Source organism: Erythrolamprus reginae, chromosome 10 (genome assembly GCF_031021105.1).
Source record: "Erythrolamprus reginae isolate rEryReg1 chromosome 10, rEryReg1.hap1, whole genome shotgun sequence".
NCBI lineage: Eukaryota > Metazoa > Chordata > Lepidosauria > Squamata > Dipsadidae > Erythrolamprus > Erythrolamprus reginae.
Genome location: NC_091959.1, coordinates 22,678,067 through 22,749,841, shown reverse-complemented (window position 1 = coordinate 22,749,841; position 71,775 = coordinate 22,678,067). Strand labels below are relative to the sequence as shown.

The window sequence follows — 71,775 nt, the reverse complement described above, 5'->3', positions numbered from 1 at the left end:
AGCTTGTCAATCAGAAAGATTGGCAGTTCAGTGGTTCAAACCCTTGGCACTGCATAATGGCATGAGCTCCCGTTACTTGCCCCAGCTTCTGCCAACCTAGCAGTTCGAAAGCACATAAAAAATGCAAGTAGATAAATAGGGGCCACTTTGATGGGAAGGTAACAGCGTTCCATGCACCTTTAGCATTTAATCAAGCTGGTCACATGACCACAGAATCGTCTTCGGACAGCAGTGTCTCTTCAGTTTTGAAATGGAGATGAGGACGGCCCCCTAGAGTCGGGAACGACTAGCACATACGTGTAAAGGGAACCTTTACCTTTTAGTGAACTGGTCACTCTTGTCAGCTGAAAAGGCTTACAACTTTGCAGGAAAACGGACGGCCCTTTTCTATCACTCTCATTCCTCACTGCCTCCCTGTGATTAAAGATACAGCTTTCAAAGTCAGGTAGCCTGTAACCTGACCTTAAGCCTGTTAAACCCCCCTTGAAAATTGACCGTAATCGCATTTGTTCACAATGAAATTCTGAGGCTTAACTGCTGTGTCTGTTGATCTTGAATTTGCAAGGAGCCGTGATAGGTAAGAGGAAGGCCAACCTTTACCACATCAAAGCAGTAAGCGCAGTAGACCATGTAAACGGGTTCTAAAACTCAATGCCGATAGGATCTGGGATAGTTAATTCAGGTGTGCAATTTGCCTCTTGAGTCTGCTATCATTAAGCAACGGAACTGCTGACACAAAAGGCTTCATAGGTGGAAGTGTGGAATCTACAATTTCTAGGATAGAGAGACCCTTAGTAAAAACATTTGCCATTTCCAAGGCCATTAAGGGTCATGGATCAGGGGTAAAATCCAGCAGGTTCTGACATGTTCTGGAAATTTTGAGTAGTATATACCACCTCTGGCTGGCCCCAGAGTGGGGTAGGAATTTTGCAATATCCTTCCTCTGCCACACCTACCAAGGCAAGCCACGCCCACCATGCCACGCACACAGAACCGATAGTTTAAAAAATGGATTTCACCACTCTCGTGGGTATTAGATATCAACTGTGTGTTAGTCTGCAACATTAGGAAAAAACAAAGCCAAGCAGAGCATAATTACATAAATAAACTCCGATTCCGCTATGAGTAATTATTGTGTCAAAACTTTTATTCTTGTCGGCAGTGAAGTTTCTGATCTACTCAAATCGTCTCTGAGAGTCTTCTTCCAAGACTCAAGAGCTATGAAGTTTTGTTCACCGCTTGAGAAAAGTCAAACACCAGGCCTTCCAGCTGGTAGTAAGGAACATTTTTGCTGGCCCTACTAGTAACCCTCCGTTTAAATGGCCAGTTGACGTGTTCCAAACACCAACTGTGGAAGTGGATTGAGGTGGCACAAGTTGAAGGCGCCCTGGACTGAGTCAAGATGACTCGCGGGGCCCGCAAAACCGCCACACTGACTCAGAAGATCAATTAAAGAACCAGCAAACCTGGCAGGGGCCTAGCCGAACAATAGTTGCGTTGCCCCGTTGAGTGGCTCCTAAGTGCTCCCTGAATGCTTTAAAAAGATGGCAACTCAGAAAGTAACATCCAGGTTGCTTTTATAAAAAGTGCGCTGGGAGAGGATGAAGGAAGACGGGTTTCTTTAGTCATGCCGACGGCTGGCGTGGAGCTCTTGACAATTGCGGTATCCATGGCAACTGGAAGAGCAGGCCCTTCCAGACATGATGTCCACGCAGCAGAAGTGAGGGGTTGGTGATGTTGGTAACTAAAGTGACAATAACAACAAGAACAACAACACAAAGCCATGGTCTATTTTCTTTGTTTGCGAAAAGGCAGATTTCTTGTACACATCATCATAGCGTTCACCAAAAATGCTAAATTTAGCGGTTGGTCGAATTCATTTCTTGGCTTTGCCCATTATATTCAGGCATAAACTAACCAAGAAGAAAGGGGCTAATCGGTAGTGGGTGGCATCGAGTAGGCCTAGGACCGGAGTTCCGGTGGCAGAAATGGAGATGCGCACGCATTTCTACGCCCACCATGCATGCATTTGTGTGTACGCATGAAATTTTGCTTCTGCGCCTGTGCAGAAAGCGAAATCTCATGCGAGGATGCTCTGGCACAAGAGATTTTGCTGATTTTTGTTGGGCTTTTTTGCTTCCGCACATGTGCGCAAGCAAAGAAATCGGCGAAATCGCCTGAGATGGCGAACCTATGGCACAGGTGGCACACGGAGCCATATCTGCTGGCACATGAGCTGTTGCCCTAGCTCAGCTCCAACATGCATGTGTGTGCCGGCCAGCTGATTTTTGGCTTGCACAGAGGCTTTGGGAGGGTGTTTTTGGCTTCCAGAGAACCTCCAGGGGGATGGGGAAGGGCATTTTTAACCTCCCCTGGCTCCAGGGAAGCCATAGAGCCTGGGAAAGGAGAAACACAAACCTCCTAGGCCCACCAGAAGTTGGGAAATAGTCCGTTTCTGGCCTCCAGAGGGCCTCGGGGCGAGGGAAGCTGTTTTCGCCCTCCTCAGGCATCGAATTATGGTTGTGGGCACTCATATGCATGCTCTTTTGGCACCGAAGGAAAAAAAGATTCACCATCATTGATCTGGGTGATATTATTATTATTATTATTATTATTATTATTATTATTATTATTATTATTATTATTATTTAGATTTGTATGCCGCTCCTCTCCGTAGACTTGTATAATCCTTCAAGGAGTTAACAGCAGTAACAGACCTTATTGGTTCCTTGCGATAATTGCAAGGCCGTGAGCTGCCAGCCGAAAGGCTGCAAATTAAGTTATTGAAACGGATGTCCATGTGCCGCCTCTGTTGGTTGAGTCAGGCCGGATTCCCTTGAGCACCACTTGTTGGGGGTAGAGGGAAAGGGAAGGTTTTGCCTTCTCTTTCTGCTCAAGATCCCCATGGACAATTGGTGGGCCACTGTGGGACACAGAATGCTGGACTCGATGGGCTTTGGCCGATTCAGCATGGCTCTCCTTATGTTCTATGTCCTTATGTTCTAGGTTCTGGCAAGCAGTTTTTGTGTCATGAAATACAATGAGCCAAATCTTCAGAAATACAAACTGTTGCCTCCTACGACAGCCACTCCCCTTTCCTTCTATTTATACTCCAGCCAGAGAGGGGCCATTCAGCATCCACGTGTGCTTTGCTTCCTGAGTCGGCTCCTGGTCCTCTGTTGGTCACCTCTCCTAACTACTCTGTGTATACGTGCATCTGGAACAGGTCCCAGCTGTTCTTCCTCCTCGCTCCTCTCCGGTGTCTGGGACATATTGGATGGCCCTGGTTCTATCTCTGTGTCCAGCAGAGCCTTCCCAAGACTCCAGAAATGACCCAAGTTCTTCCCATCACTGGCAGCTGGGCGGCCACAACACACACAATGCAGGGGCAGGTTCCCATTTCTGCTGTTACTGGTGCACAGTGTATGAGCTTCTTTTCTCCTGCATGCACAGATGTCCCAGTGTGTTTTTCCTTCTGCGCATGTACAGAATGCAAAACCTTACGGGAGGATGCATGCGCGTTTGAGATTTCAGCGGGGGGGGGGTTTGCTTCCATGCATGCTTCTTTTCTGCTGTGTGCATGCACATCCTAGTGTGTTTTTGCTTTGGCACATTTGCAGAAAGCAAAATCTTACAAGGGGTGTGTGCACGCGCATGAGATTTCGGTGATTCTTTGGCTTCCGCGCATGTGGAAAGCAAACAATAGCTCAAGACTCCTATGTGCGCATGTCCCCTCATGAGAGTTTGCTTCCTGTGCATGCACAGAAAAGAAAAACATGCTGCGACACGCGTACACACAGGGGAACAAGCTGTGCGCGCAGTGCAACTTTTGCTACTGATGTACCGTCCTCGTCCATACCGGTAACACCCAATACTGATGCAATGCCTGAACAGTTCAGTTAAGCCTCTTAACTGGAAGGCAAAGTTGTGCTTAACATGGGAATGTGACAAAGTATGGTAATCTACTCCAAGTAAAAGCCAAGAATTTACTCTTCCTTTATTTACTGTATTTTTCAGTGTATAAAATGCACCGTTTTCCTCCCTAAAAGAGGCTGATGATTTGGGTGTGTCTTATACTCTGAATGTACCTTTTTTTCCCCTCCAGCCCTAACTAGCTGATAACGATCTTCCCAGCTCTTACCTTGCAGGCTCTTTCATTGTTTCTCTCTGCGAAGAATGTTTTTCAAGCCCAAAGTCTTTGCAGGGCTTTTTACATTGCTCTACTTGCTCGGAGTAAGTTTCTTTCCAGCCCTAACCAGGTGCTAACGATGTTCCCAGCTCTTACCGGCTTGCAAACTCTTTCATTGTTACTCTCTGCCAAGAATGCTTTCCAAAACTTGTCTTTGTAAGGGGGGGGGGGGTTTCAGTGCTTTACTTGCTCCAGATGTTTCTTTCCAGCCCTAACCAGGTGCTATGAATGTACCCAAGCTCTTTCATTGTTACTGTCACAAAATAAATATTTTTTAAGCCCTTAACCAGGGGATAAAATAACGTGCTGAAGCTGACCAGATTAAGGACACTAGCCAGATGAATACCTGGTAGGCAGATTCTTTTCCCTATTTTCCTTCCCAAAAACTAAGGTGCGTCTTATACTTTCAAAAATATGGTAATTGCAAAGGGGTGTGATTGTTTTACAATTGAGGGCCACGTTTAATTCTTGAATGATAGTCAAGACTCACCTCCAAACTTTGGGTGAGGCTAGAGCAAATTGATTTTAAATTTATTAAATTAAACTAAACCAAATACAGTTATTATGTTTATTTCCCACCGATGTAGTTTTCCTCTTTTATCACATTAAAAAAAATAATAATCTAGTGACAACCTTTGGAGAGGTTCTAAGAGCTGGAACTATATATAATTTTGAGCGGAGTGTATCCAGCCTTGGGATTTCAGATCGTGCATCAGATTGAATTAATTAACGTGCAAGATCCCTCGGCAAGAGCAATTAGATCACCAAAGAATTGATTTCTTGCTTCTGAGGTGTAGCTTAATGGAGCCTCCCCCACTGCCCCAACCTTCTGCCAAATATAAGAGATGGATTTTGCTCCCAATTATACTTGGCAAATAGGGAGCTCATCAAGGATGTGGTAGATGGCAAAACGTATAAATTTCCCCGCAATCCAAGTTAATTGGGAAACATTTAAATGAGGAAAGTCTTAAGAACAGCTTGGGAGGTTGATGAGATCAGGTGCTTCATCGAAGAAGAACGAAAGGGGGCTTATGTGTACCTTTAGACACAATGATTTCTTTTCCAGGGAGAAACGGCCAACATCTGCCTGCGTCTTGGCCTTGTTCCAAATCATCCAAAGCAGGTTTTGTTTTGTGATACTTATCTTGGTAGGTGAGACAGCGGCTTCATTTGTTTTAACAGTGAAGAATAACACAGCTTGGCTCAGAGGCTCACCTTACAAGCAGTGTTCCCTCTAATTTTTTTTCAGGGTGGGCGGAAAAGTATAGTGTCTGAGCGGCAGTCCCCTTGGGACTGGGCGGCATAGAAGTATAAATAAATGAATGAATGAATGAATGAATAAATAAATAAATAAAATAAAATAAATCCCTTCTTTTTTATTAAAAGAAATTAATAATAAAACAAAACCAAAATCTATTACTATTAAAACTAAAACAACCAGCAAAACCAAAGACATAACTATTAATAAAAACAGGTGAGAGCTGGGTTTTTTTTTCTCTGTTATTATTTAAGTGCTTTTACCATATGCTTTAAAATCAAGAATCACTTCTCTCTGTGTTTCTCTCTCTTTCCTGTCATTCTCTGCCTCAATCATTTTCTCATTTCTCTTTTTTTCTCCCCTTTTTTCTATCATTTCTCTCTCTCTCTTCATTCCACTCTTCTCCCTCTCTCTTTCTTGCTCTCTCTCTCTTTTTCTCACTTTCTGTCTCCCTCTCTCCTTTCTATCTCTCTCTGTTGCTCTCTCTCTCTCTCTTGTTCTCTTTCTTTTATTTTCTTTCTCTCTCTTGCTTTCTCTCTCTCTCATTTTTTTTCTCTCTGTCTTGCTTTCTTTCTCACACACACTTTCTCTTGTTCTCTCTCTCTTGCTAGCTCTCTCTTTCTCACTTTCTATCTCGCTCTGTCTGTTGCTCTCTCTCTCTTGTTCTCTCTCTCTGTTCCTTTCTTCTCTGCGGAGGCCGACGAAGGTTTTTCTTATTTTGAATGTGCCGGTCGGGCTGGCAGGGGCGCCCGACATTCCAAATCACCTTTGCCGGCCTCCACTGTGAGAAGGACACCCGCCCCGCTTCTCCTGCAGCCCCCTCGCTGATAGCCCGGGACAAAAGCGCTCTCAGCGAAGGGAGGGACGGTGCAGGTGTTCCCAAATCGCTCAGAGCGGCTACCGGCCGGATGAAGAGGACGAGAAGCCGCAGCTGCCACCTCCGCTGTGGGAGGAGCCACGCCCCAAGATGGGAAGTGGAGGAGGAGAAAGAGAGGCGGATCGGGCGGGCAGGGGACAGCGGTGAGAAGCCATGGGTGCGAGGAGGCCAGAGGCACTGGGGGGGCGGGAGCGGGGGCAGCTCCTTGCACGGCCAGAGGGGGTGTTTTTGGGTGTGCAGCCATATCCAGACACTAGAGAAAGTCCGCGGGGCGGCCTTGATCTGCGCGAAGGGGCTCGCTCCATCAGCCCCCACCCCAAGAGAAAGCAAAAGGGGGATGCCTGTGGTGACTAGCCACCCCCATCCAAACTGGGGGTGGAACCCTGCGAGAAACGCCCGCCACCAGGCAAGTGACATGAGGCGCACAACAGCAACTGAGGGGAAGCTGAAGAGAAGCTGAAGAGCGTCCCTTGGCGCTCTGTATCCAGACACTAGAGAAAGCCTGCAAGGTGGCCTCCATCAGCCCCCCCATCTTCTGCCTTCTTCTGAGGTCACAGGGGAGGTGGGTGCACGCGACAGCAGCCTCAGAGAAGCCGGAGGTTTCTCCCCCGCCAACAGCTTGGGAGGGGCGTATCAGCTGTCGGTCGGGGAGAAACCGTACCGGCTCCACGCCAGCTTGGAAAACTCTGGGCTGTCCTTAGGATTTGCCTGCGCTCCAGCGCTCTATGCACCTTAGAGGGAACTATTCTTACAAGGTAATATATATATATACATATACAATGGTACCTCTACCTAAGAACGCCTCTACTTGTGAACTTTTCTCGATAAAAACTGGGTGTTCAAGATTTTTTTCCCTCTTCTCAAGAACCATTTCCCACTTACAAACCTGAGACTCCAAAAGTGTAACTGGAAAAGGCGGGAAGAAGCCTCCATGGGGCCTCTCTAGGAATCTCCTGGGAGGAAAGAGGGCCTCCACCCTCCCTGTGGTTTCCCCCATCACACACATTATTTGCTTTTACATTGATACCTATGGGGAAAAAATGCTTCTTCTTACAAACTTTTCTACTTTTCTGACTGTCAGGAACTTTCTCCTTAGTTCTAAGTTGCTTCTCTCCTTGTTTAGTTTCCACCCATTGCTTCTTGTTCTACCTTCAGGTGCTTTGGCGAATAGGTTGACTCCTTCTTCTTTGTGGCAACCCTTGAGATATTGGAACCCCTGAGATATTGGAACATATGACTACAATCATATTTTTTTTTCTCTTTATCCAGAGATCTGCCACTACGGGGCCTGCAATGAACTTAAAGAGCTAGCTAAGCCATTGAACATTTGAGCAAGCAAAGCATTTGCTGTTCTCCAGGTTGCACTTTGCAGGTAAGGTTGATTCCTCTAAGCTGCGAGGTTTCCGACTTAAGCCAAGGCCTGTAACAGCAAGTGGACTCCGTTGCTAAATTTTATTGGTATTTTTCCACTCTCTTGTTTTTCAACTACATCTCGGTCAGCAAACGTTAGCAGGTGGCAATATGTGTAATCCTTTGCGCGACGCTTGACTGATTGTGTTTGCAGGACATGGTAACTACGGTTTACTGAACTAATTCAATTGCTCGGGTCCGTAGAAACACCCTGAGTCACAAACAGGCCGATCCCATTTTAGACACGCACGTTGTGAGAATACGGCTACGAGGCTGGTTAGTTCAGAGAAGTGACACGGCTGGCTGTTCAGTGTGTCAGAAGAAAGAGTCATCAACCTCTTAAGCTGAAGGAACAGAATCTGGAAATTTCATTTGCAAACTTGTGACGAAGAAGATATTACGCTTATTTAAGACTTAGTCCCAAATTCCCCTCTTCCTCTTCTTTCCTCCTCCTCCTCTTCCTCTTCTTCCTCCTCCTCCTCTTCTCCTCCATTTCCACATCCTCATCCTCCTCTTCTGAATAAATAAATGGAATAAATAGAATTCTTTATTGGGCAAGCATGATTGGACACGCAAAGAATTTGTCATTGGTGCAGATGCTCTTAGTGTACATGAAAGAAAATAAACATGTGGTACAGCACTTAATGATTGTCATAGGGGTCAGCAGTCAGAAAACAATATTAATAAAAATCTTAAAGATACAAGCAACAAGTTACAGTCATATAAGTGGGAGGAGGTGGGTGATAGGAATGGTGAGAAAAAACTAGTAGTAATAATAGTGCAGACTTAGTAACTAGTTTGACAGTGTTGAGGGAATTATTTGTTTAGCAGAGTGGTGACATTCCGGAGAAAACCTGTTCTTGTGTCTTGTGTCTTGTCTTGATGTGCAGTGTTCTGTAGTGACATTTTGAGGGTAGGAGTTGAAACAATTTATGTCCAGGATGCAAGGGGTCAGTAAATAACTGCTCAAAAAAATATATAAAGGGAACACTTAAACAACACAATATAACTCCAAGTAAATCAAACTTCTGTGAAATCAAACTGTCCACTTAGGAAGCAACACTGGTTGACAATCAATTTTGCATGCTGTTGTGCACATTCAACTTGGTATAGAACAAAGTATTCAATGAGAATATTTCATTCATTCAGATCTAGGATGTGTTATTTGAGTGGTCCCTTTATTTATTTTTTGAGCGGTATATTTTCATTGCAATCTTTTTGACTCGTGCAGTATATAATACAGGTCCTCAATGGAAGGCAAGTTGGCAGTAATTGTTTTTTCTTCAGTTCTGATTATCCTCTGAAGTCTGTGTCTGTCTTGTTGGGTTGAAGTTGGGTTCCTCCTCCTCCTCCTCCTCCTCCTCCTCATTTTACCTGCACCATGTGAAGCACTAGCTCTCTTGAGAAGGCTCCAATGCTGGGGAAGGCAGAAGAAAAGAGAAAAGGACAACCAACAGGAGGACGGGTGGATTCAGTTATGGTGGTGATGTGTGCACCATTGAAAGACTTGAAAGAACAAGTTAAGGGTAGATCGTCAAGGAGAAACTTGACGTGGTCAGTAAGAGTCAACCCCAACTTGATGCCTCGTAATCCAATTTCATGATATTGGCCCTGAAGAGAATTTTAGAAGATTTAGCCAACTTTACAGGGGAAAAGGGTGAAACAACTCCTACTACTTGATGCTAATGGGGGCAAAACCATAGCCCTCCCCACATGCAAAAATGGGATTAAGTTGAACTGGAATAAGTTATTGCTCCCTTTCCGAACAATTTCTCTACACGCCCAACCAGCTAAAGGCAAATAAAGCTTTCAGCATGACTTTAGCAAAGGGAGGAAAATTCTATTTAAATTCTAAGTTCTATTTTTACTTAAACTACTTCTACTCTTGACCGCATTTCGATTATTAGCAATTTTCCCTCTTGTTAGAAAAATAGCTCCCTTCTTCTATGATGTCTTTGAACTTTGATGTGTCATTGGCCATGTTTTTCCTCTTCCAAATAGAAAAGTAAGGCAGGAGCAATTGCCAATGAATCTTCGATAAGCTTAGATTTCTCAGTAACTTTGTCCTCCCTCCCGTCTTTCCTCCTCCACATATTCAGTATTGGCTATTAAAAGACACTTTCCTTTAACAATTACAGCTCAATCAGAGTATTCAAATAAGCATGTGACTCATTGGCCTGAAAGAACTGGCTTGAAAATATTTCAGGGAGAGACTGATGAAAATTCCCATGCGTAGGCCTTGAACTAAAGGGTCACCATCAGTGAGCTGTTGGACAGTGTTACTTGGTCTGTTGTGTATATGTTGGGTGGTTCGGGAGGGGGGTGGAGTTTGTGGTGGGTGGGGAAATTTTTTAAATTTTATTTTATTTTTTATTTTTATTTTTGGATTGTTATGTGTGTTGGGACTGGTCTCTAGCGTTACGTGACTTTTGTTGTATGTGTATACACAGTATGCACAGTATACAATGACAGTAAAGTATTGATGGCACAGCAGGTAGAGTGCAGTACTGCAGGCCACTAAAGCTGACTGTAGATCTGTAGGTCAGCGGTTCAAATCTCATCACCGGCTCAAGGTTGACTCAGCCTTCCATCCTTCCGAGGTGGGTAAAACGAGGACCCGGATTGTGGGGGCAATAGGCTGGCTCTGTTAAACAGTGCTGTTGAGATGTTAATATAGAGATGCTAAACTTTGAGAACTCGCAAAGATGGTAGAGTACATATGTTGTGGTTGGCTCTGGCCCAGTTCCTGCCCCAGGGAATGGGGAGGTGGATGCAAGGGAAACTTCAACATGTCACAGGCCTGTGTTATTGCCGACAGAATCAGTTCAGAGTTTAGTTTCCTCGGATGAAGAAGAAGGTGGGAGTGACTCAGCAGAGGAGCGCATGGCACACAGCCCAGGCAGTCAATCTCTCTTATCTTCCATTGATTCAGATGATGACGTTTTGGACCCACGCAAGCACAGAATTATGTGTAGAAGAGACCAAGTAAGAACATATTACAGGAAATAAGGGAGGCCACCTGTGTTTGGGTGGGGCTCCAGTAATTAGGGCTGCTGCTATAAATAGCAGCATGTGGGTTTGGCCATTGTGGAAGAATATCTGATCGCAGTTCATCAGGAATCTTGTGTTGCTGGATTTGTTGCTTTTTCACGCCTTTGAAACCAAAGCAGAGCAATGTGTGTGTGTGTGTGTGTGTGTCTCACTTCGTTGGAAGAAGAAGGGGGGGTGAAGTTTCTTCACAGCTGCTAGCTAAGTACTTAATGACTGCTTAAGGGAACTTGTACAGACTACCCGGTTGTTTTGGGACGAGTGCTCTTTGCAATACAAAAAGAGTGCTTTAGTTTATTTTGAATTTTGTGATAAAGAACATTGTTTTGAATTTTCAAACGTTTGTGTGTCTGAAATTTGTACCCTTGAATTTTCAAGAGGCTCCTATCAGAGAGCCCGGCAGAACAATATATAGATAATAATGAGTGAGAAAAGAGTGACTTAGTATAGAAGAACATTTTAACAAACAAGGGTGCAATGAGATAATTATAAACAAAGTTAAACAAAGTATTTAATAACAATAAATTGAAGAGGAATCATAAAAGAACTATATAAGACCAATTATGAAATGTAAATGTATTAAATGATATGAACAACTGCATAAAATTTGATAAGATACATTTAAGATTGGGACAGCTAAGAGAGAAATAATATGTTTTTCTCTTCTTAAATGGTGCTGTTTCTCTTTCTTTTTGTTTCTGTCTTTCTTTGTTTTGTTTTTTGCCTGTCTTTTTTGTCTCTTTTTGTTGACTTGCTTGCCTGTTATTGCTGGGAGCTGGGAACATCATTAGCACCTGCTTAGGGCTGGAAAAAAACCTATTCAGAGCAAGTTAGAGCAATGAAAAAAAAACCTGCAAAGACTTGGGGCTTGGAAAACACTCTTTGCAGACAGAAACAATGAAAGAGCCTGCAAGGTAAGAGCTAAGAACATCATTAGCAGCTAGTTAGGGCTAGCTACATGCAGAGTATAAGATGCAACCAAATTATCAGCCTATTTTAGGGAGAAAAGGGTGCGTCTTATACTCTGAAAAATGTGGTATTTTTTCCAATTCCTGAGATCCTCGTACCCCAAATCAACTTTTTTTAAAACTCTTGTGCTGAGCATGATTTGATCAGCCATAATTTTTGAAGAAACTATTGGCTTCCCATAGCTTGGTCAAGCATAACGAGGCTTATCAACCACATTGTCACAATGTGACAATTCTGCCTGTGTTTTATTAGCCTTTGCTTTGCACCAATGCTAAAGAAAGTTGTTGGAACTCTACTTTGTCCTTCGTTAGCCAGACGTCCAGCATTTATTCTGCTTTGAGAAGTGTAGGGTGTGTGTGTGTGTGTTGTTTAGACTGATGGAGTTTGTTTGCCCATCCTTTTAAAGGTTATGCTGAACTGTGGGATTGAGCAAAGTAACAAACATGTCAAGATGTTCTCTTTCCATGACCTAATGGGCATCTGGCAAAATAAAAGCTACTGCTCCCAGACTAGGTGGATTTCCAGTGCAAAATAAACACATTTCCAGAAAAAAAAAGCAGTGGAACAAGATTGATGGTGGGGGAAGAGAAGAGGAATCATGCAGGCCCTTTGCATTACAAGTCAGGTTTTTCTAGACTTAATTTTACAGCCACTGTAGATTTTATTATAATTTACAACAGAAGAACCAGGTGATGGCCAGTTTGGAAATAGGAAATATAAATAAATTAATACGTATGTACTTACCTACCTACCTCTACCTACTGTTCCGTCGGGCTCTCTCGTAGAATCCTCCCGAAAATTCAGAGGTACAAATTTCAGACACACACACGTTTGAAAATTCAAAACAATGTTCTTTATAACGGAAATTCAAATTAACTAAGCCCTCTTTTTGTACAGCAAAGAGCACTTGTCTCCAAACAACCTGGTAATCTGTACAAGTCCCTTATCAGTTCTTAGATACTTAGCTTGCAGCTATGAGGCAATTCACAGTCCTTCTTCTTTCACAAAGTGAAACACCCTTTGCTCTGCTTTAGTTTCAAAGTGGGGAAAAGTCAACACACAAAGGTCGAAGTCCACAAGACAGGCACAAACACAACGATCAGATAATCCTCCACAATGGCCAAAACCACACACTGCTATTTATAGCAGCCTCACTAATTACCACAGCTCCACCCAACCACAGGTGGCCTCATTTTCTTTGATAATAATCTCTCAGTTGTTGCTTCCTATGCATCGCTCTCCGCATGCGTGGCTGTATCATTAACTATTGTTCTGAATCCAAGGAGGAGACATATAATTGATCTCCTTCTGAGCTGTCTGCCAAACTCTCCTCCTCCCTGTCATTCATGTCTTCTTGGTCAGAGGAGCCTTCATCAGCTGATTCCACCGGGAGCAAAACAGGCCTGCGGCATGTGGATGTCTCCCCCACATTCACATTCCTTGGGGCAGGAGCTGGGCCAGAGCTAACCACAACACCTACCTATCTACATACATACATACATACATACATACATACATACATACATACAATACAGTACATACATACACCATTTCTAGGATAAGCACCTCTTAAAAGGTTCAAATCTCACCTTACTAGAGAGAGAACTACAGATCTCAACAATAGAGTTAAGTAATAATAGACAAGTGTTTTCTAATCTTGGCATCTTGAAGGTATGTGGTCTTCAACTCCCAGAATCAGTAGCCAATGCAGTCCGTGGGGTGTTGGAAAAACATGGGCATGCCTGGGAAGGCCCATGACCGCTCGCGTGGCTGCATTTTCAATGATTTGCAGTTTCCGAACACTGTTCAAAGGTAGTGTTGGGCGAACCAAACTTGCAAAGTTCGTGCCGAACCTGAACCCGAACTTTTTAAAAGTTCGGGTAAAGTTCAGGTTCGGGTTCAGCCAAACACCGCGAAACACCGCCGCCCGGGAGGAGAGTGGGGAGTCCCATCGTGGGATTTCCCACCTTTTGCTTGCAGCGCTGCAAGCAAAAGGAGGTGGGAAATCCCACGAAGGGATTCCGGGGGGGGGGGGGGGCTTTGACGTCACAGAGACTACTTCCTGGCTGGCCAAACGGGGAGGAAGGAGTCTCCGTGATGTCAAAGCCCTGCCCCCGGAATTCCTTCATGGGATTTCCCACCTCCTTTTGCTTGCAGCACCGCTGAGGCCTCCTTTTCTGTAAAAATAAAAGGAAGCAAAAGGAGGTGGAGAATTCCCCATCTCCTTGTTTATTTTTACAGAAAAGGACGCCGCAGCGGCTTGCTGCAAGCAGAGGTTCGGGTTCAGGTTCGGGTTCAGGTTCAGGGTTGGGTTCGGCGAACTCACCCGAACTTCACGGCAAAGTTCGGGTGAGTTCGCTGAACCCGAACTTCGTTGGGTTCACCCAACACTCTTCAAAGGTAGCCCCATGTAGAGAGCATTGCAATAGTAATCTTAATATCTTAATATATTAATTATATTAATATCTTAATATCTTCAGGTAGGTTGACATCCCTATATTTACATTCATATTAATATAAATATATTATACAGGTTTATACACCATCATTTTTTATATTCTTTCTATCATCCATCTTTTATTGCTATTTTGCGTTTCTTTTTTGTGTCCATTTATAGCATTTGGTCAAAGTAATGTAGTAGTCTGAGTCCTTTTGATCCTTGAGTTCCATCGTTAATTTGTCCATTTCTGCGCATTCATATATTTCCTTAATAACCTCCTTCTCAACGGGTATCTGTGGGTCTTTCCATTTTTGCGCATAGACAATTCTTGCAGCCGTTGTTATATGTAACATGAAATATTTCATATTTTTGAAATACGGTTTTTTGACAATGCCTAACGGAAAGTTATTCTTATTCACCCTAGGCAACCGGGCCGATGGCTGTCGTTTTACAAAAATAAAGGTAGAAGCCGCCATTGCTTTTTTGTAGCGGCAAAACGCAGCAAAAATTTTGCAATGGGAAGTGGGGGGGGGGGGGGAAGCCTACCTCCAATCAAGATGATTAATCTCACACACCATTTAAAAAAAAAAAATTTCCCTGAAAATTAAAAACTGAAGGGTACGATACCTGCGGCAATTTAACTCCACTGCAAAATTATTCCCCCCCGTTTCCCCTCATTGTAAGAGGTAAATGGAACTCTAACCAGCCTTCCCACACACTGTGCGTTTCAAATGGTTAGCGGAATAATCACCGTAATTGTGTGTGTACGTGCAAGGGTGCGTTCTCGCCTCTGGCTGGCCGTCTCCCCATCGTAGTGGAAGGTTCCCCCCCACCCCTCTAAGCAGCCTTTGTAGATCACAGGCCTCTCGTTGCCATCCTAGGCCCGATTTTTTTTGCTCCAAGGAAAACATTTATCCAAATCTCACCTTGAGGGAGGGGGGGGGATCGTTCGGATTCTAAAGCTTTGGAAGCAAAAGGTAAAAAAAAATATTTTTTTTGTGGTGGGGACGGGGCTGGAGAAAGGAACCGAATCCTGCTTTATGACATATCAAAGCCAGGGACAAGTTTAAAGAAAAAAAGAGGAAAGGTAACCCTAGATTTGGGATACAATTAACTGTTTGTTTGTACAACTAAATACAAACCTGAAATATAGATAACAAAAAAGGAGGAGGAGGAGGAGAGGAGGAGGAGGAGAAGAAGAAAAAGAAGAACTACTATTACTACTACTACTACTAGTAGTAGTACATTTCCTCTTTCTTTTGTGGAGGGAGAGGAGGAGGAGAAAGAGGAAGAAGAACTACTCTTAGTAGTAATAGTAGTAGTACATTTCCTCTTTCTTTTATGGAGGAGGAAGAGGAGGAAGAGAGGAGGAGGAAGAGGAGGAGGAGGAGGAGAAGTAATATTACTGCTAGTAGTAGTAGTACTACATTTCCTCTTTCTTTTATGGAGGAGTAGGAAGAAGAAGAAGAAGGAGAAGAGGAGGAGGAGGAGGAGAAAGAAGAGGTACTACTACTACTATTATACTGTCTACGATCTTCAACTGCTTGTAAAGTACCTCCCCAAAAATCTAAGAACAACAATAACAACAACAACAACAACAAAAGGTGTAGAATATATCAATTATAGAAAACATAACACTAAGTCGTACAGCAACGAAAGTCAACTGGATAGTTGACATATTTGTTCTCGAGGTTGAAGATATGCATATTCAAATAAGATGAAATAAACATAAATATCTCAAAGTCTGAACTTTATAAACTAATTCCAAATGGTGATTAGTATATATTGCTATCAAACATTTATGCGGTATCTTATGTGATGTTTTTTGAATCTATGCTTGTTTTAAATGTGATGTGTTTAAATATATGTCTATTTTCTATCTGTCTTTTCTTTTTCATTCTTTTGCTCTCTCTTTCCCTGTCATTTTAATGTATATATTTAATAAAGATTATTTTTTAAAGGTGGGGGGGAAATTGGGGGGGAGGAGGGGGTTGGAGAAAGGATACGAATCCTGATTTATGACATAACAAAGCCAGGAAGGAGTTAAAAAAAAGGAAAAGAAAGCTGTCTGGTTGCTATGGTGCCCTTTTCTTTTAAAGAAGACCAGAGTTGATTACAACATTAGAAACCAAAGGCGCCCCCCCTCCTGCCCCTCCCAAAAGGGGAATAATGGAATCAAAAGGGAGGGAGGGAAGAAAGCAGGCAGACATTAACACTCTCTTTTAGTTCTGGGCCAAAGGGAACAACGTACTCCCCATTAGCGCTCATGAATGAAGAACAAAGCGTGCTCGCTAAAACTTCCAAGCATCTTGTTCTGGGTTCCAAAAGCTTCTATCTGGGATGGCTCCTTGAATTTGCCAACCTTAATAATAACAATAACAACAAGAGTTGGAAGGGACCTTGGAGGTCTTCTAGTCCAACCCCCTGCTTAGGCAGGAGAACCTACACTACTTTAGACAAATGATTTTCCAACATCTTCTTAAAAACTTCCAGAGTTGGAGCATTCACAACTTCTGGTGGCAAGTTGTTCCACTGATCAATTGTTCTAACTGTCAGGGATTTTCTCCTTAGTTCTAAGTTGCTTCTCTCCTTGTTCAATTTCCACCAATTGCTTCTTGTCCTGCCCTTGGGTGCTTTGGAGAATAGCTCGACTCCCTCTTCTTTGTGGCAACCTTCGCAGAGGCCAATTTGATATCACTGTAGATCTTGGTGGGTTTGGGAAGAGGTTAGCACATGAGCTCCAGGCTCTTTATAATTGACTTGCTATCCCAGGTTGCTATCCCTAGTTTGCAGCAGAAATTTTGGGGTATTCCAGTGCAACCATGAAGATTAGGGGACTGGAGGCTAAAACATATGATGAACAGTTGCAGGAACTGGGCACGTCTAGTGAAGAGAAGGACCAGGGGAGACATGATAGCAGTCCTCCAATATTTGAGGGGCTGCCACAGAGAGGAGGGGGTCAAGTTATGTTCCAAAGAACCCAAAAGCCAGACAGGAAATAATGGATGGAAACAACAAGGATAAGAATAAGGAAAAATTTTCTGCGAATGAGACCAATCAACCAATGGAACAGAAGTTGCCATCAAGGGTTGTGGGAGCTTCATCACCAGAAGCTTTCAAGACTGGGCTACCATCTGTCAGAAATGGTATGGGGTCTCCTTCTTGGGGGCTGGGTGGGTTGGACTAGATGGCCTACAAGGTCCCTTCCAACTCTTGTTAATCTGTATCCGTACCACCTGTTTGTTGAGTTTGCAGGTAAAAAGCAAACAAGCGTAGCATCCTTCTGCTCAAAGAAATAAAGGGAACCCTCAGAGAACACACCCTAGATCTGAATGAATGAAATATTCTCATTGAATCCTTTGTTCTGTACAAAGTTGAATGTGCACAATAGCATCTGAAATTGATTGTCAATCGGTGTTGCTTCTTAAGTGGACAGTTTGATTTCACAGAAGTTTGATTTACTTGGAGTTATATTGTCTTGTTTAAGTGTTCCCTTTATTTCTTGGAGCAGTGTTTTCCAAGGGAAAGGTAGCCCACACACCTCGCTTCTCTGTGGTTTGTGGCTTATTGGATGAGCTGCAGTTGTTTGGGCTCCCATTCTCTGCATTAAGTGGAAACAGGACAAAGTCCCTTGTGGCATATACAGCAGTTTACGATTGTGTGGTGCAAGTTGAACTAGTATTACTTTTCTAAAACGGCAGCAGGCAGGAGACATTCCTGGCAATCATGATGCCAACTCTTGCCAGCTTCCCACCGAGGATCCCAGCTGTATGTTGTGTGAACTTTGAATAAAGGAATCCTGCTTTCTTTCAAGTCACTCCATAGATGTTTCTACAGAATAATCCCCAATACGTTCGAGTCATCAGCCATCTGTAATTTCACCACGGATGGTTAGAAAAAAAACCTGTGGAATACACCACAAGAAGTCATCTAAGAAAGTGCTTGAATAAATTGGTTAGAACAGCACTTACCACACTTTTTTCTTAATTACCATATTTTTGGAGTAGTTTTTGGGGAAGAAAATAGGGGGGGGGGATCTGCCTACCAGGTATAGATCTGGCTAGCGTCCTTTGTTCAGCTTCACCATATTATTTTAGGGCTTAAAAAACTTATTTGGAGAGAGTAGCAATGAAAGAGCCTGCAAGCCATTAGCAGTGGAAGTGATGTGCCGGTGTCTGGAGGCTGTTGGGGCCTGGATGGGTGTCAACAGACTCAAACTCAACCTTGATAAGACGGAGTGGCTGTGGGTTTTGCCTCCCAAGGACAATTCCATCTGTCCATCCATCACCCTGGGGGGGGGGAATTATTGACCCCCTCGGAGAGGGTCCACAACTTGGGCGTCCTCCTCGATCCACAGCTCACATTAGAGAACCATCTTTCAGCTGTGGCGAGGGGGACGTTTGCCCAGGTTCGCCTGGTGCACCAGTTGCGGCCCTATCTGGACAGGGACTCACTGCTCACAGTCACTCATGCCCTCATCACCTCGAGGTTCGACTACTGTAATGCTCTCTATATGGGGCTACCTTTGAAAAGTGTTCGGAAACTTCAGATCGTGCAGAATGCAGCTGCGAGAACTATCATGGGTTTTCCCAAAAATGCCCATGTACCACCAACACTCCGCAGTCTGCATTGGTTGCCGATCAGTTTCCGGTCACAATTCAAAGTGTTGGTCATCACGTATAAAGCCCTTCATGGCACCGGACCAGAGTATCTACGAGACCGCCTTCTGCCGCATGAATCCCAGCGACCGGTTAGGTCCCACAGAGTGGGCCTTCTCTGGGTCCCGTCAACAAAACAATGTCGTTTGGTGGGGCCCAGGGGAAAAGCTTTCTCTGTGGCAGCCCCGGCCCTCTGGAACCAACTCCCCCCAGAGATTAGAATTGCCCCCACCCTCCTTGCCTTTCGTAAGCTTCTTAAAACCCACCTCTGCCCTCAGGCATGGGGGAACTGAGATATTCTTCCCCCCCAGGCATTTACAATTTATGTTTATGTTTGTTTATGTTTTTTTAGATTTGTATGTCGCCCCTCTCCGCAGACTTGGGGCGGCTCACAACAAAGTGAAAAAAAAACAAAAACAGTTTACAACAAATCTAAATTTCTACTAAAAACATTTTAAAAAACCCATTTTCTAAACACACATACATACACACATACCATTCATAAATTGTATATGCCCGGGGGAGATGTCTCAGTTCCCCCATGCCTGACGACACAGGTGGGTCTTAAGGAGCTTACGAAAGGCAAGGAGAGTAGGGGCAGTTCTAATCTCCGGGGGGAGTTGGTTCCAGAGGGCCGGGGCCGCCACAGAGAAGGCTCTTCCCCTGGGGCCCGCCAACCGACATTGTTTAATTGACAGGACCCGGAGAAGGCCCACTCTGTGGGACCTAATCGGTCGTTGGGATTCGTGCGGCAGCAGGCGGTCTCGGAGATATTCTGGTCCAGTGCCATGAAGGGCTTTAAAGGTCATAACCAACACTTTGAATTGTGACGGGAAGTTGATCGGCAACCAATGCAGACTGCGGAGTGTTGGTGAAACATGGGCATACCTAGGTAGGCCCATGACTGCTCTCGCAGCTGCATTTTGCACGATCTGAAGTTTCCGAACACTTTTCAAAGGTAGTTCTCTAATTTATGCATGTTATGTTTGTTTGTAGGGATGTTTGGTTTTACAATAAGGGTTTTTTAGTTGTTTTAGTATTGGATTTATATGATGTTTTTTATTACTGTTGTTAACCACCCCGAGTCTACGGAGAGGGGCGGCATACAAATCCAATAAATAAATCTCATTAGGGCTGGAAAGAAATGAATTCGGAGCAAGTAGAGCAATGAAAAAAAGCCTGCAAAGACTTAGGGCTGGAAAAACATTCTTCGGAGAGAATAACAATGAAAAAGCCTGCAAGGTAAGAGCTGAGAAGTGCGTCTTATACTCCGAAAAATACAGTTCCCAAACCACTTAATCAGAAAGTCTTCCTGAAATTCAAGAACAAGTCATTAAGTCCCTTCTTTTTCTGGGCTGTCATAATTTCAAATGGTCATAACTCGAGAATTGTATTCTAAAAAACATGATTCCTGAATGTTGTTGATGTGAAACAACCAATGACACTCAGTAATCCCATGAATTTTTCAATCTTAAAAAGGAATTGCAGGAGATTTGGGAGTATATTTTAATACAGGTGACAATCTTTAAATGTCCCCGTTTTGGATTGGTTAAGGGGTTCAATTTTTGACTCAAAGGGAAAAAAATACTTTTGCCCAATTTTGAATAATTTTCTGAGATTTGGGAACCACTGAGTTAATAAGGTCCTGAATGTAAGATAGAAACATAGAAACATAGAAGACTGACGGCAGAAAAAGACGTCATGGTCCATCTAGTCTGCCCTTATACTATTTCCTGTATTTTATCTTACAATGGATATATGTTTATCCCAGGCATGTTTAAATTCAGTTACTGTGGATTTACCAACCACGTCTGCTGGAAGTTTGTTCCAAGGATCTACTACTCTTTCAGTAAAATAATATTTTCTCATGTTGCTTTTGATCTTTCCCCCAACTAACTTCAGATTGTGTCCCCTTGTTCTTGTGTTCACTTTCCTATTAAAAACACTTCCCTCCTGGACCTTATTTAACCCTTTAACATTTAAGATATCCACTTATGGTTGAATGACTGACAACTCTTTTTCATACTTCCTACGGGAACTGCTCTGGAGTCTCTGCTTTTTCCTAACTGACTAGTAGAGAAATTCTAGTTGAAATGGAAGCTCTGTACTTGCTGATGAGGAATAAAATATTTTCCCCACCACCAGCACCCCTGGCAAGTGGATTTCCATAAGAGGCATGGATTTGGATCCCAAATGGCACAGTGGGATAGTGGAGTTTCCAGTTGACTCCCTTTTGCAACTGGAAAATAGACCTGATATATTAGAATAGAATACAATTCTTCATTGGCCAAGTGTGTGGTTGCACACACAAGGAATTTGTCTTTGGTGCATATGCTCTCAGTGTACATAAAATAAAAAGATACGTTTGTCAAGGATCATGAGGTGCAACACTTAATGGTTGTCATAGGGGCCAAATAAGCAATCAGGAAACAATCAATATTAATAAAAATCTTAAGGATAGAAGTCACAAGTTGTATCGTGTGCAATATCTCACAAACAGCTTGGAGATCTGGTTGAAAAGGATGATTTAAAAAACCACCCTGTCCATTAACATTAGAAGAGGAAAGTACCAGATTACCTACGGCAGTGTTTCCCAACCTTGGCAACTTGAAGATATTTGGACTTCAACTCCCAGTATTCCCCAGCCAGCGTTCGCTGGCTGGGGAATTCTGGGAGTTGAAGTCCAAATATCTTCAAGTTGCCACGGTTGGGAAACACTGACCTACGGGACCGTCTCCTGCCTCATGTATCCCAGCGACTGTTAGAGCCCAGAGTTGGACTTATGGAATCCAAACAATGTCGGCTGGCAGGCTCTAGGGGAAGAGCTTTCTCTGTGGTGGCCCCGGCCCTGGAATTCGCTCCCACCCTCCCGGTCTTCCAGAAGATGCTTAAAACGCACTTATGCCAGTAGGCCTGGGTCCACTGAGCTTGGATACTCTGCTCTAGCCCTGTTATGAGTGAGATTGGATGAACGGATTGAATGTTTTGATGAGTTGGATAAATAAGAATCAGGGGGTCCAGGGGGAAAGCATTTTGAAATTCCCTGATATTTCCCTGACATTTGCCTGTAACTTGTGATCTAGTTAAGGCACGGTCACAGATTACATCATACCAAACGGCTAAGCCGTGGAGAAATATCGGTAGCTGAGGAAGCAAGTTGTTGCCACAGTGATGCTCATATTCTGCTTGACTCTGCCAGGCAGAGCGATCCATTGTTGTTTTTTTCATGGTTTCCCCCTGACATTTAAACATTTAAATACAGTTGATTTCCCCCCGATTTATTCCATTTTTTTCACGAATCCCCTGATTTTCCTGTTTTCCAGGTTAGCTGAACACCCTGAAGGATTTTAGTTTTAATTTTAGTTTAAATTTTCTCAATTTTTAACATGCCTTGTTATGTATCATTTACAGGGAGTGGACAAAAAAATGAAAACACTTGACTTTTTGGCATCATGTTTGAACATGTTCAAATCAATCAAAACTTGACATATTGTAATGGTTTTTTTAAATTCTGTTGTTTGATATGTTTTTTTAAACTACCTTTTTTTTTTTTTTTACAGAAATTTAAGGAAATTGGTTATAACCTTCTAGAAATGGCAGACCTCTCAGACTTTCAAAGAAGCCAAATTGGTGCCCGAATGTTTGGCGTTTTAAGAGGTAATGTCTCAAAAGTAATGACTGCTTTGGAAAGAGAAGGGAAAATGTCCTGAGCCAAGCACAGGTCTGGTCGAAAGTCGAAGTTGTCTGAGAGAGACCGTTGGACTCTAAAGCGAATTGTTAGAGTGGATCGCAAGACCGCAGCCCCTAAAATCACTGCAGAGCTCAATAGACATGTACAGAACCCAGTTTCCACAAAAACTGTTTGAAGGGAGCTTCACAAATCTGGATTCCAAATCTGGATTTTCAATGTGTTTCCATTTTTGTGTCCACCCCCTGTATGTTGTAAGCCGCCCTGAGTTTCAGGAAAAGGGCAACCTAGAAATCGAATGAATGAATGAATGAGTGAGTAAGTGAGTGAGTGAGTGAGTGAGTGAGTGAGTGAGTGAATGAGTAAAGTAGCTCCAAACAAAAATGTAATTCAAAGGGCCCCTCTGATATAGAGGCAACTTTTTAATTTTAATATTCACACTTTATAAACATAGTCACTGCGTTGCTTTCCTGCAGGCAAGCCCCAAGCCTGCCTCTGCTTTGAAAGTTGCAGGAAGAATGAACAGCTCCCCCTGAAAAATGGCTGCGAAACTTCTTTGAGATGCGGGCGCCACCTCTTCTCTCTCCTGCTCCACTCCTCTCACAGCCTCCGTGCTTTCCGAGGACGGCAGCCGTTGTGCGGTACCGGCGTGTCGTCTGTGATGGAGATCACCTCCAGACCCCCTAAGGTTAAGCCTTGGATGGCTGCCTGAAAAAGGAAACAGAATAGATCAGCCTGGGGCCATTGGAATGCTAAGTCACGGTCTGTTGGAAGCACAATTCCTAGGATAAACCCACAACTACTTGAGTTCAGATGACTTGCAAAGCCTTAAATCTTGCTTTGCCGGATACAAAATTAAGCCTGGCTTCACCATCTCTGTGATAGCTTTGTGAAACTGTGTTGATAGGTTAGGTATGTACAGTGGTACCTCTACCTAAGAACGCCTCTACTTAATAACGTTTCTAGGTAAGAACTCTTCTTAAAAACCATTTTCTACTTAAGAACCCGAGCCTGAAAAAAATTCCAGGAAGTTTGAGAGCAGCACAAAGACCCAGCCAGTTTCCTGCCATTCCTCCTTTAATCCTGGCCATCATGGTCTTTTCTGGCCTGCCAGAGGAGCCTTTCGGTGGTGCTTAAGGAGGCTTTGGCAGTCCAGAGCAAACAAAGCATTTTCCTTTCCCTGGGCACTTGGAGAGGGAATAAACCTCTGCCAGTGCCCAGAGAATGTCCTCCTCCTCTTCTCCCTCGTCCTCCTCCCACCCAAATTCCGAGCTTTTATTTCTTTCCTAATGGGTTTGCACGCATTATTTGCTTTTACATTGATTCCTATGGGAAAAATTGTTTCTAATTGCAAACTTTTCTACTTAAGAACCTGGTCACGGAACGAATTAGGTTATTAAGTAGAGGTACCACTGTATGTTGATTGATTGGACTGTTGTGGTTTTTGTTTTGTTTTGTTTTTAAAATAATTTTTATTTCAGATATATACATTTAAAAGGACATTTTCTCAATCATTACCTCTTTGCATTCACCATCAAAGCGAGCAGAAAGAGAAGTGAAAGAGAAAACCATAGACATAACAAAAACAGACTGTACATAACCTTACCCCGCCCCTGCTGTCTCGTTGACAGCTTAGTTTTCCGTTTATCATTACCAGCGGATACTATTCAGACATAACTTACGTTCTTTGATCCTCTTTCCCTATCTTCTCGCATATCTAGTCAATTGTTACTAAGTTCTTCAATAAATCTAATATTTTCAAACCCTTTTAAACTTATTCACAAGTCTTTTATACAGTTGTGGGGGTTTTAATAGGATTTTAGAAGCATAGAAACATCGATCCATCGATCAATCAATCGATCCATCTATCTAAGCATCTTATAATAAATAAGCTAACTACATAAAATTGTCTGCCTGTTTACCTACCTACCTACCGATCCATCCATCTCTCTATCTCTATCTATCTATCTATCTATCTATCTATCTATCTATCTATCTACTATCCATCCATCCATGTATCTATCTATCAATCTATCTAAACATCTTATCATAAATAAGCTACGTACATACAAGATGTGCTGTGTAAGCTAATTACATAAATATCTTCTCTCTCTCAACATCTTATCATAAATAAGCTACATAAATATTGTCTGTCTGTTTACCTACCTACCTACCTACCAATCCACCCACCCATCCAAACATCTTATCATAAATAAGCTAACCACATACAAGTTATGCTGGGTAAGATAACTACATAAATACTGTAATTTTTAAACCTGTGGTTTGTGTTTCATTTGAACTGCTACACCCCTCGGCAGCTCCAGAAACCCAATTTGTCTTACATTGAAGTAAGGGATTACGTTCCAACTGCAGAGAGAACTTGTGCAAATTGGGGAGGGGGGGGAAAGATGTGGGCGCTTGAAGCAGATGCAGACAAACGCTCCATTAGCAGCCCCTTCAATTCGCTCTCCGCCATCACAGCCGAGGTGTTGCCAAACCGGATTAGCTCCAGCAGCCATCTCCAACCTGGAGGGTCCCCCCTGGGTGAGTTGGAACTTTTGGTTCCCGGTGCCCCCTGCCAGCACACAGAATGCCATATTCTGGGCTTCCAGTACAAACAGAGCCAGAGGAATTGAAAACAAGTTTCCAGGCCATGCAATTGTGTGTGTTTTTTTTCTCTCCGCTTGCTTTGCGTCCGATCCCATTTAAGTGACATCACTCTATCACCGTGCCCCTTGATAAATGCAGGAGTCCAGCCAATAAAGGCTTCTTTTCACCTTCGAAGAACGACTACAAAACATCAGGAAGCGCTTACCAGCCGCCCAGGTCCCAGGCCTTTCACCACAACCCGAATGTGGTGGATGCCTTTTTTCACTGCTTTCTGGTGGACCAGGAGAGAGAGAGAGAGAGAGATTATGCAATGAACCCAAGAGTCTAATGACTGCTAATACTCCGACATTCAACCCAGATCCTATTTGCCCTTCCGTCCGAAAAGGAGCTTCTGTTCAGTGGGACAAAGGCCGCGGTTTTCTTTGGAGCAAAAAGGCACCATTGATTTTACGCTGCTTTCATTTGTTGCCGAGCTGCTCAGAATCAAGCGGTGTCGGAGTTTCATAAACTACCTGTTCGCATACAGTTCTTTAGCTGGGATTGGCCTCTACAGGCATGAAAGCTTTTTTTTCCTTTTTTTTTGGGGGGGGGGGGGGGCGGCGGCAGGTATGGCACCCAGTGTGCCGATAAAACCACTGAGACCACCAGAGCTGGTTTACTCCATAATCCTTCAAATTTAAGAACTTAAGAAGAGCCATGCTGAATCAGCCCATTGAGTCCAGCATTCTTGTCACACAGTGGCCCACCAATTGTCCATGGGGATCTTGGGCAGAAAGAGAAGGCAAGACCCTCCCTTTCCCTCGACCCCCCAAAAATGGTACCTAAGGGAATCCTGCCTGCCTCAACTAACATAGAGGCAGCACTTGGACATCCGTTTCAATAACCATCGATACACTTAGCATCCATGAATCTGTCTCATCCTGCCTTGAAGCTACCCAGGCTGACAGCTGTCACGAGCTCTTCTGGAAGTGAATTCCATAAACCAAGGACCCTCTGGGTGAAGAAATATTTCCCTTTGTTTGTCCTCACTTTCTTACCTATAAGCTTTAGGAAGTGCCCCCTCGTCCCAGTATTGTGTGAGAGAGAAAATAATTTTCCTCTAACATTTCTAGCCCATGCATCGATCAAGTCACCCCTTAAACTCCATCTTTCAAGGCTGAAGAGTCCAAGGTGTTGCAACCTGGTTTCCTAAGGGAGGGGCTCCATTTCCTTGATCATTCTTGTTGCCCTTTTTTGCACCTTTTCCAGTTCCATTATATCCTTCTTGAGGTGCGGTGACCAGAATTGTACACAGCACTCCAAGTGTGGTCTCACCATCGATTTGGTGATTTGATTTTTGATTTTTCAGTTCTTGATACTTTGTGATCTGTGCATCTTTTTTATAATAGATTTTTTTTATTTTTTTTTAATAATAACACATACACCCAACATATCACACAGTGCTTGGTGACCTGTGCTCCCACCACCCAACAACATTCAAACCCCTCCAACAAAATGAAGGTGTACCTTATTTATAACATTTTAAACTAAGAACATTACAGTATTTACATATTATAGAGTGATTCCAATTTATTCTTTATACCTTGGTCTTGAATTCTACTGACAGTATAACCTCTAACCCGGTCCCATCTATCGTCCCATCAGTTACTGCAATTTATTTTCATTAATCATATTCATCCTTATATCCATAATTTCAAACTGAATGCGTTCCACCATGTACCGGTACCAATTTTGTATTGTCCACTTTGTTGCATCCTTCCAACCTAAAACTATTACCGCCTGGGCTTTGCAATCTGTGTATCAATCATCGTCAGCACAATCCTGGCTTCAATGGAATTGTTCACACACACACACAGGAGAACAAATTGTGGAAGAGAAACGGGGATGAACGATGCTTTGCAGAAATCTAGGGTTTCTGTCCTGGTATAAATAGGAAGGGTGGGATTTTTTTCTGATTTGTGGCTGAGCAAAAAAGAAAAATCACTTTTTTTTCCAGCAGCACTTCCCACAAAATAGGATTGGCTATTCCCTTCTAGACTTCCCAGTCAAAGCATCCACTGGTTATTATCTTGGCTGAAACACTGGGTGCTGAAGTCCTGCATACCCAGGGATTTGGTGAAGGGTGCTATTTGCCATTGTTTTTTCCCAGACCTGAAAACGCACACAAGTTAAGAGTACTTACAAAAGTCATTTACATTCAACCCACCAGGGAAGAAATGGCTTGCTTGCAGCACACAAGAATCTTGCTACGTTTAGAACGGGAAAATTAAAATGCCCAGCTGGAAACCTTCCATATCTGCTATGCCATAGCTCTTTTAAATGTTTCCTACAGCCCAAATGATTAATGGGAATTTCCAGAGAAGACTGACAGTGGTGACAATGAGTCTGTTGGGCTAAGACTGCCCTCTCGTGGCTTTTTAGAGACCTTCCATCTGGGGCCCAAGGAATCCTTTTTTTACTATATTTTATTTCCCCCGATAACTTAAAGAATACAAGATTTTACAGTGGTACCTCTACTTATGAACTTACTTCATTTCATGTCCAGGTTCTTAAGTAGAAAAGTTTATAAGAAGAAGCAATTCTTCCCATAGGAATCAATGTAAAAGCAAATAATGTGTGCGATTGGGGAAACCACAGGGAGGGTGGAGGCCCTGTTTCCTCCCAGGAGATTCCTAGAGAGGCCCCATGGAGACTTCTCCACACCTTTTACGGCCCTGTTTCCTCCCAGGAGATTCCTAGAGAGGCCCCATGGAGACTTCTCCCCGCCTTTTCTGGCCCTGTTTCCTCCCAGGAGATTCCTAGAGAGGCCCCACAGAGGCTTCTCCCCGCCTTTTCTGGCCCTGTTTCCTCCCAGGAGATTCCTAGAGAAGCCCCACGGAGGTTTCTCCCTGCCTTTTCTGGCCCTGTTTCCTCCCAGGAGATTCCTAGAGAGGCCCCATGGAGGTTTCTCCCTGCCTTTTCTGGCCCTGTTTCCTCCCAGGAGATTCCTAGAGAGGCCCCACAGAGGCTTCTCCCCGCCTTTTCTGGCCCTGTTTCCTCCCAGGAGATTCCTAGAGAGGCCCCACGGAGGTTTCTCCCTGCCTTTTCTGGCCCTGTTTCCTCCCAGGAGATTCCTAGAGAGGCCCCACGGAGGCTTCTCCCCGCTTTTTCTGGCCCTGTTTCCTCCCAGGAGATTCCTAGAGAGGCCCCACGGAGGCTTCTCCACGCCTTTTCTGGCCCTGTTTCCTCCCAGGAGATTCCTAGAGAGGCCCCACGGAGGTTTCTCCCTGCCTTTTCCAGTTACAGGTTCGGAGGCTCAGGTTTGTAAGTGGAAAATGGTTCTTGAGAAGAGGCAAAAAAATCTTGAACACCTGGTTCTTATCTAGAAAGGTTCATAAGTTGAGGCGTTCTTAGGTAGAGGTACCACTGTATTTGCTACTCCGATACTTTATAGAATACAATATTGTATTTTATAAATACTGTTCTGTTTTGCATTGATCTGATTGCACACATTCGTCCTCGGTCATTTCAGTGATTGTTCAAAGTTGACAACTATGCTGAAAAAAATAATTTTACAACCAATGTCTGCATTTTATGACCTTGGCAATGTCCCTCAGTCACACAATTGCCATCACAGCCAGTGTGCATTGCCTTATGCGTGACCTGTGCATCCTCTCCCTCTTTCCCCCCCCTCCATGCAAAGGAGAGATGGGAGAGAAAGGGATTGCAAGAGAGTAAACACTAAGCCAGTGTGCATTGTTCTATGCGTAACTTGTGCATCCTCTCCCTCCTTCCCCCCCCCATGCAAAGGAGAGATGGGAGAGAAAGGGATTGTAAGAGAGTAAATGTTAAGCCAATGTGCATTGTCCTATGTGTGACCTGTGCATCCTCCCCCTCTTCCCCCCCTTCATGCAGAGGAGAGATGGGAGAGAAAGGGATTGCAAGAGAGTAAACACTAAGCCAGTGTGCATTGTCCTATGTGTGACCTGTGCATTCTCCCCCTCTTTTTCCCCCCTTCCATGCAGAGGAGAGATGGGAGAGAAGGGGATTGCAAGAGAGTAAATGTTAAGCCAATGTGCATTGTCCTATGTGTGACCTGTGCATCCTCCCCCTCTTCCCCCACCCTCCATGCAGAAGAGAAGAGATGGGAGAGAAAGGGATTGCAAGAGAGTAAACACTAAGCCAGTGTGCATTGTCCTATGTGTGACCTGTGCATCCTCCCCCTCTTTTTTCCCCCTTCCATGCAGAGGAGAGATGGGAGAGAAGGGGATTGCAAGAGAGTAAATGTTAAGCCAATGTGCATTGTCCTATGTGTGACCTGTGCATCCTCCCCCTCTTCCCCCACCCTCCATGCAGAAGAGAAGAGATGGGAGAGAAAGGGATTGCAAGAGAGTAAACACTAAGCCAGTGTGCATTGTCCTATGTGTGACCTGTGCATCCTCCCCCTCTTTTTTCCCCCTTCCATGCAGAGGAGAGATGGCAGAGAAAGGAATTGCAAGAGAGTAAATAGACACACAATGGAGAATTCACTGGGGTTATGGCTGCTGGTACCAATGCATTCCAAAGCGCAGGGGAGTGGTTAGTTAAGCTAAGAAAAACAGACATGAAACAGACTGGTTTTTGTCAATTCTGAGCAGGAAAGTAGTTCTCAAAGATGAAATTCCTTGTCCCAACTTAAATGAAGCCTAACTTAGTATAAACACCCTTCCTATACCTCTGAAATTCTTTGGGAAGGTGGTCTGGTTTAGGGCATATGTAAACTTAGCCACTGTGGATTAGCAGTGTGGATGAACTAGAATATTTGACTTCCTCTCCAAAGTAGAGTTTTAACCCTTTCTTCATCAGCTCCTTCTTTTTGTGGAAGGACCAGAGAGTGAGCAGCAGTTACTCCCTAAGGAGGAGCAATTTGGTTCATCTGGAGCAAGATTTCCTACTGCTTGGTACAGGTTAAAAAGATGCAATAAATTTAAGATTAATAAGATTAATAATCCTTCAGATTCTATATACTGCTCAAAACAAATAAATAAAGGGAACACTTAAACAACAGAATATAACTCCAAGTAAATCAAACTTCTGTGAAATCAAACTGTCCACTGAAGAAGGAACACTGATTGACAATCAATTTCATTTTGTTGTCAGCACACTCAACTTTGTACAGAACAAAGTATTCAATGAGAATATTTCATTCATTCAGATCTAGGATGTGTTCTTTGAGTGTTCCCTTTATTTTTTAAAGCAGTGTATAAAACCAAACAGGCCCCAATTGTGGTCTCTGTTCATTTATAACAACTCATTTGCAATCATTCTCTAATTAACTTATCTAGGCATAAGCAATTGGACTTTAGAACCCAACAATTCAAAGGAATGCTCAAACAGCAAGCAAATATTAAGGATTATAATAAGAATTTCTTGGAAGTTTTTTGTTGGTCCGTTTGTTTGTTTGTTTATTCCATTTGTATGCTTAATAAGTTAAATGAGAGTTGCTGATTTAAGAACCTTGTTTACAGCCTGATAAGTCTTTGACCATTTCAACTTAGGGAAAAGTTAGTTCCAAGTTGTTAGCTGACTTACGTTTCCTGCTGCAATTCCAGTTGTCTGTGCTGCAATAGCTGTTGATGTCTTCGCATTCTTGAACCCCATGCGGCCACAGGTTAGTAGGAGCACAGGGACTTTCTCAGCTGTGAAAACCTGGATGTGAGTGCTACAGGTGTCGTGGGAAGAGGAACAACATTCTGTTAGACATCCATATGCGGTGCTATTTTTGGATTCCCTGCAAATTTGTCTGGAAAAAAACCCCACACCAACTCCTAGTAGTTTAACTCAGCTCTTGCATTCTCGTGGGGAGATAGCAAGTGGGTGAACTCGAATGCAAAAATAAAATAAATTGAATCGCTGCCAGATACGTTGCTTATGCCACAACGGACTAAAAAATAGGACAATTCTTGCCAACTGGCTGCTTTCCAGATGTACTCAGATCGCAATTTTTAGCAGGTCCAGTCGGTATGTTTGCTGAGCTCCTTTGTTCCAATGCCTTTGGTAGGTACCAAGTTGGAAACAGGCTCATTTTAGACATTTAACTACAGTGGTACCTCAGTTCTCGACCACAATTCGTTCCAGAAGTGTGGTCGAGAACCGATTTGGTCGAGTACCGAATTAATTTATCCCATAGGAAATAATGGAAAGGGATTTAATTGGTTCCCAGCCCCTGTTGACTTGCTGGGAACCAATTAAATCTATTTTCTTTATTTCCTATGGGATAAAAAATCTGAGGAGCTCTATAAGCGCTCCAAGCTGCAGGAAGGGTGGGAGCGGCTGCAATCCCAGCAGCTTCGGGGGGCTCCTTTCCTCAGTGCTTCGTCTTGTTACTTGTAGGCAGCTGCACCAACTTTCTCCTTCCCGACGGCGGCAATTGCAGCGGCTTCCCTTCGAGTAGCAACAGCGCGGGGAACGTCACGTGATGAAGGGAAGCTGCTGGAGCGGCGGCAACTGCTGAGATGGCTCCGGCGGCTTCCCTTCATCACGTGACGTTCCCGGCACTGTTGCTCCTCGGAGGGAAGCCACCGCCGTTGCCGCCGCCGGGAAGGAGAAAGTTGGTGCAGCTGCCTACAGGTAACAAGACGAAGCATTGAGGAAAGGAGTCCCCCGAAGCTGCCGGGATTGCAGCCGCCCCCGGCGGTAACATTTCGGATAAATAACAAAATTTTCTGTGGCTGTTCAGTATCCGAATTTTTGTTCGGATACCGAAGGAAATTTTTGCTGAAAATTTTGTTCGGTATCCGAAATATACGACAACCAAGGCATTCGAGAACTGAGGTACCACTGTATTTGGAAAGATGCAATCCTCAAAAACTGTGTGGAGAGATGAACGTGCAGCCACTAAGAACTATTTCTCTGTCACTTTCAGACATTTCCTTGACAATTATTACCGAAAATTACTCAAATTATCGCTGGCCGTTCTAAGACAGGGAGTGACATGAAGACTGTAGCATTATGTCAGTCTTACCAGGCAGAGAAAAAACATTATCAGGTCAGTTGGAGTTTATTATAAAATAATTAATGCACCATAATTAATATATCTTGCAAGTCTGAAAGTATAAATCTCATGCATCCACGCCTCCCGACAAAGAACTGGAGACTAGGCTGCTCTTCGTTGTAGGAGAAACAAGCAAGGTGTTCCTGGCAAGATGTTGTCCATTTTTCCGTTCATCCATCCGTCATCTATCTATCTGTAAAATTTATTAGCCGCCTACATAACTATAAGGCAACTTTGAGTGGTATTATGTAGAATCACTATATAACACCATATACAGCACTCCCCTATAATTATGGCTTGCAGTTTGCACCGGGCAGTTTGCTTGGTTTCTTAGCTCTTGAAAAAAACTTAGGTTATTAAAAACCTCTGCCCTTGAATCTCCACCCACAAAATCTGTAATAATAGAGAGCCGGGATGGCGCAGCAGGTAGAGTGCTGTACTGCAGACCACTGAAGCTGACTGTAGATCTGTAGGTCAGCGGTTCAAATCTCATCACTGGCTCAAGGTTGACTCAGCCTTCCATCCTTTCGAGGGGGGTAAAATGAGGACCCGGATTGTGGGGGCATTATGCTGGTTCTGTTAAAGAGTGCTATTGCTAACATGTTGTAAGCCACCCTGGGTCTAAGGAGAAGGGTGGCATAAAAATCAAACGAACAAACAAACAATAATTTATTAGATTTGTATGCCGCCCCTCTCTGCAGCATTAGATCATTAAAAGAGCCGCGCCAGAACAGTGGTTAGAATGCAGTATTGCAGGCTAATTCTGCCGACTGCCAGCTGTTCGATCCTGACTGGCTCAAACTTGAGTCACCTTTTTCTGAGATCGTGTAAAATGAGGACCCAGATTGTTGAGCCCAATATGGTGACATCTGCCCAAAAAATCTCTACGGCACTAATGGTGAACCTATGGCACGGATGCCACAGGTGGCACGTGGAGCCATATCGGCTGGCATGTGAGCCATTGCCCTATCTCAGCTCCAACGTGCATGTGTGTGCCGGACAGCTGATTTTTGGCTTGCACAGAGGCTCTGGGAGGACATTTTTGGCTTCCAGAGAACCTCCGGGACAGGATGGGGGAGGGTGTTTTTACCTTCCCCAGCTCCAGGGAAGCCTTTGGAGTCTGGGGAGGGCAAAACACAAGCCTACTGGGCCCACCAGAAGTTGGGAAACAGGCCATTTCTGGCCTCCAGAGGGCCTCCGGGGGTGTGGAAGCTGTTTTTGTCCTCCCCAGGCATTGAATTATAGCCTACGCCCACGGTCTTTCAGCACCCAAGGGAAAAAAGGTCACTGATCAATGGGATGGTATATAAGTCTTCCAAGTGCTGTTGCTAACTGTTCTGCATGGAGAATAATAATAATAATAATAATAATAATAATAATAATAATAATAATAATAATATTAATTTATTGGATTTGTATGCCGCCCCTCTCCGTAGACTCGGGGCGGCTAACAACAATAATAAACACAACATGTACAATCCAATAATAAAAAACAACTAAAAACCCCTATTATAAAACCAAGCATACACACAAACATACCATGCATAACTTGTAATGGCCTAGGGGGAAGAGCTATCTCAACTCCCCCATGTCTGGCGGTATAAATGAGTCTTGAGTAGTTTACGAAAGACAGGGAGGGTGGGGGGCAGTTCTAATCTCCGGGGGGAGTTGGTTCCAGAGGGCCGGGGCTGCCACAGAGAAGGCTCTTCCCCTGGGGCCCGCCAAACGACATTGTTTAGTCGACGGGACCCGGAGAAGGCCAACTGTGGGACCTTATCGGTCCCTGGGGTTCGTGCGGTAGCAGGCGGTTCCGGAGGTAATCTGGTCCATTGCCACGTAGGAATCTCCAACCACTTACTTATTGTAGGTAGCTTTGATATGAACTATTGGGATTTCTTCAAACTTCTTTCCATCCCATCGCAAGGGACTTTCTTCTCCCGGCACTGGAGGTAAATAGCTGAAAACAAGAAGAGAGAAGGTAGCCACACCAGCCAGTTCAACAGCTTAGGCAGTCCCGCCACTTCATCCCCAATATTATTTTATCAGATTATCAGTGGACATTTCTGTTCAAAGATGAGTGGTGCGGTAGCCTGGAGATGGAGCTCTCGCCTCACAATTGGGAGGCTGTGAGTTCGATCCTAGGTAGAAGCAGATATTGCTCTCCCTGGGCATGATGAGAATATACAATATCTGCTGAATATAACTCTACATCAGCAACAGGAAGGGCATCCAGCCAGTAAACACTCAGCTCCATTCAGTTTCCCAGACTGTTAGGATTCTGTCCATAACTGGTGGGTTGGCAATATATTGGCTGCAGGTGCTACAGGCTGCCACAAGAGGGAGATAGAGTTTATTTCTCTGAGTCACCCTCTCTGTTTCTCTTTGTCTGGCTATTCACTGTTAGGTGTGCTCTGCATTTTCTCTGTAATCTCTCTGTATTGTAGTCATGTATTATAGCTAAAATGTGTTTAGGCTTGATATCTATGTTTGTTGGTTATGACAAAGACAACTTGTAAGAAAGACTAGGTAATACTTGGATTGTTATTCTGACTTATTATGCGTGTGACTTTAGACCGTTTATCTGAAGATGTTATTTCTCAAAGTAAACTTTAATTCAAGTTAGCATCTCTCTGTGTGGCTGAGTTAGTTATTCACAACTAATCTCAATTTAAATGTTTGTGATAAACAAGGATTACAGAGTACTCCTAATTTATCAAGGTTGTGCACACACACAAACATTTAGATTGAGATTAGTACCTCTACCTAGGATTTACCTAGGATCGATCCTAACATTAACACAGACTCCACCCCACAAGAGATTATGAGTTCATTAAATGATGATGATGATGCTTGTTCAAAGATGCTCACATAATGGGATTCAATTTCCCCCTCTAGAATCTACAATTCACCTGCACTGGAACACACTAAGCCAGTGTTGTCGAAATTTTTTGAAATGTTCGTGCGCACACAGATGCTGCTAAGGTGCCTGATTTTAATAATAATAATAATAATAATAATAATAATAATAATAATAATAATAATAATTGTCATGGTCAAAAACAACGAATTGTCATTGGCAACGAAAGTCGTGTGACATCCAGAGACCAGTCCCATCATACATAAAATCAGAATAGGTAAATTTTCAAAATAGAATAAAAAATAGAATAAAAAATAGAATAAATGTCCCACCCACTACAAATTCCCCACCCTGAACCACTCAACCATCTACATGACAAACCGAGTAATATTGTCCAACAGTTCACTGATGGTGACCCTTTAGTTTGTTAAGTGCGAGTATAGCTCTGGGATAAAAACTATTCAGGAAACGTGTGGTCCGAGTTCTAGTTGTTCTGTATCTTCTGCCAGAAGGCAACAGTTCAAAGAGATTGTAAGCAGGATGAGAAGAGTCTTTGAGAATAGTATGCACCTTCCTAGAACAGCGAGATGTGAAGATGTCATCCAGGGCGGGTAGCTGGAGCCCAATGATGTTCTGGGCAGTTTTAATAATTCTCTGTAGAGCTTTTTTGTTCGCTACAGAGCTGCTCCCATACCAAGCTAGAATGCCGTATGTCAAGACACTCTCAATGGTGCTGCGATAGTAGGACAACAATAGATGCTGAGATAAATTTATCTTCCTGAGCATTCTCAGGAAGTACAGCCTCTTTTGTGCCTTCTTCACAAGCGTATTAACATTCATAGTCCATGAGAGAACTGTGAATGACTAGGACTGTTTTTGACTAAGATATTTGCCAAAGCAAATAATATTTTGTACACTTAATGTATCTGGCTTGTGTTACGAATTATTACTTGTATATCTGGGCTGGTAGCTGGATATCTGCAAAATCTCCATGTTTTCTCTCTGTGTGTGTATCTTTGACTACGAAGAGATTACTCTGCACACTCCTTAACACTTAACAATGCGTGCCATAGGTTCGCCGGATCCTAAGCCATAAACCATTGTTTATAAATTCAAAGCCAGTCAGTTTCACACAATACGGTAAACCAATATAAAATAAAGAGCATTATACTGAAGTGCAATGTATATTCTATGAGTCTACGAGAGGGGCGGAAAATCTAATTAATAATAATAATAATAATAATAATAATAATAATAATAATCAGTTTTTATGATGACATCTAAAACCAACTAGAAGCGGTCCCTCATTCTGGCAGAAAGTTTTCAGGAGGAAGAGAGTGACTTTAAAAAAAAAAAAATGTTGGAATTGGAGGGCCTCTTCCGTCTCCTGAAATTTGACTGACAACCTTTTGATGCAGCTCTCGTCCAAACTCAAATCGTTAAAAATATGAATCAATAAGCCCTCGAGGCTTTTAGAAACACGGCGAAGACTTGTCTGGTTCCATTAAGCTGATGGGTTAGATTGTTTTGACTGCCTCTTGGGTCAGTCAGTCGGGCTTTTCATTTGATGTTGTTCGCGTTTTTATTTGCGATGTTTGGAACATGCTCTAGTTGTTGCTTTTAAATATCTTGTAGAGTTTTAGTCTCTCAATTACAAGTTGGGAGTTGAATATTGATCAGCCTAAAAGCTCTGAAAATAAACAAACATGTGTTCACTAGGGGCAAAAAATATATGATTCTACCATGGCAAAAATGATAAAATTATCATTAGTTGATGGCAAAAATTGTAAGTAAATTTCTGAAAAATTTAATGTTTTCAAAACTTGAAAAAAAACAAATATTATATTATTCAGTTTCTGCACTGGCAAAATTCTTTGAAGCAACCTAACTCCCAACCTCACAAACTTTCCAATAGTTGATGTAATCTGACTGGACATTTTTGATGGTTAAAAAAGAAATCTTGCAAAAATGCAAGAAAAAGGAAACAAACGAATGTTAAAATTCCTTAGAATGCAACTTTTGCGAAACGCATCCTGGTTTGGTCCCATAGGTACTTTTTCAGGAGGCAATGGACTTGGGTTTTTTTTTCTTCTTTTGAAGGCATTTTGCTTTTCATCCAAGAAGCTTCTTCAGTTCTGACAAGATAGTAGGAACTAGTTTTTGAAGTGTTACATTTCACAATTTGTGTCTTTCCTGCTCCCGCCTTCCAAAATACCGGTAGGTGAATTACCCTGTTCACAAAATGCCCAATCACCATTGCAATTATGCACACTTTAATTTCCCCTAGAAATAAGCCGCTATCTGCAAATACAACCTTAACTCACCTGAAGCTCTTTGACTGACTGGAATCTAGCTCTTGGTCTGTTGCCGAGTCTGACTTTTCCTGCAATGTTTGAAATCTCTGAATGCCTGTCTGTATAGTTCGAGAAAAAGTGGTGCTGGAGAAGGAAGAAAACGCAAGAGATTCAAGTTTAAGAACAGTATATCGAGGAACCAGTGCAAAATTCCTATGAACAGCCAAGGCTGACCCATTGCTTCCAGCTGCTAAGAGCGTAATTTTACAACATTTGATCTTCCAAATATGGGACAACAGCACACCCAAGCTACCTGGGCAGTGTTAATGGATGGCTGTTCACCTCCATTATTTCCTCTTTTCTGCTAGAACTAACCTTAGAAACATAGAAGTCTGACGGCAGAAAAAGACCTCATGGTCCATCTAGTCTGCCCTTATACTATTTTCTGTATTTTATCTTAGGATGGATATATGTTTATCCCAGGCATGTTTAAATTCAGTTACTGTGGATTTATATACCACATCTGCTGGAAGTTTGTTCCAAGGATCTACTACTCTTTCAGTAAAATAATATTTTCTCATGTTGCTTTTGATCTTTCCCCCAACTAACTTCAGATTGTGTCCCCTTGTTCTTGTGTTCACTTTCCTATTAAAAACACTTCCCTCCTGGACCTTATTTAACCCTTTAATATATTTAAATGTTTCGATCATGTCCCCCCTTTTCCTTCTGTCCTCCAGACTATACAGATTGAGTTCATTAAGTCTTTCCTGATACGTTTTATGCTTAAGACCTTCCACCATTCTTGTAGCCCGTCTTTGGACCCGTTCAATTTTGTCAATATCTTTTTGTAGGTGAGGTCTCCAGAACTGAACACAGTATTCCAAATGTGGTCTCACCAGCATTCTATATAGTGGGATCATAATCTCCCTCTTCCTGCTTGTTATACCTCTAGCTATGCAGCCAAGCATCCTACTTGCTTTCCCTACCGCCTGATGCCCAATCAATGGAGGTTCCCACAGTAAAAACACAAAAGTTAAAACTATTTCATTAAACCTAATTACAGTAATTCAACAAACGTTTCATCAACCCATCCAATAAAACAAACCACAGGAAAAGGAGTAAGAAACTGGGCACAAATACTGGACCATGAGGTCTTTTTCTGCCGTCAGACTTCTATGTTTCTATGGTATCCTGTCAAATACCTTTTCTAATGCTTAAAGCTTTTGGGTGGCAGGAACCCCGTTTTATAGAAACTCGGTGGTGCAGTGTTTAGAAGTAGCAAGTTACTTATGCTGATCACCGACTGCCAGCAGTTTGGCAGATCGAATCTCAGTGGGCTCAAGGTTGACTCAGCCTTCCATCCTTCCGAGGTCGGTAAAATGAGGACCCAGATTGTTGGGGGGCTGTAAAGTACTGTGAAGCGGCATATAATTCTAAATGCTATTGCTATTTGCTATTTGATTTTCTGGAAGATGCCTGACGTGATTTCTCAATTTCTCTTCTTTGGAGGCAGCAAACAGGGATTGCAAAGCTCCATTCTCAACAGTCAGCTCTTGCAGGCTTGCTTGCAGCTGGCCTGGGATTACAGGACCCATGATTCCCAGGAAGCGTGGATATTGCAGTCAAGAGTAGCAGATCCTTGCCTGTGAAAGGCTTCCTGGAGTCCTCCCCCAAGCGGTCCTCGCCCCAATGATAAAAGGGTGGGATTTAAGACTGTTTGCTCTGGGGAGCCCTCCCAGGATGATGGGAACTGTAGTTCTCCAACTCCTTTACAACACTTGGGACAGGTCAATGTATACAATGCAAATGAATGCAATCCAATGCAAATTGACATTGTGCTCTGGCCACAAACATAAGAGCCATGCGGAATCAGGCCAAAGCCCATCAAGTCCAGCATTCTGTCACACAGTGGCCCACCAATTGTCCATGGGGATCTTGAGCAAAAAGAGAAGGCAAAATCCTTGTACGGAGCCCTGAGTCGCCTCGAGAAGGGCGGCCTGCATTGGCATCCTTCAGTCTTGAAAGACCATGGTATCATACTCTGGATGGTGCCATAGAAATCAAATCAAATCAATCAATCAATGGTACCCAAGGGAATCCTGCCTGCCTCAACCAACACAGAGGCGGCACTTGGACATTTGCAATGGGATGAATGTGGATGATTGTTTTTTTAATAACGGGTTTTTAGATTAGATTTTGATTTGTTTTAGGTTTCTCATATGTCCCTTGTTGTACTATTCCTGTTTTGTAAGCCGCCCTGAGTCTACGGAGAAGGGAGGCAAAGAAATCCAATCAATCAATCAATCAATCAATCAATGCAATGTAAATGCATGCAATACAATTGCACGCAATGCAATTTGCAGATCCTCCTCGTTGAACTGGCGTGGGACCCAATTAATCTAAGATCATCGGTGCATGGAGGCTAAGGATGGGGGTGGGGGAAGAGGCAGAAATGCAGCACGGCTGGACCTGTTGGATTTCTGCCTTCCCCCGCTTAAAACCCGATCCATGCAGTCCTAGAAGTAGCAACCATCCCTCTTCTTCCCGTCTTACCCGGAGCCGCCCCCCAAAAGGCCCCGCCGGGCGATCGCCAGCGCAGCCAGCATAGTTTCTCCACTCCGTGGTCTGGGACTCTGCGTTCCAAGGGGGAAAGGGGCGGAGTCTGGGCCGCCGGTGAAAACTCGCGATGTGTGGCTGAGAGGGAGGGGAAAGAAAACATGGCGGCGCCCAACTGGAGAACTTAGCCGAGACTTCGTAGCTTAGAGGGGTGGGGAAAAAACATGGCGGCGCCCAGCAGGAGAATTTAGCCGAGCCTTCAATGGCCGCGCCCTGACCCGGTTGCGTCCGTACAGGCGCTGCGGCCTGGTTCTCTGAGCTTCTCTGACACATTGAAGAGGGAAGGAGGGGAAGTTTAACCAGATTAAGGGCTCCCGGGAAGCGTTGTCCGGTCCTGTTTTGTTTTTTTTTTAAATAGAGGTCTTTCTTCATCGCCTTTATGGAGATTCTCAGTCCTCCAGGTAAGAGTATCCAACCTTGTGGACTTCAACTCCCAGAAATTACCGGAAGCGGAAGTGGCGCTCCCGCGGCGAAAGCGGTGCCACCGCGTTGCATTGTGGCCCTTCGGTGGTAAAATGGCTCCCCTCGGACGGGCGCTGCTCTCCATCCGCAGTTGGAGCCGGTTTTGTGCCGGCCGGAGGGCGCTTTCCGACGGTCCCGCCGCCGCTGCGTCGACATGGAAGCTGTACGGGGCGCTCTGCCTGCAGCGGAGGCCGATCCTCGCGCAGCCCCCGAGCCCGGAGGAGGAGGAAATGGCCGAGCTTACGCAGCAGGTGGGGGTGCCGCGGGGGCTGGAGCTGCGCGTTTCCCCGGGCAAGGGGGGAGGCGACTGCGAGGCTTTCTTAGAGCCTAGGCCTTCGTGGGGAGCGGGGGGTCCCAGCCCTTTCGGAAGCCGTCGGGAGTCTCAGCCCTAGATGGGAAGGGTGGAACCCAGCGATGAAGCTATGGGGTCCTGTTGTGTCTATCTGGGCCCACCAGCACCTTTTGAGTTTCTTTTGTGCCTTTCGAGGCAGGCTTGACTCCTGGCGACTGATTGGAGAAATAGCAATAGCACTTAGACTTATATACTGCTTCATAGTGCCTTTACAGCCCTCTCTAAGCGGTTTACAGAATCAGCCTCTTGCCCCCAACAATCTGGCTCCTCATTTTACCCACCTTGGAAGGATGGAAGGCTGAGTCAATCTTGAGCCGGTGGTGAGATCTGAACTGCTGAACTACAGCTAGCAGTTAGCTGAAGTAGCCTGTAGTGCTGCACTCTAACCACTGCACCAACCCGGCTCTGTGGTTGTCTTGGTGAGATTTCAAAAGGGGCTTGCCATTGCCTTCTTGTTAGGGCTGAAAGAAAGGGGCTGACTGGATTAGAATTTAGAATACACCTTATAGTCACTTTGAATGTAGTAATAGCACTTAGACGTATATACCGCTTCATAGTACTTTTTACAGCCTTCTCTAAGAGTCAACGTATTGCCCCCAGCAATTTGGGTCCTCGTTTTAGGCAACTCAGAAGGGTGGAAGGCTGAATCAACCTTTGAGCCTGCTGAGATTTGAACTGCCAAATTGCAGGCAGCAGAAACAGCCTTAGAATAACTTCATTGTCATTTTGAAGGTGCTCTGGCATATATTAAAATGAAATTTCGTTGCATGCAGCCGTCAAAATGTCACTATCTCCAATGTACACTACACAAAACATGTCAAAATAAATAAGTACAAAATTATGCATATATACACATATATGACAGAAACAACAGTTGAATTCAGATGCATACATGTACATGATGAGAAAACCCAATCTTGAGAATTTACCAAACGGATGGCACAGGGAACAAAGCTGATACAGAATCAAGGTTACCCAGCTAGATCCAAGCCTAAATGAGGAGTAGAGCTCACCTTCTAGTCTGATGTGTTAACTACTACACCAAACTGGGTTTCAAGAGTTTGTTACATGTGGTGGTGCCCAAAAACCACCTTTGTGGGCAGAACTCCCCTTTTTCTATCTGGAAGAAGCCCAAGAACGCAAGTTCCCCAGTGCAGAGGCCAATGAATTGGGCATCTTAGTAAGAGTGTTTCTGTAGTATGGGGGTTGGAACAGGCTTGGCTTTAAGAGCCCAGATCAGATTAATTATTTCAATATTAATGAAGGCAAAGATATGTGTCCCAGGATAATGCTGCAGGATAATAATTGTTTCATTCTTGTTGATCGATTTGTGTTTGGGTGAAGGACTTGGGAGAAGCTGATTCCACAGAGGGTCTTGTGGCTTGAAATCCTATTAGTTGTTGGACATTGCTATAGCATAGTGTTTCTGAAAATGTGGTTCAAGAATCCCTGGGGGTCTGTGAAATCAAAATTATTTGTCAGATGGTGAAGATATTTTCAATGTCTTGAAAACACCGCCACTCTTCTAATTATTTTGTATTTGTTAAAAATACAGGAATTTTTCTTGAAAAATGTTTTGTTTATATACTGCTACATACCTAATAGCTGTAATATTGTTATTTTTACAGGAGTCTGAATGTGTGAAGTTTAATTTTGATATGGAAAATGTTGATAAATATGATCCTTTACAAATATAAGCTCTTTTAGGTTTCTCTATAATTTTTAAAAGTGGAAAGGGGTCCTGAGAGCAAAACGTTTAAGAAACATTGATCTAAACTACAGTAGTATTGTCAACATTATATTCCTAAAACTTCTCATAACTGGAAAGTACAATAATGCCTGTAAATGTGTATTTATCTGAAGAAAGGACCTTCTAAGTTCTTTCATAGAATGACTAGTTCATGTGAAATACGAAAGCATGAGAGTTACTGCTGTGGAGAATCTCAAACTAGAAGGACCAATGGCCTATATAGTGCTAAGCCATACGTCATTTAATTGGGATATACTGAACTAGGATCACATGACAATTGTGCCATAAGTGAATGACTGATATTGGATTGATCCATGTTTGTAAATATTCTAGGGTGTTTGTACAAGCAAGCTAGCTTTTACCGCATGGCAACTTGTTTTTCTTTTCAGATAGAGGTAGAGAAAAGCTTGTATTCAGACCATGAACTCAAATGTTTCGCAGAGGAAGAGTTTCTACGTCAAAGGAGTAAAGAAAAATACGATATTTCTGAGAAGATTGTCCTGGTCCAAGATATTGAAGATGCCTGGGAACAGAAATTTCAGAAGTTCAAACCTGCCCCACGGATAACAGGTTCAAACTTTCCCCACTAACTTTGTTGCATATGTTTGGTTATAGCTGAAGTCAGATGAATTCTATTGAATTGGGAGAACTACATGCTTGAGAAGACCGTTGAGAGAGAAATAGGCATTTTTCAAATCCAGATGGAGAAGACGTCAGAGTGCAGCATTTCACATGAACTTAAATTACAGAAAGGCAGATTCTGGTTTAAGAATTGTGTATGGAGCTTCTTGGGTAGTTTGAAAGCAAGCCAGTTACAAAGAAAGGTGGTGGTTTCTTTATTTTTATGTGAAAGTGTCAGTAATGCTTTACTCTCAGTTCCTTGACTGAACACAGAGGCCTCATCCCATAATGTTTCTTTGCTTTTGTAATGCTGGTGAAAGCAGGACACAGGCAATGTGCACAAAAGAGAGTTTCTTTCAATAAACTCTTAATTGGGGGAGAGGTGTGGGTGAGAGAAGAGAATCTATATCTAGTCCAAAGCAGAACTGATTATATACAGGAAAAGGAAAGACCTCACGATTTCCAAAGAATAATGAAAGAAGATATACACGTACATATGAGAAAATATGATTTATAATTCATTCTGCCAAACCTAAATACCAAAATCTGGTCGGGATGCATACCCTGTTTTTTGAAGTATAAGACACACTGGAGTATAAGAAGCACCTTAGTTTTGGGGGTGGAAAATAGGGAAATAAATCTACCTACCAGGTATTCATCTGGCTAGCTTTCTTATTCTGGTCAGCTTCAGCATATATTTTATCCCCTGTGTGAAAGCCTTTTTCAGAGGGAGTAGGAATGAAAACGAGCCTGCAAAGACTTAGGGCTGGGGAAAAAAAACTTATTCAGAGGGAGTAAGCCGGGAAGATCGTTACAACTTTGTTAGTGCTGGGGGGGAAAAAGTTCCAAAAAAACCTACATTCAGAGTGTAAGATGCACCCAAATTTTCAGTCTCTCTTAAGGAAGAAAAGTGTGTGTCTTATACTCTGAAAAATATGGTACTTTCTAGCTTCAGGTTTCACTTTAGAAGAAGCCATTTCATTTTTCCCTTACGTGGAAGATTGGCAGTGCGATGGCTCAGTGATTAAAACGCTGAGCTTGTTGGTTCTAACGCTCCTGTTTGAGTCCTGAGCACCGCAGGATGGGTTGAGCTCCCATCCTCATTCCAGCTCCTATATACCTAACAGTTCAAAAGCATGCAAGTAGCAATAGCATTTAGACTTACGTACACCTTCATAGAGTTTTACAGCCCTTCCTAAACAGTTTACAGAGACTAAGCATATATTGCCCCCAACAATCTGGGTCCTCATTTTACTGAACTTGGAAGGATGGAAGGCTGAGTCAACAGAAATAGCTTGCAGTACTGCACTCTAACCACTGCACCACCGAGGCTCTATGCAAATAGATAAATAGATACCACTTTGGTGGGAAAGTAACAGCGCCCAGTGAGGTTATGCTTGTCACATGACTGCGGAAGTGTGTTTGGACAGTGCTGGCACAATGGCCTTGAAATGGAGATGAGTTCTGCCCCCTATAGTCAGCAACAATTAATAGAGAAAAATCCACATTTTGGACTCCTTATGTGGAATATCGTGTGATTAATTCCATCCAAAGCCGATCCATTTCAAATGACCTTTGTTAACACTAGATCAGTTAGTCACAAACTACCAATATTAAGGATGCTGAATATTAATAGGATGAAAAAAACATGGCAATTAACTGCAGTGTGTGGTTTTAAATTTCACATCTTTAAATATTAAATACTTTCAAAAGAATCTCTTTCCTTTATCTCCAGTAAGCACAATCAGGTGCTCGGCTGTCCTTTCTGATTTGCAAGAAAGAACTTGTGTATAATTTCTCTGCTTTTTCTCCCTGGAGGCATTTTCCACTTACCATGGGCAACCCACTAAGTGGCTGTCTCCAGCTCCTGTAAAGCATCTGTCTGGTTGGTCTCCAGGCCAGCTAAAACCAAACTGCTTTTACTCTTTCAGCTGTCAGGAATAGGTATGATTAAACTTGGCTAAATCTAGTTAATGGCCAAGTTGAAGTTGGAGGAGAGGCTTTCTGTAGTTTTATTATTTTGTGCTGCTTAAAGATGGCTGATTTTACAATGCCGCAGTGCCTTAGATAGGACTTTTGTCAAGAGGTTTGCAAAATCAAGACCAATTTTAAGCCAAATTCCTGGATGGAAATTGGGTATTGCATTACAGTGATCCCTCGATTATTGCGAGGGTTCCGTTCCAAGACCCCTCGCGATAATCGATTTTTCGCGATGTAGGGTTGCGGAAGTAAAAACACCATCTGCGCATGCGCGCCCTTTCTTCCATGGCCGCGCATGAGCAGATGGTGGAGTTTGCGTGGGCGGCGGGGAAACCCCGATCTTTGTCTGCTCGCTGCTGCTGCGGCCGCCTAGCAGCTGATCTGCTTGGCAGCGCAGCAGCAGCAAGCAGACAAAGATCGGGGTTTCCCCGCCGCCCACGCAAAGGGGAAACCCCGATTCGGCTCCTCGCTGCTGCCGCGCTGCCGATCAGATCAGCTGTTGGGCGGCCGAAGGAACCTTCCCTGGGTCTTCCCCGCCGCCCACGCAAAGGGGAAGACCCAGGGAAGGTTCCTTCGGCCGCCCAACAGCTGATCTGCTCGGCAGCGCAGCAGCAGCGAGGAGCCGAATTGGGGTTTCCCCTTTGCGTGGGCGGCGGGGAAACCCCGATCGTTGTCTGCTCGCTGCTGCTGCGCTGCCAAGCAGATCAGCTGCTAGGCGGCCGCAGCAGCAGCGAGCAGACGCAGATCAGGGTTTCCCCGCCGCCCATGCAAAGGGGAAACCCGGCTCCTCGCTGATGCCCCCGCTCGCCCGCCCGCCCGCCAGCAAGAGGGGGAGAGATAGAGAAAGAGAGAGAAGGAAAGAAAGAGATGAGAGAAGGAGGAAGAGAGTGTGAGAGGAAGAAGCAAGATAGAGAAAGAGAGAGAGAAAGAAAGATGAGAAAGGAAGGAAGAGAGTGACGTCATCGGGTGGAAAAATCACGATATAGCGTTTCGCAAAGATCGAGATCGCGAAACTCGAGGGATCACTGTACTGCTTTCTAAAGAATAAAAGAGTATAGATGCTGTTTGCTATAGAAATAGGAGAGAATTGTGCAGTCAGTTCATTTTGCAAATTACATCTGTCTTATTGATTGCAAGTTCTCTTGTTCTTAGTGTATCCTCTTTGGGTTGTTGAGTAGCTAAATTCTTCTAAATGCTAAATTTCTTTCTGAGCAGAGGCTGACCAAAAGAATGACCGGACCTCTTTGAACAGGAAGTTGGACCAGAATTTGCTGCTTTTGGTTAAGCAGAAACATGGAGATGAAGATATATGGCTGTTGCCCCAAACAGAATGGCAACAAGGGGAGACATTGCGAGAGACAGTAGAACGGGTCTTGGTTACCCTTCCAGGTGGGTGACATATTTGTATTCTTTAAAAATTTCTCCACTTTTCTTTCCTTCTCTTTCTTTATGTACTTTCAGTATCCTTTGTTGTGTGCATTTTTCAGTTGTAATCTTTTTGGGACAGAGAGCTAGCCTTTCCTCTTGAAGTATGTTATATATGTAGTGCTATCTGAACAGTAATACATTTGTGTTGGTAGTTTGTTGCTTTCGAGGCAGTAAATTTTATTCTTGCGGTTTGTTATTTGTGCATTAATAAGTTGAGAACCCAGTTGTTGCACAACATGAGCCATGGTTTATGGAACGATATGTGTGAATCCCATTCCGTTGCAGGGTAACTAGTTAAATAGCAATAGCATCTAGATTAGTGATGGTGAACCTTTTTTGGTTGGTTCACATGCTAGCATGGGTATGCTAGCATGCATGAACATGCCCACACTCCTTCCCTTGCCCATCCCCCCACACGCACACACGCTGCCCCCCACTGAAGCCTGGTACATGAAAAAAATGCCCAAAAGGGAAAACCGAGTGTTTGGAAAATGCACTTCTGGTTTGCCCATTGTACTGTTTTTTGCACTCCCGTTCTTTGGGAAGCTTCCCTGATCCCTCTGGAGTGCAAAAAACAGCAGAACGGCAAACTGGAAGTGCGTTTTTCCAAACTTCTAGTTTGTCCATTGGGCGATTATTATTATTTTTTGCCTCCGGGGCTTCAGGGTAGCTTCTCTGAAGTGTCCAGAAGGCAAAATGTTTTTTCCCAAAGCCAAAAATCAGCTGGCGGAGCTGAGACAGGGCAAAGTCTTGTGTGCCCTCCGATATGGTTCCACGTGCCACAAGTTCGCCATCATGAACAAACTGCTTCATAGTACTTTACAGCACTCTCGTAAGTCAGGGGTGTCTAAACACCCAACAGGCCAAATTCAGCCCCCACCCAAACCTATGGCATGGGCGCCACAGGTGGCACGTGGAGCCATATCTGCTGGCACGTGAGCCGTTACCCTAGCTCAGCTTCAGTGTGCATGTGTGTGCCGGCCAGATGATTTTTGGCTCACACAGAGGCTCGGGGGGAGGGCATTTTTGGCTTCCAGAGAGCCTCTGAGGGGATGGGGGAGGGCGTTTTTACCCTCCCCTGGCTCCAGGGGAGCCTTTGGAGCCTGCGGAGGGTGAAACACACGCCTACTTGGCGCACCAGAAGTTGGGAAACAGGCTGTTTCCTGTCTCCAGAGGGCCTCTGGGGGGCAGGGGAAGAGTCTGTGGAGAGGGGCGGCATAAAAATCTAATAAAATATTATTATTATTATTATTATTATTATTATTATTATTATTATTATTATTATTATTTTCATCCTCCCTGGGCATTGTGCCCACGGTCTTTCGGCACCTGAAGAAAAAAAGATTCGCCGTCACTGGCCTAGACCCTTGCTCTATGCAGGTTACAGAGTCAGCATGATTGAGAATCTCAGTCAATATTACAACCCATGTTGAAATTGCAGGAAAGCACTTTTTTTAAAAAGAGGGATGGGACTGTGGACAGGATGACATTATTGTTTGTTCTCATGGTGTTCACCGGCTTACTGCCTTTTTCTTTCCACCTTCTGAACCTCCCAAGGAATCCAGACGCAGGCCAAGTTCCTAGGAAACGCGCCCTGTGGCTTTTACAAGTTCAAGTTCCCCAAGGCAATCCGCACCGAGACCAACACTGGAGGGAAAGTGTTCTTCTTCAAAGCCTACTTGGAAGGCAGCCCCCAGCTTGCACCCAAGGAGAAAGCGGACTACTTATGGGTCAGCAAAGGAGAGCTGGGGGACTACTTGAAACCTGCCTATCATTCTCAGGTTTCTCAGTTCTTAGTGGATATCTGAATCCTAGAACTGTGCTTCTCTTCTGTCGACATCAGTGTGGAAAGTAAGAGGAGGGACTTCAGTTGGACGGCGGAGAGGGCACCATGTGTCCCTTGAGTAGAAGCTTCCTTGGGTCCAGGATAAGGATAATAAAATAAATACTAAATAAGCATGCCAAGAAACGGCGACATCTATGATTAAGCTGTCCAGTGTCTTCATTTCCTCACAATGCAAACAATTGCTTAAGGAGCGTAGCGGGTAACACTGCAGACTAAGGCTGGGCTAGCAAAAATCCACTTTCTGGGCTAAGGTACTTGTCTGATGTCTGATCCTATGTACAACTTGAGTGAAACAGCTTCTTTGTTACTAGGACATCAAGCTTTCCCTAAGACAGTGATGGCGAACCGTTTTTTCCTCGGGTGCCCAAAGCATGCACACATGTTCGATTGTGCGAGTGCCCACACCCATAATTCAGTGCCCCTCTGTCGCCCTAACCCTGTCCCCCCATGCACGCACACATGACCCCCCGTTCCCCATTTCCCAATTTCAGGTGGGCCTGATAGGCATGTTTTTCTCCCTCCCCAAGCTCCAGAGCTTTTCTTGGAACTTGGGGAGGGTGAAAATGGCTTTCCCCGTCCTCCAGAGGCCAAAAACGCCCTCCCAGAGCCTCTGCACAAATTGAAAATCAACTGGCCAGCGCACACATTGTCAGGATTAGTACTGTTATAAAGTAATATTCCATTTACAGTTGAAAGTGAAAAGGCTGCTGAGTCACAATGAGTAAGCTACAACCTGATTGGTTTAGAATTGTATAAACAGTAATGCACCTTTGCATAGGTGTGTGATGGTTTGTGATTCATTGTGGTTACCGTGTTTCCCCGAAAGTAAGATACTGTCTTACTTTCTTTTTACCCCCAAAAGCCCCACTACGTCTTACTTTCGGGGTATGTCTTACATTGGAAAAAAATTGAAAGGGTCGCGTTCCCGAAGGCATCTCCCCAGAGTCCAGAAGGGCAGCCGCGGGACAGGAGCCTCGTGAGCCCTTTTCCAAGTTCAACCTCAGGGCTCCAAGCGGCGTGCACGCGTGGAGCCACAGACACGTGTCGGGGAAGTATGTGTCTGGAGGGGAGGAGCCGCTCTGCGCAGTTGGGCAGCCCCACCTGCCTGCCGGAAAGGAGGCGGGCGAAGGAGGGCGCAGCTCCGGCCGCTCGCCTCGGAGCCGGTCGGCCTCGCTGGCCGCTTGCAGCCGAGCCTCGGCAGGACTCGGTTGCTGGGACGAGCGCCTTCGCTGCAAGCCGCCGCCCGCTCGGCTCGCTTTGGACCAGCACCGTCCTTCGCTTTGCCAAGCCGGGGAAGAGGCGGTGGCGCCGCGGCGAGGCGAAGGGCGCGCGGGGAGCTTGGAAGCGACGTCATTGGGCTCCCCCCCCGGCAATACCCCCGTGTTTCCCCGAAAGTAAGACATATGTCTTACTTTCGGGGTACGGCTTATATTAGCCGACCCCCCTGAAACCCCCGATACGTCTTACAATCGGGGGTGTCTTACTATCGGGGAAACAGGGTAGTAGTGGTTTGTAGTGGTTCATGATTAGTAGTCTAGTTAATGGTGGTGTTGTATAGTAAGATAGTATTGTGTTCTGTAGATTAAAAAAAAGAGAATATAGTTTTGATACAAAGATGAGTAAAACTTCTTCAAAAGAATTCCTGCTGCATTGTCTTCATTCTTCCTAGTCTCTAGTTCCTGGTATCTTTTCTGTGTCTGACCAGTAAGCTTCCAAATGTAACTGACACACATGTGCACTGGAGCTCAGCTAGGGCAATGGCTTGTTTGCCGGCATGCCATAGGTTCACCATCACTGTCCTAGGGAATGTAAGGGGGGGGGGAACCCAAGTAAGAGGTCCCACAAAACATGCTGCCATGACATGCAATGCCACGAATAATCTAGCAGATGGAGAGATGGAATGGGCAGCGTGCCCTCTTCCTCCATAATTTGCTGGATTTAATAGTAGGCCACCTGGTTTCAATTGAGAGCTGTATCATTTGATTTATGCACCATTCTGGAGCTCATCAGGGTGTTTGAAGCCATTCTCTCCATAAATGCGTAGTGAAAGAAACTTGCTGAAATCACAATACCCTTATTACCTTGAACCAAACTCTCAATTCTTTGGGTTCGCAGGTAGGTCTGAATCTTAAACTATAATACTTGATCAAATGATGCCCATTCATTTTCCTACTGTGCTTGTCAGGTTCTGCCAAGGGGGAAATCTTGTTTTTTAAGCAGGTTTTATACCACAACAAGAGTACCATACAACCATGGGTTGTATCAGCCGGGCTGTGTAGTCATTGGAAGAGACTTGTCTCACCTTGTTTCCCTTTTCCTAATATACCATCAGGCCAAGAGAAGAATGTACATGTCTGTCACATTGTCCCCTGTCACATTACAGATTGGATATCGGGCATCCATTTGGTGTTGAGCAAAAGGCAAACCTAAGGTTGAGTTTTTTTCTTAACAAGGGAGTGGGGTGTGTTTTTGCTCTGTAGTTGGAAAATGAGAACTGATTAGTCTTTGGTCTTATTGGTTAGGAAGGAGACCATCTCTGATAGGTTTGTCAACCGTTTCCAAACATTGTAGTTGTGAGTGGCCCTTGATCGATTCTGGTAATGATAGATTCTGAGGAGGATGAACCAGGGCCATCTTGATACCCTGGGCCAGTGGTTTTGCCAGGTGAGGCAGAGAGAGAGTGAAGGAGAAATAGACCAGGATGAATCTGAAAGACTACCAGTGGGGGCAGATATGCCAATAACAGTAGGGTCTGACTTAGAGGAGGAGGAGGAAGGCCATGAGCCCTTTGCTAGATGCCCGCTTTAGAAGACTAAGAAAAAGACAAGAATACTTGCATGGGGAAAGGAAGTAGTCTGTAGTTTGTTAACTCTAGGGAATTGTTGACCATTCCCCATAGGTATTTAAGGGTGGCTCATGGGAAATTCGAGGTGGAGTTTCAATGTTTTCTAATGGAGTCCGTTGATGTTTGGGGTTCCATCCATGTTACTCTAGCCAACTGTTATTTCTCAGCTAAAATCCTTGGAGTAAAAGTGCCTTGTCTGCTGAGAGTCTGGGAAGCTGTAGATGTAAGTTAGTGGAAACGGAGACTCTTAATCAAATTAACTTTGATCTTCGGCAACAGCCTAGCCGCTGGACTGATATCTTTTAACCCCTCTCACTGAGAAGCTGCCAAGATGATTTCACATGCATGAATTTGGCTCGTATAAATGCTGCTTTCTATATAAAAAGGTTTGATTTAATATATCAGGGCGTGGATTCTTTCTTTGTTTTCAATCTGCGTAGTCCTGAGATTGAACAGAAGTCTTGCAAAGAAATCACTTCAATAATGTCCTTGCAACATGAAAAAATAGTCTTGTTTCATTCCTACTAAGAGCCATGGTGGCGCAGGGGTTAGAATGCAGTATTGAAAGCTAGTTCTGTTCACATTGCCAGGAGTTTGATTCAATCCTGACGGGCTCAAGGTTGACTCAGCCTTCAATCCTTCCAAGGTAAAATGACAGCCCAGATTGTTGAAGGCAATATGAGGACTCTAAACTGCTTAGAGAGAGCTTTAAAGCTTTATCAAGTGGTACATAAGTCTAAGTGCTATTGCTTTTGCTACCCCGCTCCCTGAAACCCAAAATAAATTCTGTAGTTAGAAGATCCGGTCTTGAAATAGAAGATATCATCTGGAACTTCCCAGAGGGAGACATGACAAAATTTATTTGTGCATCCAAAGTGGTCTAGACCAGGGGTCTCCAATCTTAGCAACTTTAAGACTTGTGGACTTCAACTCCCAGATTTCCTTTGCCAATTGGCTGAGGAATTCTGGGAGTTGAAGTCCACAAGTCTTCAAGTTGCCAAAGTTGGAGATACCTTGTCTAGAGTCCTGTTGTAATAATACTTAAATCTCCAGGCTTATTGCTTCCTCTAGACAGCGGTGCAGAACAAAACATGAGTCGTCTCCTAAACTGGATTCGAAGCAGAAGTTGTTTATACGTAGTGAAATTAATAGTATAGTTTGGGATCTGCTTTAATCAGGAAACTATATTGTCTTTGGCCGGTAGTCTGTGGTCCCCTGTAAATAAAGTAAACTATCTTTTAGCATCAGCTTTATCTCAAACTTTCAGATAATGTGAAATAAACTCCCAGCTCTTAAAATAGGACATTTGTAACCAGCAGAGATCATTTTTGCCCTTTATTTTTTGTCACCTACACACAAGTGCAGACATGTGGAAACACACAGACACACAAACAGAAAGAGAGAGAGATAAAAAGACCCATGTTTCAATTACTTAAGTACCATCGCGGATTCCAAAAATAATGGAGTAATTGGCAGAGACGTTAGATCACCGCTTGGGAGTTTCTCTCGCCAGTGCTCCCAAATTTTAAAAGAAGAAAAGGGGGAAAACTTTAACACATCCCCCGCCCCTGTGCTGCAAGCTATCCAAAGTGCAGCATGTCAGCTTTTTATTTTGTAAAAATCAGGATGCTGTTGCCAAGCTGTAGGGTTGCAATAAATAAAATAGACGTCTCCAGCGTGGGGGCTCCTTCCAACCTTCCTGTGTTCTGAAAACACCCTGGGAAACTCCCTGGGGACTCGGCTCAGCTGCTGAGATTTGGACAGGCAGAGCAATTGCAGACTGTGGAAGGAGGGGGAGGGAATGAAAGAGGTAAGGACGGGGATTTGAGCCAAAGAACTATAAATTAGTTTCCCAAGGTCTGGTATAACTAAAGCCTTTCGGGATGGGCGGGTGAGGAGAAGGGGGTGAAAAGCAGCAGACTGTTGCTACGGGCAGGGCAGGGGCAAAGTTTATTTGTGTGCACCCACCCCCATTGGCTTGGGTTGAGCCTTGTGGCAGAGGGTGATGCCTTCAAAATCAGTTTACCAGGGGCAAGGGGCAAAATAAAAATGACTGTTGAGGATTGAGTGATTTGTGGCCCTTTTCTACTGGTCCAAAGACATCCAGCCAGCTTCCAGGTCTACAGTGAGACTAGAATGCAATGTGTCTGTCTGTCTGTCTCTTTCTCTCTACATTGCCAGCTCTTCATCTCTATCTTTAGATGGTGAGTTTTGTCTCACCATAGGCATTAAAGCAGACTGGGTGGTAGCATGCATAGATCGTTAGATTGATGGACATATGATAGATACAGTAGATAGACAGGTAGGTAGGTAGGTAGGTAGGTGGATGGGCAGATACGTGGATGGATGGGAGAAATGAGATGAGATAGAAGTAGGTATATAGATATAGATAGATATAGCTAGCTAGGTAGAGGTAGATTAGATAGATAGATAGATAGATAGATAGATAGATAGATAGATAGATAGATAGATAGATAGATAGATAGATTCTTGACAAATGTATATTTTCTTTTATGTACACTGAGAGCATATGCACCAATGTCAAATTCCTTGTGTGTCCAATCACATTTGACCAATAAAGAATTCTATTCTACTCTGCTCTACTCTACTCTACTCTATGATGGATGAATATATAGATGAAAGATAGAGTGATAGATGATACATGATGGATGAATGGATAGATGAGTGGATGGATGGATAGATACATTAGATAGATAGATAGATAGATAGATAGATAGATAGATAGATAGATAGATAGATAGATAGATAGATAGATAGATAGATTCTTGACAAATGAATATTTTCTTTTATGTATACTGAGAGCATATGCACCAATGACAAATAAAGAATTCTGTTCTATTCTATTTTATTCTAGGATGGATGGATGGATGGATGGATGGATAGGTAGGTAGATGATGGGGAGATGGATGATAGATAGATATAGATAAAGATGGATAGATATATAGATGTATGAGAGAGGGAGGGAGAGACTTTTACCTGTCTGTGTCCAGGATTATGTATATCTAATATTCGTTTTTTATATTCTGCCGCCCGCAAAGCTTTATCTTCGGTTTCAAAGGATGCCGTCCTTTCCTGTGGCTTTCCAAGACATATTTTAGCTGGTTCTCTTGCATTTCCCCCCCTTGCCGTATCTACTTATAAAAAGCAAGGCTTGTTCAAATCGAGCCCCATCTGTTACGTTTGCTTTACTGCTCTCCTGCAGGATTGAGGGAAGTGGGGGCACAGAGCTTCTCGTTTTCTTGGCAGCCTTCTCCACATTTAAAATATACCGAGGTTCTTTCTCTGTGTGTGGTTTTTTTTTTTTTAAAGTTTATGTTGTAAATTGTTCCCTATCGGAAGCCTGCAGGCTTTTGGATGGGATCTATTTCTTTCTTTATTTTTGCTGGCCATTTCTGAGAATTGGGGTTCCCCCCCCCCCTTTCCTTTCTGCAAGTTGGCATCTGCAATCAGAAAAGGTGCCGACAGGTGGCGCAGCCGTTCAAGGCAGGGATGCTCCAAAGCTTTCAAACATCTCTTTCCCAGATTACATGCGCCTAATGAGGAATGCCGGGTTGGCTGCCAAAGGAGCTCTTGCCTGGTGAAAAGGACTGTGAGAAGTGTGTCACGCTCCATTCCTTTTGTGGAAAGCCTGGTCCAGGTGGTTTGACCTTCGGATTATCCATGGGAAAATCCAGAAACAATAACTCCTAGATTTCCCCATCCAGGATTATTGTCCGCCTGTCTGTCTGTCAGAGTGTGCCTGCCTGCCTGTCTCCCACATCTATATTACATGTCTGTCAACTGGTCTATTGATCCATTATCTATCCATTATCTACCTGTCCGTCCATCCATCCATCCATCCATCCATCCATCCATCCATCTATCTATCTATCTATCTCTATTATCTATCTCTATTATCTACCTATCTCTATTCTCTATCTCTATTATCTACCTATCTCTATTATCTATCTCTATTATCTATCTATCTCTATTATCTATCTCTATTATCTATCTCTATTATCTACCTATCTCTATTATCTATATTTACCTATCTCTATTATCTATCTATCTCTATTATCTATCTCTATTATCTATCTCTATTATCTACCTATCTCTATTATCTATCTCTATTTACCTATCTCTATTATCTATCTATCTCTATTATCTATCTCTATTATCTATCTCTATTATCTACCTATCTCTATTATCTATCTCTATTTACCTATCTCTATTATCTACCTATCTCTATTATCTATCTCTATTATCTATCTATCTATCTCTATTATCTATCTCTATTATCTATCTATCTATCTCTATTATCTATCTCTATTATCTACCTATCTCTATTATGTATCTATCTCTATTATCTATCTATCCATCCCTTCATTCATCCATCCATCCATCCATCATCTATCATCTCTTCCATCTATCTGTCTGTCTGTCCGTCCGTCCATCCATCCATCCATCCATCCATCCATCCATCCATCCATCCATCCATCCATCTATCTATCTATCTATCTATCTATCTATCTATCTATCTATCTATCTATGTATCTATCTATCTATCTATCTATGTATCTATCTATCTATCTATCTATCTATCTATCTATCTATCTATCTATCTATCTATCTATCTATCTATCTATCTCTATTATCTATCTCTATTATCTATCTATCTCTATTATCTATCTCTATTATCTATCTATCTCTATTATCTATCCATCCCTTCATCCATCCATCCATCATCTATCATCTCTCTCTTCCATCTATCTGTCCGTCCATCCATCCATCCATCCATCCATCCATCCATCCATCTATCTATATTATCTATCTCTATTAACTACCTATCTTGGAACACTACCTTACCTATCTATATTGGAACACTGCTATCATGTCCGCCCTGGTCCTTCTTTTCATGAAACTAGCCATGCCCAGTTCCTGCAACCGTTCTTCATATGTTTTAGCCTCCTGTCCCCAAATCATCTTTGTCGTTCTTCTCTGCACTTTTTCTAGAGTCTCAACATCATTTTTGCATCGTGGCGACCAAAACTGAATGCAGTATTCCAAGTGTGGCCTTACCGAGGCCTTGTAAAGTGGTATTAACACTTCACTTGATCTTGATTCTATCCCTCCATTAATGCAGATAAGCTCTCGGCATTACCTGCTGAACCAGGATCGGTGCTCAATGGACACTGGGCAACCTGAGGAAGGAAAAGGTTTTTTTTTATTATGCTGTGCTTTGCGCCAAAACCCCAGAATTGGCTTTCCTTCTTCTGTGCCTGTATAGATTAGTGTCAGGCCCAAAGTATTATGTGAAGTTAGAGGTTTTTGGCCTGACACAGTTAGCAGCGATAAGGAAACGGGAGGGGTGATATATCTATCTATCTATATATATGTCAAATGTTTTTTTTTCCAGCTAAAAAATACATTTGACACATACAGAATATAGTTGTCGGCTATAAATAAATTAACTGCCTTGAAGTGGTCCTGGGTTGGACCTAGAGGCAAAAAGGAGCTGTGACGTTCCTTCAAATATACCAGGGTGATCCGACATTAAAAAAAAATAAATCTCTATCTATCTATCTATCTATCTATCTATCTATCTATCTATCTATCTATCTATCTATCTATCTATCTATCTATCTAATCTATCTATCTATCTATCTATCTATCTATATATCTATCTATATATCTATATATATATATATATCTATCTATCTATATATATATATATATATATATATCTATATATATATATATATATATATATCTATATCTATATCTATATCTATATCTATATCTATCTATCATATATATATATATATATATATATATATATATATATATATATATATATATTCGTAAATTTTCACGGGTATATGTATGTAGATTGTTCTGAGTTCGGGTTTTGCCCTGTGTAATGTTTTGCATGTCTATGCGACGTTTCGGCGAAATCACATTCACCATCATCAGGCTGGAGTTCCAATCTTTGTGTTTTTGCAAATGAATATTAGCAACTGACATTTCTTCTTAGCATGTAGTGTGGGGGTGGAGATTTGCTTTGAATGTAGCAAATAGATTGGGTGACTATGCTTCCGTGATCTGATTGGTTGGTGTAATCATGGTTATAGAAGGAATGGCATGAAGATTATGAAGTGTTTTGTTTAAGTCTGATTTCCAAATATAAAATTCTAAAATCATAATAATTAAAGGATTGACATATTGATTATAATGAAGTGTTTATTTTGTTTAAGGCTGGTTTCCAAATCTCTGGCAGGCGCGAGGTATCATCCCTTTTATTTAAACAAAAGGATCTCTTTTCAATTTCGATAGCTTCTAGAGAGATTCTTTTATATAAATTCTCTGTTTTGTGGAGTAATTTAGTTTTTTCAAAGTCAATTTCGTGCCCTGTTCTTTTAATGTGCTGGACAAGGGAGGAGGTCTTCTCCTGTTTCTTGACTGCATTCATATGTTCTGCCATGCGCTGGCTCACTCTTCGGTTAGTTTGTCCAATGTATGTGGCTGCACATGTTTTGCAAGGGATTTCATAGATTCCTTGGTATTCTAATTGGATTTTATCTTTGGGGCTCCTTAGGATATTAGATATTTTTTGGTTAGTGCAAAATGAGGTTTTGATGTTATGTTTTTGTAGAATTTTACTAATTTTATCCGTGGTGCCTTTGATGTAAGGAAGGATGGTGGTGCCATTGTCCTGTTCTTGATCTTGTTTTTTGGGGGGTGTCTCTTTATTGATTAGGTTTGTTATTGTTTTCTCTTTGAATCCATTAGAAATTAGTACATCTTTGAGTTTGTTCAATTCAGTTTTTAAGTGCTCATGGTCAGCTAAGCGTTTGGTTCTGGTGATGAGAGTTTTGGCCACTGAGGTGATTTGTGCGGGGTGGTGGTGTGAGTGTGCATTTAGATAACGGTTGGTATGGGTTTTCTTTTGGTAGATAGTATGTCCTAGGCTGCCATTGGGTTTTTTTATAGACCAGTACATCTAGAAAGGGAAGTTGATCATTGATTTCTGTTTCCATAGTAAACTGTATTTTGGGGTGTAGGCTGTTGAGATGAGTGAGGAAATTGTCTAGTTTTTCTTTACCATGTGGCCAAATTACAAAGGTATCATCAACATATCTCAGCCAGAGTTTGGGTTTGTATTTGGCTTGCTCTAAAGCATTATTTTCGAAATATTCCATATAGAGGTTGGCTATGACAGGTGATAGAGGTGATCCCATGGGGGCTCCCTCTATTTGTTTATATCTTTGTTCATTATAGATGAAGTATGTATTGGTCAGGCAGTGGTTGGTAAGGTCTAGGATATATTTGGGGGGTTTGTGTTTGTCTTGGATAGCTGTCAAGGCTTCTGTAATAGGTATTTGTGTGAACAGGGACACGACATCGAAACTTACAAGTAGGTCATCGGGTTGTAGGTTTTGTTTTTTAATTATTTGTATAAAGTGGGATGAATTTTGAACATATGAGGTAATAGTTTCTGTATATGGTTGAAGGTATTTGGCTAAAAATTTGGCAAGGTTTTGTAGAGGGGAGCCTATAGAACTGACTATTGGCCTGAGAGGTATTCCTTCTTTGTGTATTTTTGGAAGGCCATAGAGTTTTGGACATATGGAAGATTTTTCTCTGGGGATGATTTTTTGCTGGATTTCTTCGCTGATGGGAGAGGCCTTGATTTTAGATTTGGTGGTTTTTTCTAGGTAGGTGGTAGGATCTGTGCTTAGGAGTTTGTAGGCCGGGTTTTTTAGTAGATTTTTCATTTTTTCCTTGTATTCTGCTGTGTTCATTACTATAGTGGAGTTTCCTTTATCAGCTGGGAGGATTATTATATCCTGGTTTTTCTTTAGATTGATAAGTGCCTCTCTTTCTTCCTGCTGTATGTTGCTTTTTGGAGGTTTACTAGAGCACAGAATATTAGTGACTTGGAGTCTGATTTTGTTAGCAGTATCTGGGTTGATTTTATGTAAAGTTGTTTCAATTCCACATATGATATTTTCAGTTGGTATTCGTCTTGGAGTTATTGCAAAATTAAATCCTTTTGAAAGAATATTGGTTTCTGTAGTGGTGAGTATCTTGTCTGATATGTTATGTACTGTTTTGGTCATAAGTTGTTGTGGAGGGCTGGGTTTTTGCTGTACCTCTAGTATTTGGAGTTTCTTATTATGTGTGTCTGTTTTGTATTGGGTTTCTGTTTCTGCCCTCCAGATTGATATTTGTTTGAATTTATCCCAGAGTAAAGGGTGTATTTGGTTACTGATTTTAAGGTGAAGAGAGAGTAGGCTTTTGTTGATTTCATCAAGTATGAATCTTTTTTTGTGGAGTTCATTTCTGATTAGGGCTAATTCAGTTCTTTTTAGGATCCTCTCTATGGTTGGGGTTTTTGGGTGGAATTTTAGTTGGAAGTATTTGGGAATCATTTTGCACTAACCAAAAAATATCTAATATCCTAAGGAGCCCCAAAGATAAAATCCAATTAGAATACCAAGGAATCTATGAAATCCCTTGCAAAACATGTGCAGCCACATACATTGGACAAACTAACCGAAGAGTGAGCCAGCGCATGGCAGAACATATGAATGCAGTCAAGAAACAGGAGAAGACCTCCTCCCTTGTCCAGCACATTAAAAGAACAGGGCACGAAATTGACTTTGAAAAAACTAAATTACTCCACAAAACAGAGAATTTATATAAAAGAATCTCTCTAGAAGCTATCGAAATTGAAAAGAGATCCTTTTGTTTAAATAAAAGGGATGATACCTCGCGCCTGCCAGAGATTTGGAAACCAGCCTTAAACAAAATAAACACTTCATTATAATCAATATGTCAATCCTTTAATTATTATGATTTTAGAATTTTATATTTGGAAATCAGACTTAAACAAAACACTTCATAATCTTCATGCCATTCCTTCTATAACCATGATTACACCAACCAATCAGATCACGGAAGCATAGTCACCCAATCTATTTGCTGTGATTTCGCCGAAACGTCGCATAGACATGCAAAACATTACACAGGGCAAAACCCGAACTCAGAACAATCTACATACATATACCCGTGAAAATTTACGAAAACAAATATCTTGCCTCTACGGGGAGGACACTTTCCTACTGACTAGGACCTATGAAAAACTTGAAGTCAGAAAAGCCTCCATCTTATGTGATCTCACATTCCTACGCAACTGCAGGGACAAAAAAATAATTCCCAAATACTTCCAACTAAAATTCCACCCAAAAACCCCAACCATAGAGAGGATCCTAAAAAGAACTGAATTAGCCCTAATCAGAAATGAACTCCACAAAAAAAGATTCATACTTGATGAAATCAACAAAAGCCTACTCTCTCTTCACCTTAAAATCAGTAACCAAATACACCCTTTACTCTGGGATAAATTCAAACAAATATCAATCTGGAGGGCAGAAACAGAAACCCAATACAAAACAGACACACATAATAAGAAACTCCAAATACTAGAGGTACAGCAAAAACCCAGCCCTCCACAACAACTTATGACCAAAACAGTACATAACATATCAGACAAGATACTCACCACTACAGAAACCAATATTCTTTCAAAAGGATTTAATTTTGCAATAACTCCAAGACGAATACCAACTGAAAATATCATATGTGGAATTGAAACAACTTTACATAAAATCAACCCAGATACTGCTAACAAAATCAGACTCCAAGTCACTAATATTCTGTGCTCTAGTAAACCTCCAAAAAGCAACATACAGCAGGAAGAAAGAGAGGCACTTATCAATCTAAAGAAAAACCAGGATATAATAATCCTCCCAGCTGATAAAGGAAACTCCACTATAGTAATGAACACAGCAGAATACAAGGAAAAAATGAAAAATCTACTAAAAAACCCGGCCTACAAACTCCTAAGCACAGATCCTACCACCTACCTAGAAAAAACCACCAAATCTAAAATCAAGGCCTCTCCCATCAGCGAAGAAATCCAGCAAAAAATCATCCCCAGAGAAAAATCTTCCATATGTCCAAAACTCTATGGCCTTCCAAAAATACACAAAGAAGGAATACCTCTCAGGCCAATAGTCAGTTCTATAGGCTCCCCTCTACAAAACCTTGCCAAATTTTTAGCCAAATACCTTCAACCATATACAGAAACTATTACCTCATATGTTCAAAATTCATCCCACTTTATACAAATAATTAAAAAACAAAACCTACAACCCGATGACCTACTTGTAAGTTTCGATGTCGTGTCCCTGTTCACACAAATACCTATTACAGAAGCCTTGACAGCTATCCAAGACAAACACAAACCCCCCAAATATATCCTAGACCTTACCAACCACTGCCTGACCAATACATACTTCATCTATAATGAACAAAGATATAAACAAATAGAGGGAGCCCCCATGGGATCACCTCTATCACCTGTCATAGCCAACCTCTATATGGAATATTTCGAAAATAATGCTTTAGAGCAAGCCAAATACAAACCCAAACTCTGGCTGAGATATGTTGATGATACCTTTGTAATTTGGCCACATGGTAAAGAAAAACTAGACAATTTCCTCACTCATCTCAACAGCCTACACCCCAAAATACAGTTTACTATGGAAACAGAAATCAATGATCAACTTCCCTTTCTAGATGTACTGGTCTATAAAAAACCCAATGGCAGCCTAGGACATACTATCTACCAAAAGAAAACCCATACCAACCGTTATCTAAATGCACACTCACACCACCACCCCGCACAAATCACCTCAGTGGCCAAAACTCTCATCACCAGAACCAAACGCTTAGCTGACCATGAGCACTTAAAAACTGAATTGAACAAACTCAAAGATGTACTAATTTCTAATGGATTCAAAGAGAAAACAATAACAAACCTAATCAATAAAGAGACACCCCCCAAAAAACAAGATCAAGAACAGGACAATGGCACCACCATCCTTCCTTACATCAAAGGCACCACGGATAAAATTAGTAAAATTCTACAAAAACATAACATCAAAACCTCATTTTGCACTAACCAAAAAATATCTAATATCCTAAGGAGCCCCAAAGATAAAATCCAATTAGAATACCAAGGAATCTATGAAATCCCTTGCAAAACATGTGCAGCCACATACATTGGACAAACTAACCGAAGAGTGAGCCAGCGCATGGCAGAACATATGAATGCAGTCAAGAAACAGGAGAAGACCTCCTCCCTTGTCCAGCACATTAAAAGAACAGGGCACGAAATTGACTTTGAAAAAACTAAATTACTCCACAAAACAGAGAATTTATATAAAAGAATCTCTCTAGAAGCTATCGAAATTGAAAAGAGATCCTTTTGTTTAAATAAAAGGGATGATACCTCGCGCCTGCCAGAGATTTGGAAACCAGCCTTAAACAAAATAAACACTTCATTATAATCAATATGTCAATCCTTTAATTATTATGATTTTAGAATTTTATATTTGGAAATCAGACTTAAACAAAACACTTCATAATCTTCATGCCATTCCTTCTATAACCATGATTACACCAACCAATCAGATCACGGAAGCATAGTCACCCAATCTATTTGCTACATTCAAAGCAAATCTCCACCCCCACACTACATGCTAAGAAGAAATGTCAGTTGCTAATATTCATTTGCAAAAACACAAAGATTGGAACTCCAGCCTGATGATGGTGAATGTGATTTCGCCGAAACGTCGCATAGACATGCAAAACATTACACAGGGCAAAACCCGAACTCAGAACAATCTACATATATATATATATATATATATATATATATATATATATATATATATATATATATGTTTTCGTAGATTTTCACGGGTACAGGTATGACGGTCTTGGTATATTCGGGTTTCTTCCCGTGTAGGATTTGGAAATTTCTGGCGACGTTTCGACAAATCCCCAAAATATGAACAAGCGGGATGATACCTCTCGCTTACCAGACATCTGGAAACCAGCCCTCAAACGTATCCCAGCCATAGAAACCAGACTCAGAACACACATTGTAAAACAATCAAGTAGCCTGCAAGTTCCAACTACTCAGGATATCACGCCTAATCTACAACCATTAACTAATCAGCATACCTCAGGTACATCAACGACCCCAATTGTTACCCCACTGACTCACCAGGAAGTTGCTACACAGCAGGCAATTGCTGAGCCATCAAACCACACCTAGCCACCAGTATTTATAGAAGGAATGCAGCTCAGGTCTCGCAGTGTTCGCCTGAGAACAAGGACAGAAACACCAGCCTGAAGATGACGAGTGAGACCTCGTCGAAACGTCGCCAGAAATTTCCAAATCCTACATGGGAAGAAACCCGAATATACCAAGACCGTCATATATCTATATCTATATCTCTATCTCTATATCTATATCTATATCTATATCTATATCTATATCTATATCTATATCTATATCTATATCTATATCTATATCTATATCTATATCTATATCTATATCTATATCTATCTATCTATCTATCTATCTATCTATATATATATATGTCACATGTTTAAGCTGAATTTGAAAATTAAGGGAGACTAGGATAGATCTATTTCGGCCTTATTTTGGCCTCATCAGCTAGCCATACCCACTGGGACTTGAACCTGCAACCTTTGCCTTGTAAGGCAGAGAATTATCCTCTAGGCTACAGTATCCAATCCCTTCAGCTCTGTACCAGGGAAGGGTTACATTTTGTGTCGAATCACCCTGGTATATTGAAGGAACATCACAGCTCCTTTTTTGCCTCTTGGCCCAACCCAGGGCCATTTCCAAGGCAGTTAATTTTATTGATAGCTGACAATTCTATCTGTATGTGTCACATGTTTAAGCTGAATTTGAAAATTAAGGGAGACTAGGATAGATCTATTTCGGCATTTTGGCCTCATCAGCTAGCCATACCCACTGGGACTTGAACCTGCAACCTTTGCCTTGTAAGGCAGAGAATTAATTTGTGCATTTGTGGGTGTGGGGATGTGAAATGAACTTTAACCTGGATGGGAACTGAAGGGTAATTCAGTGTTGGAATAAACATGCCAGGAATCCAAACTGGCCATGTTAATAAATCAAACCTTGTGTGAGAACACAGGAGCGGAATGTGATTTATTTCTCAATTGCTATTTGGTTCGCTGACAATTAGTCAGTAAAGCTTTACTCTCAGTCATAAAAATGTCCCAGGAGTTTTTTGTGGGGTTTTTTTGCGTGTGTTTTTGCTGTGAATGCCAACGGGATGGTTGACAGCTTGTCTGCCAATTCTGACTGGTAAAATTTACCCATGGAGCTGGACCGTTTATTTGAGAGTGACAGATTTTGACAATCCGTTGGAGAAATGCTGAGAAATCATCTGCAAAAGTCATATGTCTCTCTCTCTCTCTCGTCTCTCTCTCTCTTTTTTTGCAGGGGACATTGGGAAAGCGAGACCTAACCTTCTGGTTTCATCAAAGGGAGAAAGAAGAAGGCTGTTCCTCAAATTTCCTGCTCCCAGGCTACTTAGAAAGGCGGTACACCAGCCCTTAATGTGCTCGTCCTCCTTCTTATGTTCCACCTTGGAGATTCACTGAGTTCTCACCTTTCATTAAATTGTGGGAGTCCAGCTGAGATCCTTGCTTTCCGAAGAGAAGTGCTGATGGGCTTTGCAGCATAAGATATGCTTTGGATTGGCTGCCTGCTTCCTCCCTTCCATTTATCTCCTTCTTGCTGGGTGTGCTTCCTTACTTTCATCTATCAAAGTAATGACACATCGTATTTATCAGGCCAGGAGCAAAATCTCTGGAAAAGTAACTAAATATAATTCTTATTTAATAGGGCAGATCGGGCAGTCGCTACCCTTTGCTTCTCAATAAAAGAAGACTTCTTCTGGTGCATTTAGCCAGTGTGTATGTTAGCACACTATATGGTTGGTTAGTTGGTTGGTTGGTTGGTTGGTTGGTTGGTTGGTTGGTTGGTTGGTGGGAGGTGGGTGTAACAATATGTTGACTTGCAGGATAGTCTTTTGTGTCCAGATCCTACCTGGCAAAAAAACCCCAACAACTTCAGTTGGACTTCTGGCCAGAAATAACAGGAAACAGAGTTGGAAGGGACCTTTTGGAGGTCTTCTAATTCAGCCCTCTGTTCAAAAAGGAAATATCTATAAATTATTTGACACCTTTTTTTTTGGAGTTCAAAATGTTTTTGTTGCATGCAAAAATTTTTAAAAAATGTGTTTTCTCTGTAGCAGGCAACATACCATGCTTTTATTCGTAGCATAAAGGTAAGAAATAATATATGCAGTGTTATCTTCATTTTAGATATCAAAAGGGTTTTGTGGCTCCCAGTGTTTTCTGTGGGAAAACACTCAAAGGGCCATTTGGACCCATTTCCCACATTTCCTGTACCATTTCAGACAAATGATTGTCCAATCTCCTTAAAAACCTCCAGTATTGGAGCACTACAACTTCTGGAGGCAAGCTGTTCCACTGACCAATTGTTCTTACTGTCAGGAAATTTCTCCTTAGTTCTAAGTTTGCGGAGTCTGTGGAGAGGGGCGACATACAAATCTAATATATTATTATTATTATTATTATTATTATTATTATTATTATTATTATTATTATTACTATTATTACTATTATCACTATTATCACTATTATCACTATTATTATTATTATTATTATTATTATTATTATTATTATTATTATTATTATGTTGCTTCTCTGTTTGATTAGTTTCCATCCATTGCTTCTTGTCCTGCCTTTGGAAAATAGGTTGACCCTCTCATCTTTGTGGCAGCCCCTGAGATATTGGAACACTGTTATCATGTCACCATTTGTCCGCATGCACGGAAGCAAAAAAATCAGTGAAAATCACCAAAATCTTGCTTGTGCGCATGTCTTCACATGAGATTTCACTTCCAGTACATATGCAGAAGCCGAATCTCACACAAACGCACCCACCCGCTGGCAGGTCAGCTGGAGCTGTGCACACAGCTTCATTTTCGCTACTGGGGCGCCGTATTGCCCCATACCGGCTGCAAACCACTACTGACAATACCGCTGTGACTTGGCTTAGGGAGAGGGATCAGCTCAAAGTCTCCAGGACAGTTTTGCGGCCTTAGGCGGGACTAAAATTCACTATCTCCTGGTGATTGGTCCAATGTCAACAGGTGACTTTTATGCCTAATAAAAGTAGGTGAGACTAGGACTTATTGTCTTCTGGTCTCTAGGCCAGCACCTTAACCACTAGACCAGTGATGGCTAACCTTTTTCTCAGTGTGCGGCGAAAGTGCGTGCGTGCTGGCATCCATAATGCAATGCAGGTGTGACAGCCCTCTGCTGCCCCGTAACCCTGTACATGCGCCCTTCCTTGCTCCGTCTACCCCCTGCACATGCATATACAAATCAAATAAATAAATAAATAAATATGCCCCCCTGTAGTTCCCCTCACCAGCGATGGGCTTCTACGGGTATGGTCAGTGTTCTGTCTGGGTTCCCCCAGACGTCAACACCAACTAAAAAGAGTATCCAGACACGCTGGTAAAAAGCAAAGTCATTTTATATCTTTGAAAACAAACACAGATAACAAAAACTGTTCTTACAAACTGGAATGCTATGAAGCTTCACAGAAGAGTCACGATGGCCAGACAATACAACAGGCTTCTTGCTGGCACACACACCACTGTAGATAATAAAACCCACGCCTCCCCCAAGTTTTCAGCCTTCGAGGCCACAATCCAGAATCAGAGACGCCAAGGATCGAAGCAAGGTCACAGGACTCCCAAAAGATAACTCTTCACAATACAGGAAGGGCGGGCCTGCCTTTTCAACCTTTCTGAGGAGAACCACACCCAAACCCAGCTGTTGCCTATTAGGGATGGAAATACCTGACTAATTGTCCCCTTCTTTGTGCTGCCCTTCTCTGCCTCATATCTATGATGGCTTGTGCGTTCTCATCCAGTGACTCCAGGCTACTCGCTGGGGAGAGCTCCCCCCCGGGGGTCTCAGGCTGTTCTCCCTCCTCCTCGTCCTGACATTCCTCTTCCCCGTCTGCCTGGTCCTCCTCCTCCTCCTGTTCCTCGTCCTCCCCCTCTGAGCATGGAGCCGGCAGAGTTCCAGCCATTCCCTGAGTAGCCTCAGACTGAATCACAACAGGTCAGGTACACAGAAGCGGTAGAAAAGTTTTGGTCAGGTACGCAGAACTGGTAGTAAAAAAATTATTATTTTTTCTTTTTTTCCCTTCTGGGCTCTGGGTATGTTTTTCCTATCGCAGTAAATGAAGTTGAATGTATATAGTTTTAGAAGAGATCTGTCTCTCTGTGTGTGTACATACACATAAAGTTTGTCTACTATATAAACTGTATGTGTATGTACACACACACACACATGTATATTTTTGTGTGCCTGTGTGTACTATGTATGTACACATATGGCATATGTACATAGAATTAAAGAGTATATTTTGGATGTTCAGTAATAGTAAATTGTTCGGGAAATTGTATCTCTTTGAGGCGAGGAGAGGCCAGGCATCCTAACCCAAAACTTAATGAACTCAATCTTCATAGTCTGGAGGACAGAAGGAAAAGTGGGGACATGGTCGAAACATTTAAATATGTTAAAGGGTTAAATAAGGTTCAGGAGGGAAGTGTTTTTAATAGGAAAGTGAACACAAGAACAAGGGGACACAGTCTGAGATCAGTTGGGGGAAAGATCAGAAGCAGCATGAGAAAATATTTTTTTACTGAAAGAGTAGTAGATCCTTAGAAAAAACTTCCAGCAGACATGGTTGGTAAATCCACAGTAACTGAATTTAAACATGCCTGGGATAAACATATATCCATCCTAAGATAAAATACAGGAAATAGTATAAGGGCAGACTAGATGGACCAGGAGGACTTTTTCTGCCGTCAGTCTTCTATGTTTCTATGTAACCTTGACATGAATGACGCCAGGTTGACCACCTTTAAGCCAGTCACATGACCTTTAAGCCACCCCGGTCACAAGATCATCAAGCCAGTCCCAGCTGGTCACATGGCTGGCAAGCCACACCCACAAAATAAGCCATGCCCACAGCGAGGTATTAATTTTTTTTTTGCAGCCCTTCACTCCTTCCCCACGCATGCACGCACAACCTCCCCCTGCCCCGTTTTGGGCCTACTCGGCCTCCCTGCAGCCTCTAGGGACCAAAAATGGGTAGCAGGAGCACCGCCCCTACATTCCCACTGCCCCCTGTGCATACGCGCATGACTCCCCCGTCCTCTGTGCATGCACGGCAGATACCCCAAAATCAGCTGGCCAGTGCGCAGTGGTGCGGAGCTGGGTGACGGCTCACCCGCCCAGAGAGAGGGCTCACACGTACCATAGGTTCACCATCACGGCTCTGGACCACACTGGCTCTCTATCTCAGTGTTTCCCAACCTTGGCAACTTGAAGATATTTGGACTTCAGGTCCCAGAATTCCCCAGCCAGCGAATGCTGGCTGGGGAATTCTGGGAGTTGAAGTCCAAATACAGTGATACCTCATCTTACAAACTTAATTGGTTCCAGGACGAGATTTGCAAGGTGAAAAGTTTGTAAGACGAAACAATGTTTCCCATAGGAATCAATGGAAAAGTGATTAATGTGTGCAAGCCCAAAACTCACCCCTTTTGCCAGCCGAAGTGCCCGTTTTTGCACTGCTGGGATTCTCCTGAGGCTCCCCTCCATGGGAAACCCCACCTCCAGACTTCTATGTTTTTGTGATGCTGCAGGGGAATCTCAGCAGGGGAATCCCAGCAGCGCAAAGACGGGTGCTTCGCTGGCAACGGAAGTCTGGAGTTGGGGTTTCCCAGCGAGGGGAGCCTCATCGAAATTGCAGCATTGCAAAAACACGGAGGTCCTCGAAACTCCACCTCCGGACTTCCGTGTTTTTGTGATGCTGCAATTTCGCTGAGGCTCCCCTCGCTGGGAAACCCCCCCTCCGGACTTCTGTTGCCAGCGAAGCACCCGTTTTTGCGCTGCTGGGATTCCTCTGCTGGGATTCCCCTGCAGCATCGCAAAAACACGGAAGTCCGGAGGTGGGTTTCCCCATGGAGGGAGCCTCAGGGGAATCCCAGCAGCGCAAAAACGGGAACTTTGCTGGCAACAGAAGTCCGGAGGCGGGGCATCCCAGTGGCGGCGGCTTGGGTTTGTAAGGTGAAAATAGTTTGGAAGAAGAGGCAAAAAAATCTTAAACCCTGGGTTTGTATCTCGAAAAGTTTGTATGAGAAGAGGTTTGTAAGACGAGGTATCACTGTATCTTCAAATTGCCAAGGTTGGGAAACACTGCTCTATCTTATGCTTCAGAGCGGCTCAGTCGTTAGGCAGAAAGAAGCATCTTACTGGGGGGGGGGGAAAATTGGTTAAGTGGATCTATGGGAGAGAAGGACGTAAGAACTCTGTTCGATTTTGAAAACAGCAAGGTTTGCTTTGGTTGATTTCCACTCAGACAGGTTGTTTATTTCTTTGTTTGTTTATTCAATTTATAAGACTGCCAGTCTCAAATAAGCCACTCCAGAAGGTATTCTGAGACCTTTTGTTGTGGTTGAATTTACTTTTTCTTCCTCTTTTTCTTTATGTCACACTTTTTGGGGGGGATTCTACACCTGAGATCAAGGACAGCTTTGCTACTGATCTTTATAAGTCATTCTGGGAACATGTTTCTTTTTTTTCACACGAGCTGCAATGCAAAAAAAACAATAGTTTAAATAAACACAATCTTTCAGACTAGACCATATGTTCCAATTGTCAGGGAGAGTTCCACGTTCCAGATACCTTTTCCGTGAAAAACATCATTCCTCTTCATTTATTCCCATTTTTTTCTTTTTTGGCCTTGGGGATGCCTTTTAAATGTACATCTGTCACGAGAGCTATTCTTTTGCAAGTTGTGATTTCATTGCCTGGGTTTTTTTCCCCTTGAATCAAAGCCTCTGAAAAGGAAAGGAGCACTTGATCTTGTTAAAAGCCCAGCCAGCTCCAAATTTTAGCATCCCCTCGGCATGGTTTTTGGAAGCCAACGAGGAAAGGAGAATGCCAACAAGAATGTTTTTGCAACTCAGCCTACAGTTGTGCAAAATAAATATGTTTTTGCGGGGGTGGGAATATGTGCAGCTCAAAGAAGAGCAGATCAACAAATTGTATTAAGCTGGCTGGTGTATAAAAACGAATTGATCGCCGTAGGAAAAACAAGTGGAATTGTACCTGCTCCTCGAATCAAGTACAGGCATCAGATACAATTATTGGTGTTCCTTTTGAGGATAAAAAAAAGGTGCTAGAAACAGGGCAAGGACAGCAATTGTTTGAGTTGCGACAGCTGAGCCCAAAATTTCTGTTTGAGCAAGACATTTGGTAAGGGCGCTTTGTTACATTTTAAGACCTTGTTTAACCACAATTGTTAAGTGAATCATTGCAGTCCTTCTTATTTATTTATTTTTTAATTGTAATTTAATTGTAATTTTATATTGTTGTGAGCCGCCCTGAGTCTGCAGAGAGGGGCAGCATACAAATCAAACAAAAGAGTAGTAGATGCTTGGAACAAACTTCCAGTAGACGTGGCTGGTAAATCCACAGTAACTGAATTTAAACATTCCTGGGATAAACATATATCCATCCTAAGATAAAATACAGGAAATAGTATAAGGGCAGACTAGATGGACCATGAGGTCTTTTTCTGCCATCAGTCTTCTATGTTTCTATGTCTCTATGATTGATTGATTGATTGATTGATTGATTGATTGATATATGGCTTAAATTGATTGATTAATATGTTTGTGAGTGACATAGGGCAAGGTTTGGTAGGGAAGGTTTGCCTATTTGCCGATGACTCTAAAGTGTGCAATAGGGTTGATATTCTTGGAGGCGTCTGTAATATGGTAAATGATTTAGCTTTACTTGATAAATGGTCAAAGCAATGGAAACTGCAGTTTAATGTTTCCAAATGTAAAATAATGCTCTTGGGGAAAAAGAATCCTCAATCTGAGTATTGTGTTGGCAGTTGTGTGTTAGCAAAAACTTCAGAAGAAAAGGATTTAGGGGTAGTGATTTCTGACAGTCTCAAAATGGTGAACCATGCAGTCAGGCGGTAGGGGAAGCAAGTAGGATGCTTGGTTGCATAGCTAGAGGTATAACAAGCAGGAAGAGGGAGATTATGATCCCACTATATAGAGTGCTGGTGAGACCACATTTGGAAGACTGTGTTCAGTTCTGGAGACCTCACCTACAAAAAGATATTGACAAAATTGAAGGTGTCCAAAGACGGGCTACAAGAATGGTGGAAGGTCTTAAGCATAAAACGTATCAGGAAAGACTTAATGAACTCAATCTGTATAGTCTGGAGGACAGAAGGAAAAGGGGGGACATGATCAAAACATTTAAATATGTTAAAGGGTTAAATAAGGTCCAGGAGGGAAGTGTTTTTAATAGGAAAGTGAATACAAGAACAAGGGGACACAATCTGAAGTTAGTTGGGGGAAAGATCAAAAGCAACATGAGAAAATATTATTTTACTAAAAGAGTAGTAGATCCTTGGAACAAACTTCCAGCAGACGTGATTGGTAAATCCAC

At 42.8% G+C, this 71,775-nt stretch overlaps 2 protein-coding genes and 1 long non-coding RNA gene across 3 annotated transcripts; 2 read left to right on the top strand and 1 right to left on the bottom strand.

Moving 5' to 3' along the window:
- Positions 1-22,921: 22,921 nt before the first annotated feature.
- Positions 22,922-39,980, bottom strand: MRPS11 (mitochondrial ribosomal protein S11). The gene is made up of 6 exons (XM_070762029.1): positions 39,864-39,980; positions 37,341-37,454; positions 34,018-34,116; positions 30,698-30,827; positions 25,353-25,418; positions 22,922-23,245 (listed from the first exon to the last, which is right to left on the bottom strand). Exons 1-6 carry the CDS (start codon positions 39,914-39,916, stop codon positions 23,138-23,140), a joined length of 570 nt encoding a protein of 189 aa, XP_070618130.1. The 5' UTR covers positions 39,917-39,980; the 3' UTR covers positions 22,922-23,137.
- Positions 39,981-40,411: 431 nt separating this feature from the next.
- MRPL46 (mitochondrial ribosomal protein L46) lies at positions 40,412-48,503 on the top strand. The gene is made up of 4 exons (XM_070762028.1): positions 40,412-40,639; positions 42,880-43,060; positions 46,307-46,480; positions 48,077-48,503. Exons 1-4 carry the CDS (start codon positions 40,442-40,444, stop codon positions 48,325-48,327), a joined length of 804 nt encoding a protein of 267 aa, XP_070618129.1. The 5' UTR covers positions 40,412-40,441; the 3' UTR covers positions 48,328-48,503.
- A 580-nt stretch (positions 48,504-49,083) lies between these two features.
- Positions 49,084-50,004, top strand: LOC139172806 (uncharacterized). Its single transcript, XR_011559937.1, has 2 exons — positions 49,084-49,170; positions 49,864-50,004. It is a non-coding gene; the product is annotated as an uncharacterized lncRNA (long non-coding RNA).
- Positions 50,005-71,775: the final 21,771 nt, after the last annotated feature.

Bases quoted from the DNA above. Each gene is read 5' to 3' on its own strand.
- MRPS11 (XM_070762029.1), bottom strand. From the start codon at position 39,916: ATGCTGGCTGCGCTGGCGATCGCCCGGCGGGGCCTTTTGGGGGGCGGC. The intron at 37,455-39,863 runs GTAAGACGGGAA...TTCCTTCTCCAG, and splicing joins CTTTTGGGGGGCGGCTCCGG to CACCACTTTTTCTCGAACTA. The intron at 34,117-37,340 runs GTGAGTTAAGGT...TCTTGTTTTCAG, and splicing joins AGTCAGTCAAAGAGCTTCAG to CTATTTACCTCCAGTGCCGG.
- MRPL46 (XM_070762028.1), top strand. From the start codon at position 40,442: ATGGCTCCCCTCGGACGGGCGCTGCTCTCCATCCGCAGTTGGAGCCGG. The intron at 43,061-46,306 runs GTTCAAACTTTC...CTTTCTGAGCAG, and splicing joins ACCTGCCCCACGGATAACAG to AGGCTGACCAAAAGAATGAC. The intron at 46,481-48,076 runs GTGGGTGACATA...GAACCTCCCAAG, and splicing joins GGTCTTGGTTACCCTTCCAG to GAATCCAGACGCAGGCCAAG.